Here is a 66,781-nt window from a genome sequence, read left to right as displayed (position 1 = left end):
GCAGAGAGAGAGAGGGAGAGAATATTGAGTATATATATGTATGTATGTAAGTATATAATTATACATATAATTGAGAAGGTAGAAATGACAAGATATGGCAATGGAGTAGATATGTGGTGAGAGAGTGAGGAGTCAAGAATGACACCAAGGTTATATGGCTGGGTACCTGGGAAGGCGGTAGTTACCTCAACTGTAATAGGGAAGTTTTGAAAAGGAAGAGTATGGTTTAGGACAGGGGTGGCCTCAAGGCCATATGTGGCCTTCTCTGTCCTTAGGTATGGCCTTTTGACTCAGTCCAAGTTTTACAGAGCAAATCCTTTTACTAAGGAGATTTGTTCTGTGAAGTCACACTTGAGGACCTAGAGGGCCACATGTGGCCTCAGAGCCTGGGGTTCACACCCCTAGATAATGAGTTTTGTTTTGGACTTGTTGAAATTGAGATGCATAGGAAATATCCAGTTCAAAAGGTTCAAAAGGCAATCGGTAAGAAGGAGACTGGAGTCCAAGAGAAAAGCTAGGGTTGGAAATATAGATTTGGAATTCATCCCATGATAATTGAACCCACGTGACCTGATGAGATTACTAAGAGAAATAGTAATGCAGCAAAAAGGAAGAGGACCAGGACGGGCTTGGGGGATACCCATAGTCAGTGAGCATAATATGGATAATGATCCATCAAAGAAGACAGAGTATACAATCAATCAGTACTAATTAAGCGCCTAGTATATGTGGGAAACTGTGCGGAGGGGATATAAAAAGAGGCAAAGAAAAGTCTCTGACCTCAAGGAGCTTGCAGTTGAATGGAGGAAAAGGTGATCAAGTGTCAAACACTGCAGATAAGTCAAGATGAGAATTGAGAAAAGGCCATTATTAGATTTGGCAACTAAGAGATCATTGTGACTTTGCAGAAGGTGATTTCAGTTAAATGATGAGACTGGAAAATAGATGGTAAAAAGTTTAGGGGAATGAAAAGGAGAAGTGGAGTAGGCTTTCTCAAAGAGTTTAGCTGAGGAGGGGAGGAGAGATATGGGATCATAGCTAGCCAGGAGGGTAGAAGCACGTGAGGTTTGTTTTTTTTTAAGGATAGGAGAACTATGGGTATTTTTTTAGGCAGGAAGGAAGGAGCCAGTAGATAGGGAGAGCCTGAAGGGAGAGCAGGGATGATGGTGGAGTAATCTGATGGAGAAGGCAAAAATGCATTAATCTGTGTGAAAACCATAATAAATGTGATCATGACACAAATTCAATATCCTGTTAGGAAAGGGAAGACCAAAGAAATTCATTACAGTTTTTCAATTTTAGAAAAGGAAAATAAACTGTAAAGCAATAGTTAGGGGACTAGAGAGGGAGGAGAATAAAAAAGTAGTTTGAAAAGTCTGTAACTCTTTGGAAATCTACAGACTGTAAAAAAAAAATATCATACTGGAAGCCCAGGATTGATTATGTTGAGAATTTTAGAAATGCTTACAAGATAAAATAAAAAACTCAGTATAGCTGATTGTCAGTGGCAAAGAGATTATTGCAGGAAAAATGTATCTTTGAAAAAGTGGAAAAATAGGCCAAGTGAGGAGAAGTTGGTATATATTTATGTATGACTCATTTAATACAAATTAGGTAGTCCAAAATCTTTGAAAAGTGTCTGACAAGGCATTCCAAAATGCAAAATAGGAGTTCCTGAAATGTATTTTGAGGGAAAAAGCAGCTCTACCAGAGACAATGCAAACTATGTGCTCAGAGATGAAAAAAATAACAGGCAACTAGGTAGCACAGTGGATAGAGCACTGGCCCTGAAGCTAGGAGGACCTAAATTCAAATTCAGCCTCAGAACAAATGCTCAACACTTACTAGCTGTGTGACCCTGGGCAAGTCACTTAACCCTAATTGCCTAAAATAAAAAAAAGGAAAAAAGATAGCATATGGAAGTAAATTTATTAGGCAAAGTACTGAATTGTGCAAGTTTTTAGGAACTAGGGGCCTGGTAACAGAGGTGTTTCCTTTGGTGGGGCAGGAGAAGGAAAAGTTTGAGGCACTAGAAGACTTGATGGAGTGGGGAGGCCATGCAGTGATTGGGGAAAGACAATGTTGACTTTTCTTTCTCTCTTTGTATCTCTTCCCTTCCTACCCTTCGTGTCTCTGGCTCCTTTCTGTAAGTTTCTTTCTATCTTTCTCTTCATAACAAGGAATTAAAGAATTTGTTTTTATGATTTAGAGCTGCAAAGGATCTTAGCCATCTATTACAAACCCCTATTTTTATGTATGAGAATACTGAGTCTCAGGGAGGCTGAATGATTTGCTCAAGGTTACAGAAATAGTCAAACCCGTGGCCTCTCACTCTGAATCCAGTGTTCTTTTCACTGTATTTTGGTATTTAGTGTTTATATTGCCTATTAATTTTTAAAAAGAGGTATGTAGAATCTTTTATACTTTTCAAAGATCGCATCTCTCTGAAAGAAAATCTAATGCACAACAAAGAAAAAAAATTTTTTTAACACATGTAGTCTTTGTTTTCTTGCCCCTTGACAAAGAAAAAAAAAGTTAAAAAGTTGGCCACCCCTGCGCAACTATTTCATTAATAAGGCATTGATTAGTATAGTGGGGAGGACTAAGAAGAAAGGTTAATTTGGTCTTTCTTCCCAGCCAAGTTGGGATCATAAATAATGATATTTTGACAAGTCATCCTAAGTAAAGGTCAGACTGAATGTTCTATTGGTCCACCGACTGATTTAGTGATGTAGGTTAATGCCAAAACCCACCAATAAGAGCTTATTGCTCACTACAGAGCCAAATGCAGGAGATGAGGGTAATAAAACAGAATATAGTCAAATGATGATTTATCATGCAGCAGAATGAAAACTGAGCTGCAACCTGAATAGAGTCATGATTTCAGCAAATATGACCCAAGTTGCCTGTGAGTATGATTTTTCTTCTATCTTTCTTGTTAATATGACATTGATTAGCATTTAGAAAGAACCAAGAGGAAATTAATGAAGAACACTAATGAGTCTAATGTGATTAATGAGGTAGATAGAGAGAATTCCTTACGTGGCTCTCTGGAATCTGTTAGGACTTATACCTTAAGTCTTGAGGACCAGAACAGGCTGCAGTGTTTAGGGCATAGGAAAGGACATCAAAAAAGGCTCCATGATGGGATGGGAAAAGATGACTAAATGAAGGGAGAAGGTAGGAAAGAGTAAGTATTAGATTGAAAAAGGAAAGAGAGGAATAAAAACTGCTGATAAATATAACTCCTTATTTCAGAGGGTTCCTCCTAACACAAAGAGCCTGGTTTCGCTTTAGGAGACTTCTCATTTCTCTGGCTTGTTGTCTGTACGCAGATGACCTGAGATCTTTACCAGCCAGGAGGTACAAACACATCTTTTTCTCAAGGCTTAAAACATTAGTAGTTTTACTTGGTTGTTAAGAAAAATGAGTAGGACTGACATCTGGAATCCATAGGAAAATAACCATACCTTCCAGTAATCAATCTTTCCTTCAGAGACCTGATTGTTTGCAATCATTTACTACAATGTTGTGATGAGGGATCCAGGAGAGGTAACTTGGCTTTTCCCTTCCATATCATTGTTCTCCATGGTTTCTCTGTATGTTTTCATATTTCTAGCAGCTCTCACCCCTAGTCTTTCAAGAGACTGGTTGCTGATCACCATCATTTTTCCCGTTGCTGTTTTGTCCACAACATTACTTCTTGTACTCTTAGAAGCTCCTAGGGGCAGCTAGGTGGTGCAGTGGATAGAGCACTGGCCCTGGATTCAGGAGGACCTGAGTTCAAATCCAGTCTTAGACACATAAGACTTGATCCTGTTGCCTAGCCAAAGGGGGAAAAAAATTCCTAGCAGGACGTAGTTTTGTATAAGCTCCATTCACTGTCGTTTGCAACTGCCTTCAGATTCCAGCAGGTGGTAGTCATAGATCACAATCCTCCCCACCCCTCCCCCTCCCCCCATTCTATCACTGTGGTTCTTCCTGTCATTCTCCTTAGTCCCCAGCAGGTGGTGCTTATTCCCTTTTTCAGAGAACCATTTCATGAACAAGTACCACTTAGGAGAAGAGTGCTCTAGAGCTTCTGAACTGGCAGCATCTGCTTACACCTCAAAACTGAATCTCTAGACCAGAATGCTTCCATTCTTCTGAAGCTTTTTTTGCACTGGTTCCACCAGCCTCAGGCCTCAAACTCAAGAGACATTTTTTGGGGACCAGAGACATTTTTCCCCCTTGTACTTTACATGCTGGTGTCTCTACCTTGTTTTATGTAGGCTAATGGGGACCTATTACCTTTTGTGTCTTCTCTCCTAGGTGATGGGTCCAGGAACACTTGGGTGATATGTCTCCTATTTAGCATTTCCTGTTGGCTCTAGGGTATTGGTAGGGAGCATCCCACTCTGTCCCTGACTATGCCTCCATCTTTTTTTCCTTCCTCCTAGGCAGCTTAGTTGGGACATTTGAGTTATCTAGGGCTACTTCCTGAGACATCTAAAATACGGAGTGAAAGGGAGCTGTATAATATTCCCTAAAGTACTAAAAAAAACCATGTTATCTCTGCTCCATCAAGAAGCCCTTGAGATAAGGCAATTAAAAGAAACAAAAGTGAAAGGGTAAGGAGATGCTAAAATCAGATTTGGCAAAACAGCTAAGAACTATGGTTCTGGCTTGATGGTAGGATTTGGCCATAGTTCTTCTTCCTAGAAAAATAGCTGCTTGGATTGGGTTACCATGTTAGGTGATTCTTGTTTTGAGGTCTCTCTCATTGGTACCTGGATCTTAAGGACTTAGCCAGCTTTCCTTTATTAGAGAAGGAAACGAAGGGTTAGAAATAAAGGAATCTTTTCAAATTGTAGAACAGAATAAGGATGAACTCTTCGCTGCAATCATTCCTGCCTATATCTGAGGGTCCCTACCTCCCAAGACTTGTGGCAGGCATCTTCAAACTCCATAAAGAACTATGTCTACCTCAGATTTCTGTATTAACTCAATAAGCCTGCAGCCATTGAGCTCTTGCTCTGAAGGACTGATCGGTTAGTCAAGCCTTTATTAGGTGTTACAAGAATGAATGAACTCTCTAAGGGAGAGTTTAAAAAAATGCGTAAACTATCATCCTTTCCTTCCACCCCCCCAAAAAAAAGAAGTAATAGAGGACCAAACACTGAGCCTTGGTATGCGCCCACAGTCAGAGACAGTAGGAGTTAGAGTCAGTGATAGAAAAAGAGAAACTACTTGGAGAAATGAAAAGAGTACTAGGATAATGCAGTGTCATAGAAGCCAAGGGAGGTGAGTCCTAGGGAAGGAATCACAAGATCATAGACATAGAGTATGAAGGCACCACTGAGGCTATTAAGCCCATCCTCCTCATTCTATGGATGTAAAAATTAAGGCTTAGAGAGGCTAAGTCACCTGACCAAGGTCACATAGGTATGATTAGGGGTCTGAGCTCAGGTTTTGTGACTCAAAGTTGAATGCTTTTTCCTGCCCACTGTTACTCAAGACAGTTAATGGTTTGAGGTACTCTGTAATGGTTAAGGAGAATGAAGTGGTTAAAAGACCTTTGGTTTTAGCAGTAGAGAAGTGATGACTTTCAAATGAATAGTTTCAATTAAATGACTGGTACAGAAGTCAGAGTGCTGGGTTTTAAGGAGGGAATGAGTGGAGAGATAGATAAGGCAATAGCTCAGACATGAGTTAAGGGTCTGCATAAAAGCGGTTATAGAAACGGAAAGGAAAGGAGAGACGCCTGAGATACTGTGAGGAAACAAATGACATGATACTTGTGATTACATTTTAAAGTTCATCCAGATACTACCTGTAAAACAGAAATATCACCCATCGTGTTCTTTTCTCTGAGTGTCTCAGAAGAGTCACCAATTTTCCTCCTGTCTGCTGTGGTATTGACAATGTGCCTACTGAGTGCCTGGCTGACGAGGTAGCAAAGATCCCAATTTGGAAAATCTGATAATCAGCCATTGCCCTTCACAAGAGCCTTGATTTATTTAATATCTTTCTCCCAAGAACAACAAACTGCTGATAGAATCATAATGGTATAAAGGACCTTGAGACACCCGTCCTCCCTCTTGAAGTAAAACTGCATTGTAATCTCTGAAGGAAGAAAATTTGTCCCATTAATTGCCAAGCTCTTTTCCCTTGGGATCAGAGATTTGAAGGTGGAATGGATCTTTGTTGTTCAGGCATTTCAGACTCTTTGTGACCCCATCTGGGGGTTTTCTTGGTAAAGATACTGAAGTGGTTTGCTATTTCCTTCTTCAACTCATTTTACAAATGAGAAAACTGAGACAAAGAAGTGAAACGACTTGCCCAGGGTCACACAGCTAATAAGTTTCTGAGACCAGATTTCTGACTCCAGGCCCAGCTCTCTATCCACTTTGTCATCTAGCTGGCACAAAAATGTCCTCTGCTATTAGCACTGCAGGCCTGGGAGGCCTCACTAGTCTGCATGAAAATTGGAGAAATGTTATTATTTTAAGCCAGTAAATGTTGTATTTATTTCCATTTTCCACATTTCTTCAAGTCTTTGCATGAACTACCCTGGGACCTCATGGAGCTTGAGCTCTGTGAACTAGGTCTGACTAGGAGACTGTCTATACCAGACTGACAACTCAGCAAGAATCTTAACAGTAACATGGCAAGACCTATATGAACTGATGCAAAGTGAAATGAGAAAAATCAGATCATTGTGCACAGTTAACAGGAATGTTGTAATGAGCATCAACTGTGAAAGACTTGGCTACTCTGATCAATACAATGATCCAAGGCAATTTCAAAGGACTCATGATGAAAAAATGATATCCAGTTCCAGAAAGAGAACTGATGAATTCTGTATACAAATTGAAGTATAATTTTCTCATTTGTTTTTCTTGCTTTAAAAAAATGTGGCTGATGTGGAAATATCATTTGCATGATTTCACATTTATAATTGGTATCATATTGCTTGCCTTCTCAGTGGTTGGGGGAGGGTGTGAGAGGAAAGGAGGGAATGTGAAACTCGAAATTTAGCAAGAAAAGAATGTTACAAATAAATAATAATTTAAAAAAGATAAAGAATCTTAACAGTACACTTGGACCCAAACATGTCTTAGACCACATTGATGATGAATGTCTGATAATCTCGGCTGCTTTGTATTTAACTAGTGCTCCTCATGCTTTGATAGTATCTGTACATACCAATTTACATTTCGAATGATGCTTTTTTTTTTTAGGCAACTGGGGTTAAGTGACTTGCCCAGAGTCACACAGCTAGTAAGTGTTATGTGTCTGAGGCCAAATTTCAACTCAGGTTCTTCGAATGATGCTTCTTGAACTCTGAGTTTTTCAAAATCTCCATCTCAAATCCAGTAAATTCTCTGTACAGCTAGAGCTGCCTACATGTTTACTGACTGAAGTCTGTTATCAGTGATGAAGGTGACTGGCTCAAAATTGGGCATTTGGGTTTTTGAATGTATTTTTTTTTAACCATAAATTAAGAAGTCTAGAAGATTTCTTTGTTCTCCAACTTGATGGCAACCATTGTCCTACCTTTTGTGCTAGGTTTGTTATGGATAGTGGGGAAAGAGATATTTGGTCTGAAAAAGTCAAGTCATAAGCCCCATCTGGGCTCCAAATTGCACCAGAAATTCAAAGTAAATTTTCTAACCAAGCAGACTGGAAAATTCTTGGTTGACTGGTTAATTGGAGGCATTAATGAGCTAGATTACTTTCCTAAATGTTCTTTTTCTTAGTATTTGCTGCAGTCTCACACTGAGAGTTCTAGCTAAATCTCTGGTTCTCAGGCCAGCTCTCTGGCCCTCAGCCCAGTCTGCTCTTTGGATAAGGTTAGTCTCTGGAGAAGTGAGTAGAAGGCATTTGCTAGCCACTGCTCAGTTATTAATGGGGACTGACCTGATTACACATGGACTAATTATATTTTACAAGTACCAGGAGATATGCATGACAGACAGAAACTTACACATTTTTTAAATCAGGCACAGCCAAATGCAGTTACTCTTTTGCAGAGGTTGAAGCTTATTTGGGGGTGGGATCGGGGCTGACAGCACTCCTTCAGTTAGAATGGAACAAGAGAAAATTCATTTTCTGACCTCCAGGTGTGTCAATGATGAATAATCAACATGACTTCTAATGCAGATGACATGTGGTAGACACAATCTCATGTATTTAGGAGAAACTCCTTTATGGGGTCATAGATTTAGAGCTTGAAGGGACCCCAGAAGCCATCTTATGCAATGCCCTTATCTTACAGATAAGGAAACTGAGGCCTAATAAGACCTAGGTGACTTGCTCATGGTCGCGCAAGTAGTGAACACTGAAGATAGTATTTAAACCTAGATCTGCTGAGTCAGGTCCATGTTCTTTCTACTACACCATGTTACCTTCCCTTCTTCCTCAGTTAGCTAAGCAAGGACACATAATAGGGGAGAGACTTGCCAAAAATACAAGGACAAGGAAAACAGAATTGTAGAATTTAAATTACAGGGGTTCTTAGGGATCAACTTGTCTAATTGTCTCATTTTAAGATGGTGGAGAAAAAAGGGTTATATTAGAATCAGAGATTCTTAATTTTTTTTTTTATGTCATAGACCCCTTTGACAGTCAAACGAAGCCTCTGGACCGCATCTGAGAGTAATGTTTTTAAATGCATAAAATAAAATACATTGATTCCAAAGGAAACTAATTGTGTTAAAATACATTTATCAAAATATTAAGATTAAGAACCTCTGCAATTAGCTGATATATAATCATTAGACTGCAAGCTCCTTGAGGGCAAGGACTGTCTTTTGTCTCTTTTTGTATCCCCAGCACTTAGCATGTGCCCCAGCACAGAATAGGCATTTAATAAGTGTTGATTGGTTGATACCTAAGGCCTCATTTAAGCTCTAAATCCTCTGAGATGATATAATGATTCAATCTGGTTTTAAACTAGGTTAAGTTGGCTCTTGTCTGAAAGAGTAGCACTGAAGCACCCTCCATTTCTACTCATTTCATGTATGGGGAAAAATGTCCCCATGAAGGGAAATTGTTATATTTATCTTGATACCATTGAGCAAGAAGTCAAGATATTTGTTCTCCGAATCTTTAGATTCATGTACTGTTATTTCTTAACTTATAATGTATCTCCCCCCAGTTACCAAGATGATGCTCTGAATCCAAGGTGGTTTTTTTTGGTAATGGTTATAGATATATGCTGACTCATGCACACTAACTCATTAGTTAATCCTTGTTGCTAAAGAAAAGGCTTTGTTCATTGGCTAGCTGGAATGAGGTAAATAAACCATGGAAATAGGGTAAAACTAACTGACCTATATGGAATTTGAACCAATGGATTTAGCTTCATTGGCACCATACCTGGACTATTTAACATAGGGATAATATTTTCAAGTTTACATTCCTTTACTACTTTCATATTATTCCTCATAAGATCTCATCTACAGGAAATTGATTTCTTTTATTTTTAAATAGATGGGAAATATTTAGTGATTCACACTCCTCAGACTTGCAGGCTCAGTTACATTTAATAGATATTCATGAAAAATGCTGCTGATAACACAGTAACTCTTCAATTATGTAGTCATCTATTGGAGGACTTCATTCATCTGGACATCTGTTTGACCTCTCTCTCTGCCAAAAGCAGAGATGATAATAAATTCTTGGCTTGCTCTAATGATGACTTCATTTTTCAAACTGGAGGAAACAGAGAGACGAGTTACAAGTCTGGACCATATTGTCATTAACAAAGAAGTTGCTGAAGTAGAAATGTTGGGAAACTTGGAGGTAGTGACCGTCCCAACAAAGAATTTGTGATAAAGGAGGGGGTAGCTGGATTTCATCTGCCATGCCCCACAGATCTGAAAAAAGCCAGAGTTCAGGGAAAAGGCTAGTAGGAGCCCATGGACTAAAATTTTATAGGGCGAATTTGTCTGGGAAGAAAGGGAAACTCAAAAATGAAATTCTGAAGCTACGGAAAGATTCTGATGAGGAAGAAAGGGAGTTGTTATCTAAAGGGATCAATGTGGATGTAAAAAAAAATCAACTCAGCTTAGACTTTTTTTAAATGACATGGAAATTCTCATGTTATTTGGTGTTTGTTAAGTTCAGAATGAAAAAAACCTAAAAATCCATATACATAAGACGTAAAATATAAAACCATGGAATGGTTCTCTAAGAACAGTATAAAAAATGTTGAAGTTCAGAATGAGCTGAGGCTGATAAAAAGTACAAAGGGCAAGAAAAGAATCTTTCTTTGGTATATAGGGGATAAGAAGAAGACATAAGAAGGACTAGGTCTGCCTTTTGTAGTGATTGAGACAATGATAAGAAATAATTGAGAGAAGGCAGGAATATTCAACTTTTATTTAAATTCTTTTCCTTTTTTTCCCCTAACAAATGCAAAATGAAACAACAAACCTACAGTAGAAACCCAAGATAAGTGGGGAAATAAGAGTTCAGGTCATCAAGGCCCAGCTGAACTACATGGTACTGAAAAAAACCTGGTAGAAATGATTGTTGAATTAGTGATCGCTGAAAGACTATGTAAAGAAACAGAACAGATGCTCATCTATTGAAGAATAGCTAAACAAATTGTGCTACATGAATGGAATGGAATATCACTGTGCTGTATGCAATGATGTTTATGATGAATACAGAGAAACATGGATGCAAAGTAAAGTAAGCAGAGCCAAATACACACACACACACACACACACACACACACACACACACACACTGATTACAATAATGAACATTGAAAGAACAAGCACAAAACAATAAAAATAAATGTTGCACAGTCACAAAAAACATGTTTGGTCCCAAAGAAAAACTGAGAAGATCTTCCTATGCTTTTGCAGAGGTATGGAACACTGAATGTATTGTAAGGGGGCTTCATATTTTATTTTCTGTTTTGTTGATTTTTTCTCTTCTTCCTCTTTTTCTTTTTGGAAAAAAATATTTGTCATATGGTTTAGCTCTCTGAAAGAGGACAAGGAGAAGGATACAGGGAGAAATGAATGAATTTTTTTTTAAGTGTGTGAAAATGAGAAGGTGCCCACAGAACTGGAGAACAAACTTTGACTTTTTTTTTTGAAAAAAGGAAGAATGCAGTCTCAAAACTGTAGTCCAATGAACTTGACTTTGCCTTCTGGAAAGATCATGGAGCATATTAAAGGGATGATTAATGAAAATCTTGAAAAGGAAACAGTAATCAGTAAAGAGCCAGCATATCTTCATCAAGAAGAGACCATGCGAAGCCAACTTCATTTCTTTGTTTAATTGGATTACCAGACAGGGTATATCAGTGGATAGATGCTGTAGATATAGTTTACGTAGATTTTAGCAAGGCATTTGATAATGTTTCTCATGATATTCTTGTAGACAAGATGAAGAAATATAGATTACACAATAGTACAGTTACATGAATTTGAAATTGGTTAAATAAGTGGACCCAAAGAGTCATTGTTAGTAACTCGGTATCTCTAGAGAAGTGCCTCAGTTGACTGTTCTTGACCCTCTAGTGTTCAAAATTTTTGTCAGTAACTTGTGTAAAGATATAGACAACATAAATAAAGCTAAAACTTTGGAGAACATAGTCAGGATCCAAAAATATCTTGATAGACAGATTGTTGGGCCAACTATAGTAATAAGCAAGTTAATAAAATTAAATGTAAATTCTTGCACTTGTGGTAAAAAAATCAACTTTGCAAGGGTAAAAATGGGGTATACTTGGTTAGATGATTTATCTGAAAAAAAAAAAGGATTTCTTTAGTGGACTTCTCACTCAGTTTCATTCAGCGGTCTGGTGTGACAGCCACAACAATTAATGCAGTTTTAGACTGTATTAAGAGAGACATACTATTCAGAAAGGGGGTAGGTCTCATGCTCTGCTCTGGTCAGATCACACATATGGAGTACTCTATCCACTTCTGGGCAGTATGTTTTACAAAGGATGTTGATAAGTTGAACAACATAAGATTTAAAGCTCAAAGAGATCTTCTTGCAGATGATGAAACTGAGACCAAGTGAGGTTAAGTGACTTGCCCAGGGTCACAAAGCTAGAAAGTAGAGGAAGTAAGATCTGAATGCAGATCCTTTGACCCTCATTCAATGCTCTTTCTGGTGACACCATGCTGTAATCAGAGGAGGACAACCAGGATGGTGAAGGGCTTCTAGGGCATTCTACATGAGGATCAGTTGAGGGAAGTGGAGATATTTATCATGGAGAAGAGAAGATTTAAATACAAACATAAACAAACTTCAGTATTTCAGTAAATTGGAGAGAACTCAAGAGATGGGTACTTGAAAAAGGTTTAGTCATTGGAAAGTTGGACATCTGAGGTAGTAAATGACACTGTAGAGTTTAATGTGGCCATAGACACCATCTTAATTCTATGGAGACATTGATGGGGCATGATAGGCAAATCAGAGGCCCTAGGGTCAGTCATTAGTCTTCCCCATACCTATTGTCAGGGCCACAAAGTACATAGATTCTCTAATAAATGTTGCCTTATTTGATTAGACTCTCCTTGGATTTGATATGCGGGATTTTCTTCTCATCACCAAAGTGACAGACTCACAACTGACCATGTTTTACAAAATTCTAAAGCTAGTGAAATTGGGTAAATGGGCAGTGTTGATGCATATTTGGTAGGGGCAGAGGTTCTCAAATGGTATTAAAAAAAGTCATTGAAAAAAGAGAAGCAACATAGCAAAAGAGAAAGAACAATGATCTGGAAAATTCAGGATGCTGTTTGTACCAATTCTTCAAGTCAAATATCTGGGCCTCAGTTTTCTCATCTGTCAAATGCAGGGGTTGGAGTTCATGGCTTCTAAGGTATGTTGCAGATCTAACTTTCCATGAGTGAGTGATTCCTGGTTGTTTATTAAAATTTCATGAAGGAAGGGAGAAAAAACTTCTCTGTCCTTCAGGTATTCCCATGACTAAATTGTTGGAAGGCAGAAAATCTATTTCTCTCCAAAGTTGAAGATTCTGATTGCATATTAATCACCATGAAAAATGCTTGCATTTCTGTAGTGGTTTATGTAAATTTTCTTATTTGAAACTCACTAAAACAACAACAACGACAACAACAATGAACAACAAACTTTTGGGGTGAGTAGTACAAATGTTGTCCTGGTTTTAATGATAAGGAGACTGAGATGGAGATAGATTATTGTGACATCTATCTACTTTGCTCTGAAGCTAGGACCTGGATCTCCATCTTTTGGGTCCAAGAGCAATCTTTGTCCATTTTTGCAATACTGCGTGTGATATTGATTCTGAACATATTCCAAGCTTCCTTCTCCTATAAAACTTTGAAGTTGGTGGAATTTATCTTTGGCACCCTCCTTTCTTCATTCCACCCTACAAAGCACCCCAGGTCCCTATGATATCCTGAGCTACCTAGGTAGGCCTACTGTAGCAGTCTGTTCTGGTCTGTCCTCCCTAGCATTCGGGACCTCTGCCACTTGGCCTCCAAAACAAAACTCACTTATGCCATCTCATTTTTACTTGGGTTTTGTTTTCAGATTTTCAAGGTGACAGCTAGCTAACCTGGCATAGGTAATTCATACAAATATGCTAAGTAGAATTTAGTATATCCCTTGCCCTCAAATCAAAGTCCAAATTGCTACATCCACAGTTTTCCCTCCCCTCCCAGAGAACGTGCTCATTTTAAGACTGACCTTGTGGAAGTGATGTCTGCAATTGTATTCTTCTGCACTGCTTTCTGGGAACCATTGTAAAAGTGATGATGGCATCCTGAGATGGTAGAGTCGATCAGTAAATCCGCAACTCAGCTCACTTGAGATGAGAGAGGAAGGAATTTTCCTGATGTGGTGTGGCTACAGTGAGGATTGAACTTTTGCTCTTAAAGCAATCCCTGTGATTCATCTAGGATTTTTACCTTCCAAGGTTATTTTAGGTCTACTTATGTATCTTGTATCTATTTATATTTATACATTTGTCTCTCCCACTCCTTGCCTCATATTATAGCCTATGGTCATATAATAGCTCCACTTTTAGTCTATAGCTAGCTTGAGGACAAGGACGATGTCATTGAAAACATCTTTGTATCTCTAGTACCTGGCATGGTACCTTGCACAGAGAAGGGGCTTGAAAAATGCTTGGATGGTCACTCTATGTTATTGAAAGTATTGCTGTGTTTTAACAAAAATTATGACTAGAGTACTAACCCCTATATCAGGGGTGAGGAACCTGCAGCCTTAAGGCCACACATCCTCAAGTGTGGCCCTTTGACTAAATACACAAAGGGCCGCACTTGAGGACCTAGAGGAGCACATGTGGCCTCGACGTTGCAGGTTCCCAACCCATTCCTTATATGATAGAATGGAGTAAATTCTTGCTCCATAGATTGTCCAGATATCCCTTGCTGCTGATGTGAAGTGAGCTGTTTTCACCTTTATTTGTTCTCATTCACATTTCAAAGGATAAGGGAATTATAAATTTAGAGATGTAAAGCCTTGGAGGTGATTTAGTCCAATCTCCTCTTTTTTTCATATGTCGTTTGCACGAAAACTTGTGCAGCAAGTACCTTGTGTTCCTTGCTTATTTCTAGGTCTTTAGGTACCAAAGACAGAAGGGAGCCAAGAGCTTAATAGTACCAGAGAGGACTGTGGTAAAGGGCAGCAGTCAGGATTTGAGAAGGTCATGCCTCATGGCAAGACTTTTCTAATGGCATATGCAAAGCTTTGTGATGTTGCCTTTCTGGGACCTCCAGGGCACAACCGACATGATGAGAAAAGGTCTAGAAGAAACTTTATTGGCTGCAGGGAAGGTAGGGAAATTTTGTGGAGCCAGCTCATGAAAGTACCAGGCAGGTGACTGGCCAGGAGGGGAATGCAGGTTCTCTGGGCACAGGGGTCAGTGATCATCCCTGGTCATGCATGGAGACATGAGATGATTGGGGGAAGTGATTTCCCCTCCTCCAACTTTGAGTCTCAGAATGATCACTAAAGGGGCCTCTGTTTGTATGGCAAAAGTAGGGGACAGAACACAGAAGAAAGGTGCTGGGGAACTGAAAATCTAGCTTTATCATGGCAGTTGTGCTCTACCCGTTCCTAGCTTTGTGTAACTCTTGTGTTTTCACTGCAGTAAATCCTTTTGTCCTATAGGTCAAATGGGTGGTTTCTTTGGGAATTTGCTGAAAAGGGGAATGATATTGGGGATCCAAGTGGGTAGAGTTAAAAAACAAGAAAATGAGGGGTTTTTTTTTGAAGTTTACCTATTCTTCTAGACTTTAACAGAGTTCCAAAGTACTTTGAAAGCCTTGAATGCCTCGGGCTTCACATATGCACAGTTTGAAATGAATCGACACAGTTTGACTTTTGAGTTCCACTTACTGCTTTGCACAGGTAGAGCACCCCAAGTGACTGCTTGAAACCTTGGTGCCACTGTCCCTGGAGGATCCAAAACTGCCTTTGCAAGGAGATAAATATCACAATAGTGTGTGTGTGTGTGTGTGTGTGTATGTGTATAATATATGTACACATAAATACTATGTATGTAAATGCTATACTATATATAGGGGACAAGTATTATAATATATATAATATGATAATATGTAATAATATATATGTATACATACTATATATAGGGGACAAGTACGGTGATATTCTATATGTTATATAATAATATATAATAAATAGGTATGTATATGATATATATATATATATATAAAATACTGCAATACATATGTATACATTCACATACACACATATATACAAGCATATGTATGGGTATGTGTGTGTATACACACATATACTTTTTATTTTTGCAAAAGGATTTCCTTACCTGGTGAAGGTAGAATTGTCCAACACAGAGCAAGGACACATGAAACAGCATCAGAACCGATAATGTTTGTCATCAGTGGTCACACCACCCATGCTCTTCTTTATTGCTGTGCAGTGAGGTTTGTTTCCCATCTCACAGCAAATAGCTCCAGCTCAAGGTGAGGGTCTCAGCAGGACCAAGGAACAACAGCGCCTCTCCCTGCAATTGCTTTTAAACCCAAATGCTGGACGATGTGGTGGGGAGAGGGCTGACGGGGAGAGTTACTCAGATAATTGTGAAGAAGGGATCTGTGTGACTTGAGGCTCGTCTAGTTATCTTTTACACACTTGCATTCTGACTGTCCCCTCCTCTCTATTTTACAATCTTGTGTGGTTGCTGTTTGCTCACAACTAGTCTTAGCTGCAGCAGAGCCCATCATGTACATAAAGATGAGGAATCTTTGGTCCAGAGAAGTCTAGAGACTTACCCAAGGTCACACAGGTCATAGGAAGCAAAGGCAGAATTTGAATCCAAGTACTCTGACTCTAAATCCAGTGGGCTTGCCATTGCCTCATGGCTCCTGTGCGAACGTCTATTAATCTGGGAGCTCCTAGAAGCCGTCATTCTGTTCTTTATAGGACACAGCTCACCAGCCCGTTGCTAATGTTGGATAAGTGAATGAATGCATGAGAGTGACTGTGCAGATGAAAAGGCCAATCAGGATGTATGAAGAATAAGCTATATTTCAAAAACATGATTTCTTAAGAGAGCAGCCATACAGGCTTTGAGGGAAGTTGTGAAAGGACCTTGTTGGAGGCAACGCTCTCCCTGCTGCTTGGATCTGAGAAGTTAGAGTAATTGAATATTTGTAGACCTGATTTAAAAAGGCAGATACTCTTTTGCTGTTTTTGTTGTTGAGTTGTATTCAACTCTTCATGAGCCCATTTGGGGTTTTCTTGGCAAAGATACTGGAGTGGTTTGCCATTTTCTTCGCCAGCTCATTTTACAGATGAAGAACTGAGACAAACAGGGTTAAGTGACTTGTCCAGGGTCACCTACATAAAAAAATATCTAAAGCCAGATGTGAACTTTAGAAGATGAGTCTTCCTGACTTCAGGCCTTCTATCCACTGTGCCACCTAGTTGTCTCTAGCAGATGCTCTATATATGCCAAATTGGATCCATAAGCAGTGCTCACAGAATACATTCCTTACATAACAAGTCCTAAATGGCAAGGAATTCCAAGATATTTTGTATTTATGTATGTGTTTTATTCCCACCTCTTCATACCGTGCCCCCCACTCCCCATGCAGAATGTGAGCTTCTTGAGGACAGGGATCAGTTGACTTTTTATCTTTATATTCCCAGAGCCTATCCAGCACAGTGCCTGGCACCTTATAGACACTAGACAAGTGTTTATTGAATTGAAATAAGATTGAATTAAGCCATGGAGGAATCCGTAAGTAAGAACTCAATTGAGGAAAAGGGGTAACAGGGACTCAGGGTTAGGGCTAGGCATTGACAGATTACGTTTTTTCCAGTTGAAGTGATTAATTTTATTATCAGATGGTACATGTGCTATTCATTTAAATGAGTTATTCAGAGTGCATCTCTCTCCAGGGATAATGATAACTCAGCAGAGGCACTTGCTACATGCACTGAAAAGAATAGCAAAACACAACAGCTCACATTTGTATCACGTTTCAAGGTTTACAAAGTGCTTTCCCCACAACAACCCTGTGAGGCAGGTCAGTGGTCCATTGATTCGTAGAAAACTAGTATCTTGTTGGCTATGGGTAGAGGAGCATTATGGTCAACCATCAGAAGCAGAGAAGGAAGAGTTTTTATTTTTCTTCTTAATTTTCCTGTCATTACAGAAATAACCTATCTATACCTTAGTGGATTTTGGGAGAAAAGGTACTGGAAGGAAACTTGGGTTAGGATAACAAGGTAAGACAGGCTTTTTTGTTTGCAAATCAGTTGTACTTCCTGTTAGGAAAGAGTTTAATGTGAGAAAAGTCTGTAGGGAAGGTATAAGCAGAGAATGAATTTGCAAAATGTTGACCTTTTTTTAATCAATGAAAATAGTCACTCATCTGGACCATAATCTTTAGGAAGGAGGGAGGTTCATTCTGTCTTTAAAATTAGGAAGTAATTAGTAGCAGTACAGTTTAAATGTTGTTCTATAAGTTTAAGTGTTGGGCCTCCAAGCAGAATTCTGCTCCCCTCCAGTTTGCCATACCCACAGAGACATCTTGTTTTCACAGAAACTCCCTCTTTTGGTGAATTCCCAAGCACTGTGGCTGGGAAATGAAATTCTGAACGCTATGCTCATCTTTGGGGTCTCCAGCCTGCCTGTTCTACTCCCTCTCTTCCACTTTGGGAGACCTTCTCCCTAACCCTCCTCAGGCTCCAAATACTCTCATGGTCTTCCCCAACTCCTCTTTTCCCTCCTCATATAATGTTCACATATTATATTATAATAACACTGCTCTCGAGAATTTGCACAATTTCAGGGCTCAACACCTTCATCTGAAGGGACCAAGGTGCCATGGTAGAATTTCAGGCAATGGCCAGCAGGTGGGGGAGTTGTCGTAGGCTTCTGGTCCTGAAACCTCACCCATTGTCAGTTGTTTATTGCCCACCTGGGGGATGCTTACGTCTATGGCTCTGCTCCTTCATGCCCCTGGCACAGAAGTTGTACTGACTCCTGAGAAGCTCACTGTATTGTCACTCATTAGGACTTTGTTCCCATGGGAAATTTTGAATACGGCCCACTGGTATGCTCTGTTCTCTACCCCCTCGCCCCCATGTTCATGGTAGATTGTTAGGAATTAGACTTTGTCTATAGTGTGTCTTTCACTGAGTTCTTGGTGCTGTTTCGTTAATCCCCACAATGGCATGTGAGCTAGGTAGAGGGCAAAGATTTTTTTTAAAACTCAGGCATAGTGAAATGAAGCAAGTTACCCTCAGTCACATAATATGCTAGTGAGGGAGCCTGTGTGTGAATCCAGGTTTCTGCCTATGATTTCTATGCTCTAGTCCCATGACAATATGAAGGGGAATATGCCTTCTCCTTTCTCCAAAAGATCTCCAGGCACTGCAGTATTGCTGACAAACCTATCAATGCTGTGAAGTACTTGGCCAATGGAATTATCCATGAGTTCTCACTGGAGAGTTGGGAGCGCTGGTGGTCTATCATCCAACAAGGGGAAAGGAGGAAGGCTTCAGATTCCACCCGTGGGTTTGCCTCTCTTTTCGGTCTTATTTACTGCCTTTTGTACACAGATCATCATGGCAAAAGATCAAGAAAAGAATGGAACAAGTAAGCCAGCCTTCCCCAGCAGAAAGGCTACCCAACAGAGAACTTGGCAGATGTTTCCTCTTTCCTGGAGCACTCGGGGCTGGGATTTAAGAGCCAATTTGCAGCTCCTATCTCCGTCTAAGCTCCCAAATGGAGCCATTAGAAAAGCTGCAGGGGAAACTCATCTTAGATCAGACAGAACTGGGTGGGCAGGATGAACCCCAAGGGCTCTCCTCTCCTCTAATCATGAAAAGATATTTATTTGCAAAACAAATTCACAAAAATGAGCCTTTTTTTTTCTTGGAAGGTGCTTTGTTTCTCCGAGGTAGACTGCAAAACTTGAAGGCTGCTGCATCGACTAAATAGAATTTGTCCGGTAGCAGAGGAGAAGGTCCGCCCCTCCTAGGGATCTTCTCCTTCCTTCCATGGAGTTGCAGATCTGGAACATTCCCTGGGAACTTTGCAGCTTGGTTGATTGCCTTCTGTTTATTTGTGCTTTCCATATGAGAGGGTGAACTGTCGGATGTGTGCCCTGGAACCACTGTGTATGCAGCTATGCACCTGGGCAGCTATTGGCAGCTGTCTCCAAGTGGTGATGGTGCTCTGGGGAGACTGCTTCTCCCTTGAAACCAGATCTGCAGATTGGCTTGTAAAAGCTAGGGTAGCTAGAATGCACCTTTTCAAGCAGGTGAAAAGCTATGAGCCTATGATGTCATGATCTCCTGCTTCAGTTGATCTCTAAAGGTGTGGGTGATCAGTGATGAAGAGACCTAGATCACTGAGGGATTAAATCTGTGACCCTTCCTGGTTAAAGAAAGGGTGCCCAGAATAGTTGTATTTTTGACTTGCTCCAAAATAAAATGAGTAATGTTATTAATACCATAGATCACTAGAATGACCACTGTCACTGCACTAATAGGTCTAGGGCCCAGAAGAAATGGCTGTGATTATACCTGCTGAACCATAGTCTAGCTCCTCAGAATAGTCTGGGGCCATACACACTTAACTAGCTGTGTGACTGTTGGCAAATCACTTAACCTCTCTCCTCTCTGTGCCTCAGTTTCCTCATCTGTAAAATGAGAAGTTTGAACTTGATAACCTTTGAGGTCCCTTCCAACTTTAAATTTGGGAGGAGCAGTCAAGGTCGGTGAAGTCCTGTAGGAAGCCGTGTAATCCAGGTGATGGGAGAAGGCTCATTGCTCTTAGTACTAAAAAGAGGGGAAGCTCCTGATAAACACTCACCCTCTAACCAGCCCAGGCTCCTGGCCACTCCTATATGGGTACAGGTGGGGATTATAGAGTCTATTCTGGTGGGTGGGGTCTTGAGCACAGCAATTACCAGTGGCTTATCCCTTGCTCTGCTGTATTGCCTTTAATTCTAAAGCATTTTCATACTCATGATTTAATTTTACCCTCATAGCCTTATGAAAGGGCAAAGTTTATTGTTCCCATTTTACAGAGAAGAAACTGAGGCACCAGAAACTGAAGTGACTTGCCCAAGCTTAAACAGTGACTCAGTTGCAGAACCAAGATGGTTTCCCCAGTCTCTAAGACTTGTACTTCTTTCAGTAGATTATACTCCCTCAAAAGACCTAAAGTCACTGCCTGAAGAAAGCCCACATCCCTTGATTATCATTCAGTTGTGATACGTGTTTTCACAGAGGGACTAAGTCTTCACCCCCAAAACTCTGAGAATGAGAAGCAGGTTCTCAGAGGCAATGCCAGCCAGTCAGAGCCTAAAAGATAGTTGTGTTCTACTTCACCATCTCCAGCTTGGAGAGAAATAGATCATCCCTATGTAACAATAGCCAGAGGGGACTTGGGACCATCAACAAAAGGATTCATAAGATCTCTTGATACAGCCTTGCAAATAAGTACAAAGCATTTACCAGTCCACATAAATGTTCCTTTAGGTTATCCATGTGCCAGCAGGTATATGGAAAATAAAATAATTTTTTTTTAAAGTGACATTCTTGCTTCTCCACTTGGTCAGATTCATGATTTGCCACGTTGCAAGCTGCTACTTGCAAAGGTTTGCATTATTTTGTGTGCTCAAAGAGCTTGGCAAGGGCTTGTAAAGAGCTGGACCTCTCCCATGGCTTTTTTTGGAAAGAGGAGACCTTTGGTCTGAAGCCCCAGGGTGGTGATTTTCTTTTTTTTTTCTTTTTCTTTTTTTTTTTGGTGAGGCAGTTGGGTTAAGTGACTTGACCAGGGTCACATAGCTAGTAAGTGTCAAGTGTCTGAGGAGGGATTTGGACTCAGATCCTTCTGACTCCAAGGCTGAAGCTCTATCCACTCAGGGTAGTGATTTTCATCTAGCCTCCCTGAAGGAGGCTAGGTGTTTTCAGTCATCCAGATGCTGCTCTTCCCAGGTGGATGTGGGGATGGCACTATAGGGGTCCACTATGACTTTGGCACAGCGAATAATCATTAAAATGAGGAAGAGGCAAAGGAAGACAAAACAGGCCAAAGTCAATCCTTTGTCCACATCGACTTGCACAGGCATTGGGGTTGGCTCTTCCATTGTGAGGTTGTCTCCTCATCTGATTTTATTCTGACTGGTACCATCCTTTTAGTCCTACAAAAAAAATTCCCAAACATTAGATAATGCTTCCTGTAGCCCAGGGAAAGGGTAATAATTGCTGAACAGAAATTGGCTCTTAAGTAGTTCCAACTTTGGAAAAAATTTTCATATATTAATTGTGCAATTGTCACCTCATCTTGGAAAATGAGGTGAGAGAAATCAGCTTTGTTTCCCAGGTAGGGAAACTGACATTCAATCTAAATATTATAGGTAGACTAAGATTAGATTTTCCCCACCCACCAAGCTGAATAAATGCCCCTAATACTGGCCTAATTTATACGACTGGGAGCATCAGCTATGAATGATGTCATTAGGGGTGAGTCAAGAATTAGAGCAGATATGGAGCTAAATAGTTAACTCTTTCTTCATGTTGACCCCTACCCCCACCTCCAAAGGGCAAGAAACTCTATGGGACATTGAACTGAATGTCAAACTTTTTTGTTGATTAGCTTTGCTGATTTTTTTCACTCCTCTTCTTTAAAAAAAAAAGTATGGGTTATAAGTAATGGCTCTTTGGGAGAAAGTGGAGAGGAAACACAGGCAATGTAAAAAAAAATGATATCAATAAAATTCTTAATTTTAATTTAAAAAAAAGTCCAGATGCCCTTGGCTACCAAGGAAAAGAGGTATCTAAAAGTGGGTCTGAGATAGCCTCTACAAAATAGGTTGGGTGAATTGTAATGATGTTGAATCTTTAGGTAAGGCTTTCTTAGTGGCAAGTTACTACTGTCCTCTCTCATACATGGAAACTGTGCAAAGTGTGGTTGAATGATGGTGCTACTGAGAGAAATAGTGAAGTCAGAAGGAGGCAGAAATGTTGAGGGAAAGATAACTTAGTTTGGGACATGTTTAATTTGGGGTACTGGTGGGATATCCAGGTATAGATGTAGTGGTACCACTGGCAAAGGCTTGTTGGTTTTGATAGTGTGATCCTGGAATGGGGTAATCAGTGAACACACCTGAATTAATTCTCAAATTCTTTAGTTCTCAAACTCTACCCATTGGTTTATCTTGGCATAGCACAGGAAGGAACTGAAATGCAGGATAGAATCGGTCACTGCTTCATACAAGGTTATTGCCTTGACATGCACCTTGGTTCAGACTGTACAGTAGGGAGAGATGAAGAACTTGGGGGTGCAGCTGTAAGGTGGAAGGAACCCTAGAACACTAGTTTTATATTTGTTTTTGGACAAATCAGTCCACATCGTCCAGAGCTATTGCACTCCACTCCTCTGTATCTTATTTAAATTAAAGGAATTCGAGTTTGACTATAACCACACTTAGTTAGGGACATTAAAAAAAATGGGGCATTAAAAAAAATTGAAAAGAGAACAGGAAAGAAGTCTATTTAAAAAAATTTTTTGAGTGAACTTCACTGGTTTCTTTTAGGTACAAACTAAATTTACATAGGGAATGATAGCATGCTAATTTGCATAGTCATTAAAAGACCATCCCTTATTTATATGACAGCTTTATTGCTCTACAGAAAACCAGGAGAAAAAATTGTCTTGACTCACTCTGCTTCAACTCTTTACTCTGGCTTCCAACCCAATCCTATGACTCTCCTCTCTTGAAGATCCCCAATAACTTCCAAATCCAATGACCTTTTCTTTTAGTCTTTATCCTCCTTGATCCCCTTGAATCATTTCCTATTGAAGAGCACCCCTCCTTTTGAATAATCTGTTTCCTTGGCTTTAAAGATAGTATACATCTATCTTAGTTCTCCTACCTTTTAATCTTGGTCTCTATCTTTTCTTTACCACTTCTTTGGGTCACCTAAAGTTCTACCATTCTCTCTCCCTCTCTCTCTCTTTCTCTCTCTCAGCTTCATTACTTATGGAGATGACTCTTAAGTTATCTCTTCTGAGTAGCAGCTTCTGAAATTGAAAAAGTCCAAAACTGAGCTCATCTTTCCATGTAAACCTCTACCTCCATCCAAATTTATAATTTCTTTCAGTAGTACAACCATTCATCCAGTCTCCTGTCTGCAAAACTTACTGTTATCTTTGGGATAAGGGATAATCAGCCAGTAGCCAAGTTTTGTTAATTTCACCTCAGCAATACTGGGTGTTGCATCCATCCCTTCCCCTCTATTCCTATTGCCATCACCCTAGACCTGATGGCTCTTTTTTTTTTCTTTTAGGCAATTGGGGTTAAGTGACTTGCCCAGGGTCACACAGCTGGTAAATATCAAGTGTTTGGTCTGAGGCTGAATTTGAACTCAGGTCCTCCTGACTTCAGGCTGGTAGACCTGATAGCTTTTCATTACCACTGCAGTACTGAAAAATTTCCTAATAGTTCTTTTCACCTCTGTTCTCTCCTCCCTCCAAAGGCTTTATGATACTTATCTTCATTATATTCCTCTGATTTAAAAATCAGTTGATGGCTCTTTACTGCCTAGAAAGCATAGCTCAAGCACCTTCTCTGGTATTCAAGATTTTCCACAATTTGGCATCAATCTGACTTTCCACTGGTATCTCAGACCATTCCCAGTTATCTCTTCTATCCTCCTGTGAAGATGGCTATTTTCTTTCTTTGAACATGCCCTGTATTTCTCACCTTCATAGCTTCCATCATGTTGCCCCCTATTCTTTGCAAGTTTCTCCCTATCTTTAAAAGCCAATTAAAAATTCACCTTCTTTAGGAAACCTTCCTTGTCCATCTTCTACCCTGGAGCCAAATAGGTCTTTGATTTCTTTGCTCTTATGTGTTTATATGCTGAAGAATGTCTTCTTCCTAGACCATAAGCTGCATGAACCCAGGAGCTCTTTAATCTCAACTTTTCATCATCCTTCAATACCTAGCCCAAATACGTGCACAGAGTAAGCATTCAATCTGCGTTTGTTGAATTTTAATATGATGGTTGAGAGAAAAAACATATTTTCTTCAGTTCATATTTATTAAGAAGCTTCCTGGGCTCTCACCTGTCATCTTGACCTTTGTCTTGCCACTGGACTTCAATGACTCTGGAGAAGAGAGGGAGGCTGATGCTTTTTGCAGCTCTCCAATTCACCAGCAAGTCAAGACATCAACCTCATGATGGCATTGGTTCTCTTTGAGAACAAAGGACAAACATAGCTTACTGAGTACCTGTATACGCCTTGGCACTGATATTTGAATATGATGACTACTGCCTGGGGAAGAATAGGAACTAAAAAATCCAGAATCAGGAAGTCAATAAACATTTATTAAACACCTATTGTGCATTAGGCACTGTGCTAAGTGCTGAAGATACAAATGAAGAAAAAAAGAAAGAAAGAAAAGACAGTCTCTACCCTCCAGGAACTCATATTCTAGAGGAGGGGAAAATAAAACACAAAAGGAACCTGAAAAGAAGGGATAGCGGAAAAGAAGGTATCCAGCAGAAGTATGATGGAGAGGTCCAAATGAATACAGTTGTGGGAAAGGAGGAGATGGTTGTTTTGGTTCCCCTCTTAAAATGGAAGTTTTGAAGCTCGTGGTTCTACTCTCCAATCAGAGGAGCAGAGGATACTGATGAGCAGTAAGTGGCTAGGATGTTTCCATCTTGCAGGATGATGAAATTCCCCAATGATGAGGTTCCTGGGGGCGTGATGAAGATGTCCAAATGAGTGCAACAGATGAAGAATGAGCTACAGATGCTATTTTGAATTCAAGTAGATGGCACAATAATAATGGACAATAGAAAAAAGGCAGAGCTATTTTTCTCTTGATTCTGTCCATTCTTCTCATGTAACCTTCACAATTATCCTGTGAGGTAGATGTTATTACTGTTATGAGGAAACTGAGGATGAGAAAGGGCAAATGACATACTCAGGATTACATAGCTAGAAAATGTTCAAGGCAAGATTTGAACTCAGATCTTAACAACTCTAAGTTCTTTGATCTATCTATAATACCTAGCTTCTAAAAATGATGATGATGATGGTGATGGTGGTGGCGATGGCGATAATGATGATAACTAACTCTTATATAGTACTTATTACATACCAGGCACTGTGCTCAAATTAGATCTTACAATACTGAACTAGGGCAAGTCTTGATTTTCAAAAAAGGTAAATTGATAAGCTATAGACTAGCAAGGTTGCCTTCCATTCCTGTCAAAATTCTAGAATGTATTATTAGTGGGATCATTTGGAACACTTAGAAAGGGAAATAGCAACCAGTAACGGAAAATATAACATCATGGAGAACAGATCATGACAGACTAATTTCATTTCCTTTGATGACAGGGTAATTAGATTGGTAGGTGAGGGGAATGCCATTGAAAGTATGCCTAGATATCAGCAAAATATTTGACCAAATTTCACCTTCTGTTCGTGTAGACAAGATGAAGAGATTGGGTTAGATGATACAGTAGGTCCTGATGTAGTAGAATGACTGTGCGAAACAGTAGTTATCAATGGTCTGAGGTCATCTTGGACGGAGATCGCTAGTCGGGTACTTCAGGGATACATCCTTGTACCTTGCTTTGTAATATTTTTAACAATTACTTAGATGACAACATAATCAATAAATTTTCACATGACAAAAAAACTAAGAAGGAAGACTACTAATAACAGCTTCTATTTATAGTTGCCTTATATTTTGTGAAGCACTTTACATATATTAACTCATTTGATCTTCACAATAACCTTATCAGGTAGGTACTATTATTATCTCCATTTTATAGATGAAGAAATGAGGTTTTACACGTATCACATCTGAGAAGAGAGGCAGAGTTTATACTTGTGTCTTTCTGACCCAAATCCAGTATTTTGTCCACCAGATTCTGTTGCCTCTGATAGCTAAGACCTTGGATTATAGAATTAGAATCCCTGAAAGATTTTGGCAGGAACTGAATGGGAAGAATCTAGTAAGATGGAATTTAATAGGGACAAATGTAAAATTATATACTTAGCTTCAAATTAATAACTGCACAAAGGATAGGGAAGAATAATTAACTACTGTACAAGTTGTTATGTTCTGTGTAAGTTCAAAGTGAATTGACAGTGTGACATCAGAGCCAAAAGAACTAATTTCTCCTCGTCTACATGAAGAGAAACATAATTTTCATAAAAGGGTGATGAAAGTTCTTCCATCCTCTGTCATGATTAGAAAAAAAGAATCTTAGTGTTGGGTTTTTTTGGACACCCACCACATTTTGGGAAAGACATTGGAGCTTATTCTGAGAAGGTCAACCCTTGTTGAAGAGACTGGGGGCCATGATTTACAATGAACAAGAGAATAAGAAAATCTTTAGCTTGGAGAAGACAAGGGGCCATGGTAACTTATTTACATGTTTGAAGATCTGTTATGTTAAAGAAGGGCTAGCCTTTTACTGATTGGCCCTAAAGGGAAAAACTAAGAACAAAGGATGAGGGTTGCAAACAGAACTAAGTCAATGTAAGATGAAGTTCTCTAATAATAAGAGCTATCCAAAAGTGGAAAGGGCTCCCTTGGGATGGAGCAAGGGTGGAAAGCTGACACTTCTAACTTTTGACTCAGGCCCTGGTGGCATCATGATTGGTGTTCCTAAATCCTAGCAGTCGCAAGAGGAAATGGAAGACAAGTTATATCAACAGGAACTCCACAGTTCCTTCTTGCCCTTTTCTGTTCCATCTCTGTCCCTCGTTCCTTATAAGTTCCGATAATGTTGGAGCTGCCATAATAGAACATAACAACCACAGTTCATTAAACAAAAGAATAGGGCTTTCCATACAATAAGTGATTGGTGCTACTGTGGCATGATGCTGAGGCAAGTCCTATTACCCATTCCATAATTGGGGACACATGCTGCTAAGATCCCAAGAAACTCGGACTGCAATTTCCTACAGATATTATTGCAACTTAAGTTCTATGGTACCATTAATAGTACTATACTTCAAGTATATTATATATTAAACAGGGTTTTTATGAGCTATCCTGGGTATCTAATAATCAATCACATTCCTATTGAAAAATACATTAGAGTTCTAAACAGCCTATTTATAATGGAGCTTTTGGGAGCACAATCTATTCACACTTTGGGGACTGTCCATATATATATATACTTTAGTGCTGTCTACCTGTGCCTTCCCCTTAACTAAACCAGCTCCAGGTTTAATCTGGGTGAATCCCCTGAGTATCACAGGAAATTACAAAAGTAATTTAAGAATGAGGTACATGCTCTGTTATCCATTATCACGGCACCCCTTATTGCTAAAAAATGGACAGCTAGTGAGTTACTTTGAATTGCTATCAAGGTGAGTAGCTTCAGTTATCTAAATTCACAGACTCTTAAACTTGGAAAGGGTCTCAGAGATTATCCATTCCAACCTCATATCTAACACAAGAATTTCTTCTACAACATCAAAGAATCTCTAGATTTTTAGACTTTGAAGTCAATTCTTCTAATGTTCTAGTTTTTTTTAATTACATAGCAGATAGAAGTACTACTAATTTTTTAATTTTGTCCAAAATACTGCTTTATAAGCATTTAATGACAAATAATGTTGGATCAAATAATTTAAAACAATTATGTAGCAAATGAAAAAAAAAAAAGAAAAAACCTACCTGATAAGGCCTAGACAGATGGGGTCCCCTTTCCCCTCGTCTGGCTTGCAAACCACTCCAACTGTAAAATTTCAGGTTTTGGTGGTTCCTCAAAGGAGTGGTCATGCTGTTACAATTCACTCATGGGTAATTCTGGTTTGGGGAAAAAATACATTTATACTCCTGACTGTAGCTTCTGAGCCCCCCACCAGTGTATATTTAAACAAACCAGTTACAATAACATTGTTGATTTTTAAACATAAAATATTTACTAAACAATAGGGCAAAAGCAAAAATAATCACAATGACATTTACTTATTAGAAGGAAAAAGTAGGAATAACCAAAACATCAGAAAACCCATAAACTTGAGTTATACTCTCCCACCGATGCACAAAGTATCCAAAGAGATGGGAGTGGGGGAATGGGCACACACAGAAATGTAGGAGTAAGGGAGATGGATAGGGAAACCTATGCATCTGGAGCAGCTTGACTCTGGATGTTTGTGGACTCTAGGAAGCAGCTGCACCACACATTAATTGTTAGCTAAGATCTACCTTTTTCTAAGCCTCCTGATGGAGGAGGCCACTTCTCTGCTGTTCTTGGGCCACTGAAGTATCGTTCATCTCTTTTAGAGAACAGAAAGTTTAAGTCTACTATCTAAAGAGCAGAATCAGTTCTTTCTAATCTTAGATCTGTAAAACTATTCAGGTTTTGTTCTCTACGGGCTTTGAGGGTTTTGTCCCCTTGAGCCATGAGTAAATGGCAACGTGGGCAAACCATTAAGGAATTTCTTCTGTCTTAAGTTGCGTATGGTGAATAAAGAACAAGGCAACCTTTCCCCCAACCAGCTCTTGCCCCACAGCCAAATATTTCTGCTTTTCTATGATCAAGTCTTTCCAATAGAAGTTTTCCTCCAATTTGATTAGCTCCCACCTCCATCTTCATCAACAGCCTCTAGTGGGCTGGTTTTAGCTTTTGTGGGCATAGCAGCTCTAGTGGCCTGTGTGTTCTATGTTCTATGTTTTGGCTTCTGATATCTTGGCTTCTCTTATCAGCTTTTTTCATGAACTTCTCTGATTTCTCTTCTGAATTTGGCCTCTTGATTCCTTACTTGATCTGGCTTCAGGTTTTGCTTCTAATGCCTCAAATCAGAGCCTCATCTCATGTCTAGTGCCCCATCTCTAGCTTAGATTGAGAAACCCCAAATCCACATTTCTGTCAGATATACACAAGTATTATTATACAATGGTTATTATACAATGGTTCCCAAATAACTCTTTAATGTCATTTTTCCAGCAACATACTCTAAAGTTTTGAAAACAATCATATTTAAATTAGCCACTGGGAAACAGTGCTATCCCTATCCCATTGTGCCTTTGAGTGGCCTGCTTTCACTCTGGTCCTCTCAGAACTCTCTGTATGTCTCCTCAAGCACTTTTATTTAAGGGTTTGCTTGTTCTCTCATAATGGTTTGTTTTTTTCAAACTGCTTTTCTCTGATTCACACCATGTCCCCATTCCTACCTTTTTCAACAAATAAATTACCCCCCTAAGAGAGGTTCTTGTATGCATAAGGCATCTTACCCTAGAATTGTTTGAAATACAAAATGGAGTCATGATGCTTACATTATGCCCTGGGTATGAAGCTGAAATACTAGAAAGCAATGAACAACTCTATTTTTGAAGCAGTAGACTTTGAATTTGCATGTCTCTAAATGTGTAAACTGCCAGAGACGGCTCACATGTTTTGTCAGTCTGGTAAATGGTCGATTGCCTGATTTCTTGTTTATGGAACCAAACCACAAATACACAGAAGATGCATTTCTCATTGCTCAGTTTTCTTATGACCTTTTCTTTTCTCCAGTCTGGGCCTTCTTATAAATAAGCATGATGTCTACGTTTTGGGGTTTGGAAACACATCTGCCCAAGAGTGATCCGCTATATCGAAATGAAGGCTGAGCTGTGGGGAGCCAGGGCCTTCTGCTGACATTAGCCTTCCCTTTTGGTTCCCCAGCCAACATTTCTCAGCCCTGGCCTTCCACAGCCTCCAGAGAGAAGACAGGGCAGTGGAGCAGAACTCAACATGCCGCAAACTGAATCTATTATCTTTCCCCCAAATCTTCCCCTTTTCCTAATTTTTCCATTACTCTGTGGATACCACCATAGGTAACACCCTCAACTCCTCGCCTGTCTCTCTCCCCATATCCAATCTGTTGACAAGGCCTGTCAGTTTTACTTTTTATTACATCTCCTACATGTACTCCCTTTTCTCCTCTGTTACTGCTACCACACTGTTGCAGGCCCTCATCACCTCACAATTCTATTACAATAGCCTGCTAGTTGATCTCCCTGCCTCAAGTTTCTTCCCACTCCAGTCCATCCTTCTGATCTTCCTAAAGTACACGTCCGACAGTATCATCCCTACACCACCCACTCAATAAACTCCAGTGGCTCCCTATCACTCCAGGACCAAACATTAAATCCTCTGGCATTCCTCTTCACAACCTGCCTCCTACCCACACCTTTTCAGGCTTCTTATACCTCATTCCCCATCCCCACCCACATACTCTGTGATCCAGTGATACTGGCTTCCTTGCTGCTTCTTGAACAAGACACTCTCTCTTCCAACTCTAGGCATTTCCACTGACTTTTCTCTTCTTATTCCAACTTAATTCTGGTGCATTTCCTCTATTGGTTATCTCCAATTTATATTATCTACATCTTGTTTGTACATAGCTGTTTGCATGTTGTTTCTCCCCTTAGAATGTGAGCTTCTTGAGGGCAGAGACTATTTTTACCTTTTTTTTTTTTTTGTATCCCCAGCACTCAGCGCGGTGCATGTTATAAAGCTAGTACTTAATACGTTTTTATTGGCTGACTCCCAAGATAGCACATTCCACTTCTGGACAGCTCCAAGTATTGGGAAGTTTTCCTGACACCAGTGAATACTGCCCCTGCCCTCAAGGAACTCCATTTGAAAACAGAGGAGTGGTTGCCTGGGAATGGGCATTTTGGTCTGAAAAGTCACTGGGCTGATAAGTAGAATAGCAGGGAATTTGGTTAATGTGCTCTTTTTAGAAGCAAAGGCAATATCGATTTTACTATGGTTCCTAGAGTAAGCAAGAGATGGAAGAGGCAGAGATAGAAAGATCGAGTCTAAATATGGCCCTTCTATCTAATGCTCTTGGTTGTGCCCCATTGCAGCTAAGCAGAATAAATATAATCTCTCTTCCCCATGACACTGCCTCCCCCAAACACTTGAACAGAGTTATCATGTCCTCTATAAGAAAATTTTGTATAAAACCAGCAATTAGTTGGACACTATACAAGTGAATTTAGTTGCCAAATGACCTGATTTATAAGGCGATAACATCAGAAATACCATGAGTAGAGAGTATAGCTGAGATGCCTGCTGGTCTAAGCCAGCCCAGTTATGCTTTTGCCTTGATATACATACTAATGTGACTGGAGCAGTCCATAATATTGATTATGAATCTTGGCATATTGAATACTAGAGTTCCATTAAATGTGTGGACACATCCTACAATTTGAGGGACAGAAGATAGATTCAATCTTTCAAATCTCCTCTTGATAACCCAATATTTACTCCCTGTCTCCATGACCATTTTGTTTTCTTTTGGGACATAATGGATGACAACAATTAAAGTTTCAGACTGAATGCACCCAATGCCATGGCCAACAGTGCAAATAACTCATCTTCAAAACTGCACATCCCCTTTCTCAGTGTGACTTCCAAGAATCAAAGAATGCTGTCAAGGACTGAGACTCGGAGAATTTCAGTGATTTGCCTGAGGTAAACACGTATCTGGAAATCAAAACTCAGTTCTGTGGGACAAGGGAAAGACAGGACAGCTTGCTTCTGTAGCACACTAGTGGGAATGCGCTCAGAGTCCCCAAGATGGAAGATGCCTCTAGCTAGAAGGGATTCTTTTCCTTTGGAACAGAGGCTCATGTTCTCTCTGTCTGAACTGATTCCTTTCTATTGGCCCAATCTGTCTGCAGCTGTTGGTTCTGAGCTGCTGATACAGCTATTGTTCCATCATTTCCAACAGTGCCTTCTTGTGCCCTTGAAACATTTCTTTGGCTCCTCCAGTGCTGCAGTCACAGGCCTGGAAAATTCTCACTTTCCATCTGCCCCAGCTTGGACTAACATCAGTAGAGACAACCATCCGTGTTCCTTTCCTCTTGAGAAATGCACTTCCCTTCTTCCTGAACCTTGTCATAGAATGACAGAGCCCACTTAATTGTAAATTCCTTGAGAACGTCTTGCATCTTATATATCTTTAAACTGTGTCCCCACCCCAAGCATGATGTTTTATACATAGTGATATAGTATCATGGGCAGCTAGGTGGCACAGGGGATAGAGAGCTGGGTCTGAAGTCAGAAGACTTATCTTCCTGAGTTAAAACCTCAAATAAGACAGCTACTAGCTGTGTGACCCTTGGCAAGTCACTTAACCCTGTTTGCCGCAGTTTCTTCATCTGTAAAATGAGCTGGAGAATGAAATAGCAAACCACTCCAGCATCTTTGCCTAGAAAACCCCAAATGAGGTCATGAAGAGTCGAACATGACAACAACTGAAGAACACAACAATTGTACCATCTTTGAGCCTCAAGCAACCCTGTGAAGTAGGTACTACAGATATTATGATTCCCATTTTAGATGAGGAAATTGAATTAAGGAGAGGTTAAATGTCTCACCCACGGTCACATAGATAAGTATCATAGACAAGACTTGAAGCCAGCTCTTCTTGACCCTCAAGTCTACCTAACTCTACCTTCTATTTCATGCTTTCTCTTCATTAAGTTTAATGTTGCAGCTAGGAAGGAACCTAAAGCTTATTTAGTCTACCCCTCTTAATTTACAGATGAGGAAACTGAGATTAATCTTGCCCAAGGTCACACAGCTAGTGATCAAGATGATTAAAAAAAAAGAAATCAGTTGTCATATGAAAAAATGCTCTAAATCATTATTGATTAGAGAAATGCAAATCAAAACAACTCTGAGGTACCACATCACACCTATCAGATTGGCCAACATGACAAAACAGGAAAATGACAAATGTTGGAGAGGATGTGGGAAAATTGGAACGCTAATACATTGTTGGTGGAGTTGTGGAATGATCCAACCATTTTGGAGAACAATTTGGAACTATGCCCAAAGGGCTACAAAAATGTGCATACCCTTTGATCCAGCAATAGCACTTCTAGGGCTATATCCCAAAGAGATCAAACAAATGGGAAAAGGACCCACATGTAGAAAAATATACATAGCAGCTCTTTTTGTGGTGGCAAAGAATTGGAAATTGAGAGGATGCCCATCAATTGGGGAATGGCTGAACAAGTTGTGGTATATGAATGTAATGGAATACTATTGTGCTATAAGAAATGATGAACAGGCTGACTTCAGAAAAACCTGGAAAGACTTATATGGTCTGATGCTGAGGGAAGTGAGCAGAACCAAGAGGACTTTGTACACAATAACAGCCACATTATGCAATGACTAAGATTGTTAAACTGAACCTTTCTCAGCATTATGAGGATCTAAGACATTTCCAGAGGCCTTGGGATGAATAATGCTGTTTACATCCAAAGAAAGAACTATGGAAGTCGAATCGCTATCACTTATTTTTACCTTCTGTTGAGTTTTGTTTCATCTTTCTGATGGTTCTTCGTATTGCTTTTAATTTTTGCTTACAGTTTTACTAATGTGAAAATATGTTTAATGGGTATGTAAATGTAAAGTCTATATCAGAATGTGCACCGTCTTGGGGAGGGGGGGGGAGGAAAAGGGAGAAAAATTTTCAACTCAAAAGCATATGGAAAAAATAAAAAAAAAAATTAAAAAAAAAAAAGAAATCAGTTCTCTGATCCCTGAATCCAATGCTCCTTCTGTTATACTCATATTATCTGGTGCTCCTCATCTCTGTTCTTTTTACCGACTCAAAGCTATTAATGACTTTAACTCCAAATTCTACCCTGCCTTCTATCTGTACAGAACAAAGGTAAGAAATCCGAGATGTTCACTAATAATTTAGGCAGAATCACCAGAACCACCCAGCTAATTGATTTAATTTTCCAGCTGGTTTAAAAATTGAGAACAGCTTCAATGATGAACCATTTAAAAAATACTTTCCCCACAACAAGCCCCTGTGGTTGAAACCGCACATTATCAAAACCTCCATTTTACAGTTAGGAAATCGAGGCACAAAGAATAGGTGATTTGCCCACAGCACACAGATGGCAAGTGGTAAAGCATGAATCTAACCCATGTCTCCTGCTTCTGTGTTTAGCATTTTCTCTCTCTACTACCCCATGCTCTCTCCAGGTCATAGCACCATAAAATCATAGATCTTGAGTTGGAAGGGACTCTAATCCAACCCTCTCATTTTACAGATGAGGAGTCATAGGTCCAGAAATATTAAATCACTTATCCAAGGGAGCAAGGTAGTAACACCTGGGTGCAGAGCTGAGATTTGAACCCAAGCCCTCAGACTCCAAATCCAGCACCCTTTCCACTGTACTGCACTCCTCCATCAGTCCTACATCTATCTATCTGTCTGTCTATCTATCTATCTATCTATCTATCTATCTATCTATCTATCTATCTATCTAAGCTTGTGTGCATTGATTTCAAGTTTTCTTGTCTCTGGAGCAGCTAAGTATGGTTCTGTGGTCACAAACATGCCTTTAAAGCAGGCAGGATGATTTTATCCCCAACTTTTTTCATAATTTGGGAACTTTGTCTTTTCAGCTGATGTTAAGAAAATCTTCAAAAGCTGTGGCAATTTCTGGAGTGAACTAAGATGATATGTATCCCTCTTATATTTGTAAATCAAGCACAGATCCCTAGCTGGGCTCCTGCATATGGACTGAATACATTCTGTTCTGTCTCCTAGAGCCAGGAGGGCTACATCTGCCCTTTAGCATGTAGTGTCTTTTCTCTGTTGCCACCAGCTCAGGTCCCCATCGTCTGGGTTCCTTCCATTGTTAGGGGCTGGTGACTGATGCCTCAGATCCATTTAACCACTTAACATTAACTAGTTTTTTTTTTTAACAAAGAGATATTTACTTTAAAGATATAAGAACAAATGTATAGACATTTCTCCCAATACTTTTGGGGCATTCTCTCCCTTACGCCACCTGAGGGGAGGGTGGGTAGGGAATAGGCTTAGACTAGTTCAGTTCCTATATAGCATTAGTTCTACTAAGTTCATGTCCAAAGATAATATCTTTGCCAGTACTTGTTTTGGCTACCATTGGGTTAAGTCATCCAGAAGGCCACTTCTTTTTTCTTGGGGTATTAATTCTTGGTTGGCTTTAAAACTTATCCTGCATGTTGGGGCATTGGGGCACTGAGGCATTGGAGCACCCTGCTAACCTTTCAAAACTCAAAAAAAAAAAAAGGCCTGAGGTTCCAATCTCACCATCTAAAATAGAAAAGAGCGATCATAGAAGCCAAGGACTGAAGCCCATTTTTAAAGGCCATTTGGCCTTAAAGAGGAGAAGCACCAAGGTCACTCCCCTTATTATATGGTCTTTCACTTGACACCATGATTGAAAGAGTCATAGAATGAGGAATATCCAAAATGACTGAGGCAAGAATGATGGCAGAAGCTGATTAAGACCTTTTTAATGCCCTTAAAACCAATTAAAGTGACTCCTATTGACCATAGGGCTGGCAGACCAGAAACATTTACAGAATGTTCACACATGTTCTAATGTTTCTCTAAGGTACTGACTTCCCTTAAACATCATCGCAACTGTCCCAGAAGTAGGCTCCCAGCCTTTCCATGTGGAGGGATGTTATCTGAGTCACTTGCACATGTGAGAGACACCTGTTACACACTTCCCCTTGACTGAAAATTTTCTTGTACTCGGGAAAATAGGCAGGGGTGCATTTTGAACACGCTTCCTTGACCTCAGTTCAGAACAGTGCATGGGGAGACACAAACATTCTTTCACTTGTTTTCCCAGTGCCATATAGGAAAGGAGTTCAAAACAGTATGACAGAGAATTGTACAGGTTAAAATCATAATTATCTACAGTTACAAATTTATGCAGATTTTACAAAATTTACCAAAGATTTCTGCTTGCTTAGTACTCCATAAGTATGTGACCCAAATTCAAAAAATAAAATAAAAGGCCAAAAAATTATCATCCAGAAGGAAATATAGCCCCCAGAGAGTTTCCTAGCCTGTATGGAGTTCTCCCTGAAGGAATTTTTGGTGTTAGGGACAAATAGAAATCACCCTTTCACTCTCAGGCAAGAAACCAAACTGATCTAATTTGGTGCCTGCAACCCAGCTCTGAGTCCTATTAGGCTGAGGGACTTTACTCTTTTTTTCTGATGGGACCCCTGCATTTCCTCTGAACCCACACTCACAAAATGATAATCATTGAGGAACTGCCAAAGAAAAAGAAAATGAAGCTTCCTGTCTCAGGAAAGCTGGTCCCCTATTATAATATCAGAGCACTGTCTGAGGAACTGGCCTTGTGGAGATTAAGGGGCCTAGGGTAGATGGAAGTCATCTGATCACCCTCTGATTAAAAACCAGCTGTCCTGGATGAAAACTCTTCCACAATTCTTCGGTGTGGAGGGCCATCCAACTGGACAGGGGATGGATACATTTTCTAAGTGTTCCTTTCTACACAGAGCACACCAAAATTTTGTTAGGAGTACCTGTACCATTAGGTGATCCACTTAGAGGTCTAGGCACCATTCCTCTGCATACTTATTCTAAAGGCTACCTAATATTCCCCGCTGTGGATCCCTGTCACCACAAGGGAATTTCAAATAGAATCCCAGACTCACCCAGAAATAGGACAGTGGGGATCAGTTAGATAAAATAGCAAAACAAGGCCAAATAAACCCGAAATATGGGAGAGGTTCTCAAGAAAAGAAGCAAAGTACTAAAAGGTAATTATTTAGGATTTCCAGGTACATAAGAAAACCTTATCCTGTGAAGTTGCAAGGCATAAGGATCTTAACAATAAGGGAATCAATCTAGGTCTGTTTAAATGCAACATGAAAATATGAACATTTCTCAATTAAGCTTTATCACTTTATTAGTGCAAACTTCATGCTTTTCATATGAGACTCAATATCAGTAAGTATTCAGTAATATAACATCAGTATTAATATTTTAAACAGTCATTGAATCAACAGATGAAAACGTCTGCAAAATCATCTCCAATGGAACTGACTGGCAAAGGAACACACACTGGATAACCTTCCTATACCGTTATGGCCTAAAGGAATTTTGCCAATTTCTCTAGGTTCCCACAAGTGAAGGTCTCCACAAATGCAAGTCCTAGGGAGAGAATATATCTGGAGGTCCACACAAATATAAAGGCCCAGTCTTATCCCAGATGAGACCCCACATAGATCAGCTGCACTCTGCTCTTTGTCCCTCAGTGGACTCACTGAGAAACACTGTGGAGTGTTTCTTCTCTATTGCCACTGGTTCAAACCCTGACCAGTTGTGTTTCCCCCATTTTTAGGGGCCAGTGTGACTGTCACACCAGTTCTATTTAGCCACTTAACATCAGCTAGGTGGCACAGTGGATAGAGTGCTGGGCCTGGAGTCATTAGTCATCTTTCTGAGTTCAAATCTGGACTCAGACACTTACTAGCTATCTGACACTGGGCAAGTCATTTAACCCCGTTTGCCTCAGTTTCTTCATCTGTAAAAATGAACTAGAGAGGGAAATGGCAAACTACTCCAATATCTTTTTCAGAAAACCCCAAATAGTGTCACCAAGAGTTGTACTGAAAAATAACTGAACAACATTTACTTCAAAGATACGGAAAGAATAAATGTACCAACAGTTGGTGCCCAGAATTGAACACAATACTTGAGATTTGATCTGATCAAGATGGAATACAATGCAGAATATCAACTCAGGAACTGGTTTGATATTTTCAAATACTGATCCATTATCAAGGAATCATATCCTCCTTAAGTGAACAGCAGATTCCCCTTCTGGCTGTTCCATCAGCCCAGAATGTCCTTAACCTTATCACTGCCTTTCAAAATCATTTCCACAATTCAGGACTTCCTCAAAGATTATCCCCTAAAGGTAAAATACTATGTTTGGTTAAAAAAATCAGCTTCATAAGCACAAGATGGGATGTGTGTGGCCAGACAACAGAGACCTTGGGGTCTTAGTAAAGTGGAAGGTCAATATGAATGGACTATGTAATAATGTGACAAATAAGAACATCAGTGAGAACTTAGGCTGCATTAAGTCCACAAGCTTTCCATAATGCCCTCTGACAGAAAAGTTTTCTCTCTGCCCTGAAGTTCCCATAGCATTTTATGTTTCTCACATCATGCCTTGCATTAGCTATCTTATACCGTTTAATGGATTGTTCATCCCCTCCATGGTAGGGGCTATGTTGTAATAAGAATGAGCTCAGGGGCAGCTAGGTAGCCGGTGCTCTATCCGGTAGCACAGTGGATAGAGCACCGGCCCTGAAGTCAGGAGGACCTGAGTTCAAATGTGACCTCAGACCAAATACTTGACGCTTACTAGCTGTGTGACCCTGGGCAAGTCATTTAACCCCAATGGCCTTAAAAAAATAAGAATGAGCTCACTATTGCCTCTGAAGATTTAAAAATTATTTCTTTATAATGATGTGAGGTAGGTAGTGTAAAGTCAACCTCATTTTAAAGATGAGGAAACTGAGGCTCAGAAAGGTTATATTCTTTCTCTATGGTCATACTAGTGTCAGAAGTAGGATTCAAACCCAGGTCTCCCAACTGAATACAGCACTTTCCCCTTTATGACATCACCTCTTCTGATACACTTTTCACTGTTGTCTGGCCTACAGCACCCACACAGTGCCTTCATATAGTAGGTGTTCAGTGAATGTTTTCTGAGATTGAGCAAAAGAGGTAAGCAGACATTTCTAAATCATCTTTTAGCCAATTCTTCTCTGCTGTCCTCAATCTCTGGTTAGAGAACAAAGTCACCGAAACCTCAAACTAACTTGTGAGGGTGACTCCTCATCCTTTGGGAGCAGTAACAAGCATCATAAACCATAATGTGACAAGAAAAAGATTATGAGTATCTTTCTGGACACCACTAACCAAGGTGAATTTCAATGTGGCATGTGGTAATGCAAAGGCTGGGAATGGAAGTCAGAGCCAGTATGAGCCATTTGTGTGTCCCAGGGAAAGTTGGAAAATTTAATCTTCTGTGCATTCCCATCTAATGTGGACTTAGAACCTTCCCTATGACAGATTCAACTTAACTTATCACAAATAATAGAATGTTAAGAAATGGCCCCTGCTTTTATGGAACCTATGGTTCAGTAAGGGAATAAAACATGAACACAGATAGCCAGGAAATGATCGGTCAAATCGCGGAATTAATGTGGATAAGTGAAAAATACAAAACTTAGCTTTAAAAAAAAACAACTTCAAAAGTGAAGAATAGAGTGAGGCTAGACAACAGCTTGTGTGAAAAAAAATCTGAGGTTTATGATAATAACAACAACAATAATAACTAGCATTTATATATCACTTAAAGGTTTGCAAAGTGATATATATATATGTATATACATATATATATATATATATATATATATATATATATATATATAATATATATATATATATATATATATATTTCCCCTCATTTTATCCTCACAATAACCCTGGAAGGTAGGTGCAGTTCTCACCACCTTACAGATGAAAAAACTGAGGCAGATGGAGGTGAAGTGACTGTCCCAGAGTCACACAGCTAGTAAAGTGTCTAAAGCTCGATCTGAACTCAGGTCTTCCTGACTCTAGGTCCAGCATGCTATCCAGCGTGTACCTAGCTGAAGTGGACCATCAACTCAATGTGTCAGCAATGTGACATGGTAGCCCGAAATAAAAGCTAATTCAATTTTAAAATGCATTTATTTTAAGTGTATATTTACAATTAAAAGATTATAATAAAAAAGTGTTTCTTGTGCCCTAGCTAGCTAGCTACCTACCTGTGTTGCTTAACAACAAGTCAGTCAACAAACATTTATTAAGTGCTTACTATGTGCCAGGACTGTGCTCAGTGCTGGGGATAGATACAAAGAAAGACAACAATATGATATCTGACCTCAAGGAATTCCCATTCCAGTGCTGGCATTGGTAGCAGGCAAACAGAGTTTTAGTCTTCAATCTCCCTCTAATGAGCTGTATGATCTTGGACAAGTCATTTCATCCTTTTGATCTCAAATCCTCATCTGTCAAATGAAAGGACTGGCCTTGACCATCTCCATATCTATGATATGATGATTCAAAAACATCTAACTCAGAGAACTTCTTTGCTTCTTTCTGGTCCCAGCTGGAATGTGCTCATCATTAAGCTTAATTATTTTGATGGGTAGAAATCTAATCCAGTTTAATTCAAATGGGAGGACACCCAGTAAATGGCGCATTTATATTTAGCTGACATTTAGTAGGAACTAAACAGCTGTCCAGTTCCTGACCTCTCATTTGGTCTGCTTCTATTCCGTATAATAATCACTGACATAATTGCAATGTCCTTCAGTAAGTAGCCAATGGGGATCTAAATTCACTTTCTACTTCTTTGGGATAATTTGATCCAGGAAGGGCAGTGATTCTGAAGGATTTACCTGGAAGAAGTTGGCTTGCATGGGAGAGCTCTCAGAGAGCAAGTTTTGATCTGGGGAAAAACTGACTGATCCAAGTGGAATAGGAATCATGCCAAAGATAGAAATGGAAGTCCAGGAAGGGCTAAAACAACATAAGTCTTATCTGAATGCAGAGTAGCATAAATTAGAGAGGAGTTGGAGAGGGAAGATATTGGCAAAGACTAATGAGGAACTTAATGGCCCCCGTTCAAAGTGTTCAAAGACATTATCTCAGATTGTAGAACACTTTCTTCCCACCAATCTTTTGATCTGTACAGGTTTCAAGTGGTAAGAATATATATTATACATAGAAGAAAAGTCATGGGACAAAAAGGAGAAGGTGCTAAGGCTAATAATCTTATAGCACTGACAGGAAACAAGAAAAGTTTGGGGTTCTTTCCTGGCTTGCTTTCAGTTCTACTCAACCAACATTAAATTATATTGTATTATATCATATTATATCCTGTTCTATCCTATCCTATCCTATCCTATCCTATCCTATCCTATCCTATCCTATCCTATCCTATCCTATCCTATCCTATCATATTATATTATATTATATCATTTAATAATGTTATACTATACTATATTATATATAATGATATATTGTGTTATATTACATTATATTACATTACATTACATTATATTACATATTATATTATATTATATTATATTATATTATATTATATTATATTATATTATATTATATTATATTATATTATATTATATTATATTATATTATATTATATTACATTACATTACATTACATTACATTACATTACATTACATTACATTATATTATATTATATTATATTATATTATATTATATTATATTATATTATATTATATTATATTATATTATATTATATTATATTATATTATATTATATTATATTATATTATATTATACACGTGCCAAATACCATGCTGGGTGCCGAGGATACAAAAGCAAATATGAATCTCTGCTCTCAAAACGGAATGGTTTTCATTCCTCCCCAAGCTGAATATTGTACATTTTCTATTATGCTCCAAGAGCCTCTTCATCCTGAAAGATCCTTGCAGCCTCGGAATTTTCACACATAGGAAGTACTCCCTCACCCCTGTCACCTCTTCCTCTGACTGGATGGCTCCTCCATCTTAGGAATTTGCCTGGGCCAGTCATGTCTCGTTCCTCTGTAGGCTGCACTCTGAACATTCTCCATCATCTTCCACACCACCCCCAACCCCAATTTGTCTTCCCCAACTAAAATATAAGCTTCTCGAGAGTAGGGATCTTCTTCTTGTATTTATATGGCACAGTACCCAGCAAATAGTAGGTGCTAAATAAATGTGTGTTACCTGATTGACATTTTATACTAATAGGTTGGTTGTCCACTGGCATTAAGCAGCCCCACCAGTATAGTTTCTGCTGTTGGGCAGCATAATTGACATCACTAATATGGAGAGTGTCCAGAGGAGAGTGACCAGGATGGCAAAGTATCTCAAAGCTCATTTCATAGGAAGAACTGTTATGTGGAAGAGAATTAGACTTGTTCTATAGGACCCCATAAGGAAGAACTAAGAGACATAGGTAGAAGTTGTAAAAAAGGAAGATCAATGTTTGGAAAAACTGCCCAAGACTAGAGCTATCCTAAGTGCAAAGGATTGTCTTAGAAAGTAAGGAGTTACCCATCATCACCAGTCTTCATGCAGAGGGCCTGGGTGACTACTTGTCAGGAATGTTGTAATGGGGGTTGCTTTTTGTTTATGTGTTAGACTAGATGGCTGTTGAGATACCTTCCAACTCTAAAATTCTTTTATTCAGTAGGTGTTTAATAAATGTTTGTTGAATGAGCTTTCATTCAACAAACATTTATTTGGTCCACTTTAAAAAGTAGCCAGGCTTGACATCATAGATTTGAGTAGGAAGGGACTGTATGGATTACGTCATTGGGTGACTTCTGGCTAGAATAAGCAGTTATGGTGGGACATGTAAACAGTGAAGAGTCAGGTCTGACACTTTCCTTGAGGCCCCAGGCCCAAATGCCATCTTGTGCCAGAACCAAATTCTGCCACTTACCCTGGTGCTGTTCTGCCTTCTCTGAGGAGATCCACATCACTCTAGGTCACAGGATCTGCAAATAGTCTCTGCCTCCTCCTACTTGTACCCAACCTGGGGATAGCCAGAATCAGATGGGAATGACACAGGTATGCTGGACTGGCTGTTAGGAGACCCAGGTTCCATACTTGACTCTAGTCCTAATTCTTTATGTGTTTATGAGCAAGTCACTTCAATTTTCTGAGCCTGTTTCTTCATTAGTGGAAGGAGGAAGGGAGGGGAAAAGAAAGTTGTTGGCTTAAATGATCTCTAAGCTACTTTTCAGTTCTAAAAGTACATGATTTTTGTGACAGATTGATAAATGTTACAAAGGAGAATCTCTGAATTGGAAGGAACCTCAGAGGCTTTCAGGTTCAACCTGAACTAAAGTCCCCTCTACAACATGCCCTAAGCGTGGTCATTAAGCTTTTGCTTGAGTGAAGGAGTCTTCACTCTATACACTCTTCTCCCCTCTGATACTGCCCAGGTCCTCATCAGTTCACGCCTGTAGTATTGCAATAGTCTCCTCATTGGTCTGCTGTTCTAAGTCTCTCCCCACGGTAATCCATGCTCCATTCAACTGCCAAACTGATCTTCCTAAAGTGCAAGTCTGACCATGTCACCTCCCTATTCAATAAACTCAAGTGGCTCCACATCACCTCTAGAATCAAATATAAAACCTTCTTTTTGGCTTTCAAAATCCTTCATCATCTGGCCCTTTCCTACTTTTCTAGTCTTTTTTAAAAACATATTTTCACATTAGTCGTGTTGTAAGGAAGAATTAGAACCAATAGAAGGAGCCACAGCGAAGAGGAAACAAAACAAAACAGAAGAAAAAGAGAGCAAATAGTATGCTTCGATCTGCATTGAGAATCCATAGTTCTTTCTTTGGATGTGGATAGCATTTTCGACTTTAGGAGATGTCTTAGATCCTTGCATTGCTGAGAAGAGCTAAGTGTATCAAAGTTAGTCATCCCACAATGTGGCTGTTACTGTGTACAATGTTCTCCTGGTTCTGCTCACTTCACTTTACATTAGTTCGTGTAAGTCTGTCCAGGTTTCTCTGATATCTGCCTGCTCATCATTTCTTATAGCGCCGCCTAAAATCCCACCTACTACAAGAAGCCTTTCTTGATCCCTCTTAATTCCCTCTGTTGATTATTTCCAATTTATCCTTTTATGTAGCTTGTTTGTATATAGTTGTTTACATGTTGTCTACCCCATTAAATTGCAGGGTTTATCTTTTGCCTTTTGCTTAGCACAAAGTAGTTGCTAAATAAATGGTTATTGACCACTTGAAGTGGCCCATTTCAATAATAATAATGCTGTTAGCAAGTTTCTCCAGATACAAAGCCTAATTTTGCCTCTTTACAACTTTCTGTTGTCTTAAGTCAAACAGAAAAAAAAATTCCAATTCCTCTTTTGCTGTGTGCAGAATACTAGGCTAGGCCCAGGAGGAAATAGGCAAGGTAAAGTGCATGAAAAGGAGCATGTGTAGGCTAGGGAGGAAACTGAAGATCATGCCAAGTGAGGATCAGTTGAAGAAATTGGGAAAGGTTGGCCTGGAGAAGCAAAGACAGTGATAGACAACATGACAGCTGTCTTCACATATTTGAGGGGTTGTTATATAGAAAAGGATTAGACATGTTCTTCTTGGCCACAGATGGTAGAATTAGAACAAACAGGTGAGAGATATAGAGATGATTTTGGCTCAGTATAAGGAAAATCTTTGTTATTAATAAAACTGTCCCAACATAGACTAGATAGATGCATTGAGTAGTAGAAGGTACTACTACACTGGGGGAGGGAGGCAGTCTTCTAGAAGAAACTGTCAGATCATGTAAAGGATGTTGTAAAATAGTTTTCTTTTCTGATGAGCTAGATGATCTCTGGGGTTCCTTACATTTCTGATATTTTATGACTTGGTGAACATCCACTATATCTAGTCAGCTCCAGAAATGCATTATTCCACTGTTTACTCTGGACACAGTAAGTCAAAACCTTCCATTGCTACAGTACAAGGGTGCTTTATCTGCATTCATCATCCTTGTAACTTCACCCTGCCTGGCCACCACTCCCCTCTACATGTTGTCATCCTGTATTAGAATGGAAGCTCTTTGAGGGTAAAGACTGTCTCCTTTGTGTTTGTAGCCTCAGTACTTAGCACCAGGTCTAACACATAGTAAATGCTGTAGAAGAGCATTTTCATTCATTCTATCTACACATCCAAGTACATGAGAGGGTTGCATAACAAAATGTTAATGAATCTTATGGCAGTAAGCTGGAACTGGGAAGGGGGTAGGGCAAGGGAGGCTACAGGGAAGGTCTTGGCGATATTGGGTTTTAGCTGATTCCCCTTTACGGTTATAGACAATGGTCAACATGGAGAATTGGATGTAAACATGAGACCTGGGGACCCACAGTCCTGAAAATGGATTAGTATGAAGGGTTAGCCAATGTGGAAGAATCTAAACACCCTTGATAGTCTCCCCTGCCGTCCTTTCACACTGTACCTTTCTGTTTTTACTTACTGCCTACCATCCCTTAACTTTTTTTCCAGATTGCCATCAGAATTGCTTTTCCAAAAAAGGAAAAAATGTTATTAGGTTTACCCTGCTCTTCAGGCGATATGAATGGGCAGTCACAGACATAGACTCTGTTAGGAGGCTACCTGCTTAACCATCCTTGGCAATGCCGCAATTAACAGCTCATCCTCAATTACCTTCTAGCTGATTGGTTTGGGGAGGTGGGAGAGGCCAGCTGAGAGTTTTCTTGACTCTGCCATTTGGCTCTGTCCCTGGACATCCTCTAATTGGAGTTCTTGATAATTATTTGATCTTGTGCTATTTTTAAATTTTACTTTGAGTAAAGCCCAAACAATCTGGCCATGATACAAAAACAGTATGGCCCCCGAAAACCTTGCCAGATGGATTTCCCATTATTCCTTTTCAAGTCCATTCAAGCTAGTCTTACTATTCCCACCCCAAATTCCATCTCTTGCTTGTTCTGTTCCTTCTCTCTCACCTCTTCACCTTCATTTCTTAGAACCTTTAGTTTCCCTCAAGGCTTAGCTCAAGCACCTCCTTCTACATCAGGGGTTCCAACCATGGAGAGATTTCAGGGCAGGGGCCTATGAATTCAGATGGGAACTATTTACATCTTTAATTTCACTAACATCTAACTGAAACTTAGCATTCCCTTCAATTATGAATGTAGGTAATAAACTAGTCTGAGAAGGGGTCCATAGGCTTGCCAAAGGGGGTCATGACACCAAAAATATTAAGAACCTTTGTTCTACACTAAGCTTTTCTTGATACCCTCCTCTTCCTCCCTCTCCTTCCCCCCCAAATCCCTCCACCAGGCTGCTAGGGCCTTCCTTCCAAAATCACCTGTACCTATTTCACACAGTGTATTTTTTGCATATACCTAGTTTGGGCTGTAAGGACAGGATTGTCTTTTGTCTTTGCATTTCCAGTGACTGGTATACATTAAGTACTTAATGTATACTTGTTGATTTTTTTCAAAGATCACTTATAGTGTCACAGCAATCACATTTGCCACTTCTTTCAGCACTCTGGGATATAGTTTGTCTAGACCTGGTGACTTGAATATCTCAAGGGCAGCTGGCTCAGTGCTCTCTCACTACTTTCTTTCTTTTCAATTCCTTATTATTTCTACTGTACTGTTTACCAACTGGTCATGTTTATGTGAGTATATATATATGAAAATCTATCATGAAAAACCATCCAACTAATATACATTCATAGAGTATCTACTTATACAGCTACCATATGAGTGAATGCTTCCTTTTACCATTCAGATAAAATTAAGAGCTAAAGCAATCTTTCCTATAGTTTGGAAAATGACAGGGATGAAATACAGTATAGCTTGATTGATTAGTTCTTTACTTTAAAAAAACCAATAGAAATGCCTTTTTTTGAGCAGTGGAGAATGAAAACTGAAACTGCTGTTCCCTACTTATAGTCCTATTTCTAACCTTAATCATGGCATGGAGGTGACTCCAGGTTCCTGAAGGCTATGTCAGTAGAATGTAAGCCCTGGCAGATCCTGCCTAGTTAGAAAACAGGCCTACCATCTGTTGGCTAGCCTAGCTAAATTCTGAGAGGTTCAGGGAATTGATCCCAGAGTGGTGACTTTTTTTTTTTGTCACAACACCTCTTGACTGTAATAATGACTAGTATGTGTGTACATATGCGCGCGCGCGCACACACACACACACATCCCCTTAACATTTTCAGAGCTTTTTATGTACCTTATCTAATTTGAGCCTTACAACAACCCCATGTGGTAGACACTAGAGGCAACATTGACCGCATTTTACAGATGAAAAAATTGAGGTTAAGTAGCTTGTCCATGATCATCCAGTAGCAAGTGTCAGAGGTGAGATCTGAACTCAGATTTTCCCGGACTCCAAGTCCCGGAGCCAGAAAGACTTGAGTTCAAGTCTTATCTCTGACACATAATATGTGACTCTGGGTAAGTTACCTAAACTCATAAAGCCCTTAAATTGAGGTTCCAACCTGCAGGGATAGAGGAAGTTTCTGACCAGAGCCCCCTACTCCAATGAACTCCCTATGCTGTTGTGCTATCTGTCAAGTTTTAAAGGAATGTACTCTGTCAATGAAGGGAGTGTTCATACTGATAAAATAATGAATTCCTTAAACATCAAGGTTTTTTTAGTCTTTAGAGAATGTTCATGTTTGTCAGTCTCCTCATTCCAAAAGACTGAAAACTTTTTGAAGCCCAGGACTTTGTCTCACCCAAATTATTCAACTCCTATAGTATTTAATTCAGTCATATACTTCTTAGGAAAACAATAAATACTGGAGCATCCTCTTGATTAATGTTCATCTACTTCAATACAAATATTCTACACTGAAAAACAAGATACATTTTAAAAAATAGAATACTTACAGTGATAAGCAAAATGATAGCTCCTTGGACTACAATAACATTAGGGCTTCCCTCAGGATAAAAAAGGGGGATTGTATCTAACAAAATACAGGAATAGAAGATATGTGTTTATAAATAGAATTGAACTCATCTTGAAAGATGACTTGTCAGAATCACTTTTCCAGCCTCCAAAAGGGTTAAGTGGGTGATGGTTTCCAGTGTCACTGACTCACACCATTATTAATTGTATTATCACACGAAATTGAAGGTAGTACCTTTGTATCTCTATGTGAATAATTAAAAAAAAGGCTGCCAGATGGAGAATATGTGTGTTAACATCATATTAAAACAATGTCGACTTCTTTGGCTGGAAAGATTAATGAAGTAAAATGTAATTTCATTTTAACTAAATGTTCTAGGCCTATCATTAGTTAGCTTCCCCATATATTTGAATTGATAACCTTTAAACAACCTTCAGAATTTGCTGCAGAGAAACTAGGCAACGTTAAACAACATATTTTTAGATATTAGTTATGAAAGAAAATGTTTCTGTCATCATGCTCCAGTTTCATTTTGAATCTCTATTATAAATTATTACACTATTAGTACAAGACTAGAATATCATTTTAACAACAGGACTGGATTTATATGCAGCAGTATTTCAAAGCAGATGAAGTACTTTCACAGAGAAACTTTTTATACATATGGCATAGTCCTGTTTTCTTCATTTCCCCTCCGATTTGGGGACTTCTTTCAAGTAAGTCTACTGTCTACATGTTTGCCAATGACTCATTTGTTACTCAGGTTGCTTCAAGATGGCAAAAGCAGATGTTCTGAGGGGGGAAAAAATAGAAACAGAGGTAGGAAAGGTTGTGGTCTGTGAGTAGAATTTCAGAATTCATAAAATGGATTCCAGAATGAATCCAGAACTCCATGAAATGATGAGATCTGAAGGATGGTCAGATGGGTATGTGACTGAAACCAGTCAGGGTTAAAGGAGGTGGAGAAGGTCCAGTAGAATGTTAGCGTCTTGAGAGTAAGGGCTATTGAATTTTTGGTTTTGTGTCTCTAAGCATCTAGCTCAAGGTTAAGAACATAGTAGATGCTTATCAAATTATTGTTCAATTGAATTAAGGTCACTAAAGTTAATGAGGTTGAAGAGTTGACTTGAGATCATAATGTTAACAGATTATCAATGTGAATAGTGAAGTCCCAGAAGAAGATGGTAGAGGATGGAATAAGTTGGTCAAAAAACATTTATTAAGTGCCTACTATATGCCAGGCATTGTGCTAAGTGGATACAAAGAATGGTAAAAAGACAGTCACTGCTTTCAAAGATCTCATGGTCTAATGGAGTCCAACGATTAACCAACTAATATTCTTCGTAATTTGTAAAACATACACAAAAGACATAATAGCATGAGATAAAATGAAACAATGCCTCAGCTAATTGTATTTATTGATAGCACACAAAACCTTTTTGCTCTAAAATTTTATTATTAATGTTTTTATGTGGGAGCAATATGATTGAATATGCTTCATTATTTTTGAAAAAAATCTGTGCGTATTCTGAAGGATAGGGAAGTAATTATTTCTTAGTAGTTAATTATTCATATAATTATGTCAATGTAGCTAGCTGATCAGGTTAATTTCTCTTTTTTAAGTTACTTTTAAATTGACAGATGCAAAATATAATACTTGATAATATTACAGGATATGGACTTATGTCTGAAGGACAGCTGCCATGGAGGTAAACATGTGCCCTGACATGTCAGAGAAGACACATGGGAACTCCTTTGATTAGTTCCCAGTGACTATGGCTGCCTCCAAGATGATAAGCAACTAAAGATGATTGGAGACTGAAGGGCTGCCCCTCTGCAGTGGTAATAAAGGCAAACTGGTCATGTGGTCTCTCTCTTGGAATTCCAGACTAGAGTTCAACAGAGTAGAGCTTTGTTCTGTTGGGGGAGCAGTGTGAGTGTGTGTGTGTGTGTGTGTGTGTGTGTGTGTGTGGTGTGTTTCTCCCTTTCTTCTACCTCCAGGAGCAATAATGGCAAAGAGAACAGAAGCACACAGCAATGGTAGATATGTGGGGAGTTCAGTGATACGGTTTCTGAACTATAAGTTGCTGTGTAGATAAGAGAGAAGGGTGGTTTTTTTTTCTTTCCAGTTTCTTAGACAGAATAATTCTAGAATCTAGCCTTCTAGTTAGAGAAGAGACAGTCTCTGGCAGTACCTGCTATGAAAATTGCCTTGTGGGTAACTCCAAAGCCTCCCACAAAGAGCCTTTCCATGCCAGCATGCTTCATGGAGAAGAAAGAGGATCTTCAACATGGCCTCTCCAGTTGGAGGATTAGAGGCACATTATAAGTGGACAGAAAGACCTTGCCAATCCTCCCTGATAATACAATGAGTTGCTTTGTCAGTGTAGCTCTTATGTGAAAGGGCATAACTTGTTAAGCAGTGCTCCTCGCCCCCTACTCCCAAAGTGTGTTTGGGGGGGGGGCTGGGAGAAGTCTAATGGGTTATTTTGTTGTACGTTTCTGTATCTGTTTCTGAGCTCCTGTGTCTCCTTTGCAGCTTGCGCCTTTTCTGTGGGGATGTCCCATACCCCAAATCCATATTGTACACTGAGTGTTTATGTGAGAGTGAGGGATCTGATTACCCATATTTGGGACAACTGACCTGAAATATATTTAAACTTCATTTTGGAGATTTCCTAGAAGAAAATTCTAGAGAATTGGCCCAGTACTCTTTCCAGCATAGCAATATGTATATATATATATGTAGATAGATAGAGAGATACATACATACATACATACATACATATTTTAAATTTTTAGGCAGTTGGGGTTAAGTGACTTGCCCAGGGTCACACAGCTGGTAAGTGTCAGGTGTTGGTCTGAGGCCAGATCTAGCATAGCATTCTAAAAAAGTTATGGTTATATGTTTTATATAGATATATGCTTTCTACAGTGCCAAGCCAATCACAAGAGAGTTCTCATGTTCATAAAAAAGTTTGGGAGGGGTGAAGAAAGGACCTGATTCTTCCTATGTCAATCTAATATAAATTTTGCTCCATGGATTCATCTAATAAGGTTCTTAATCTGGGTCCCATCAACTTAAAAGAAATTATAATTATTGTATTTTAAAATATTTTCCCTTGGTAATCATATGTATTTTATTTTATGGATTTCAAAAATACTATTCTGAGGGGGGAGGTGTCTATATGTTTCAATAGACAGCCAATGACTTCCATGAAGCAAAAACATTTAAGAATCCTTTCAGTTAAATTGTCTCATACTCTGAGCTTTCAGCAGCAACAGTTCCTTAGAAGATTTAGTTATCATACATATATATATATATATTTTTTTGGGGGGGTAGGCAGTAGGGTTAAGTGACTTGCCCAGGGTCACACAGCTAGTGCGTGTTACGTGTCTAAGGTCAGATTTGAACTTGGGTCCTTCTGACTCCAGGGCTGGTGCTCTATCCTCCGTGCCACCTAGCTGTCCCCTGTTGGGTTTTTTTTTTAGGCAGTTGGGGTTAAGTGACTTGCCCAGGGTCACACAGCTGATAAGTGTCAAGTGTTTGGTCTGAGGCTGGATTTGAACTCAGGTCCTCCTGACTTCAGGGCTGGTGCTCTATCCACTGCACCACCTAGCTGCCCCACTTAGAGGATTTAGAAAGATGGCATGGAGTGGAGGGCTTAGAGTCAGAAATACCTGGGTTTAAATCCTGCCTCTGGCATATATTGGCTGTGTGATTCTGGGCAAACACGTAATTTTTGAGTGATGTCAAGCAGCTCTCCAAGATGAGAATTAGCTGATATGAGTGGGTAGTGGGGATTTCCTGATGAGGAACAACAGTAAAATTACAGGTCCAGACCAGAAAAAAAAAAAGGATTTCATTCTAAAAGAAAGCTTAGAGATTATCTACTTCAACCTTTCCATTTCATACTTGAGGAAACTGAGGACAGGGGAGTTGTTCGTATAGGTAGAAAGCAGCAAAGAGAGAGTTTAAACCTGTAGCTCTGATTCCCAATTTCATATTTTCCCGCACTATACCAGACGCCTTCTGCCATCGCGTTTCAATTTTAATTATCTTCATAGACTTCCAGAAATAAAAGAGTTGTCCAAATTGAGACAAAGCTCTCTTTGTCTTCACATTTCTTGAGTTATTTCTTGGTATGGTGTTTATTTCTTTATTTAGACCAAGTATTTCAAAACATAGAGCCATTTCTGTCACATCCTTCAGACAAAGAAACATAAATGTAGTGAGAAGCAAGAAGACTTAGAGGCTATGTTGTACAGAGGCTTTGCTGCCTGCCTTTTGGTGGGATGGCCTTGGTAGAATCACAGACAACATTCCTGCAATGTGAGATGGTGCTCTTTATCCTGCAACAGCCCAACCATGGAAAGAACATTGCCTTTGAAGCCATTCACTCCTCTGTCATTGCCTGTGTGACCTTGGGCAAGTCATTTAATCACTCGAGTCTTCCGTTTCCTCATTTGTACAAGAATAAAGTCTTTAAAGTCTCTTCTAGGTCTTAATCTATAATCCTATAGTTTGCAAATCTTTCTAATAGTGCTCAGTGTGTTTCTTATATAATCTGGTGAAGTACAGTAAACTATATTATCATCACTGACATTTCTGTCTTTGAATACTGGACTGGGGAGATCCAAGTAGAGATTGGTTGGTAGAAAAACTCTTCTTGTGTCTTAACATAGTTTTTCTCTTCATTTTTCTTCTCTACATGAAAAAAGAACAAAACTGGATATTTTTTGAAACCAGTTGATTTCTACTTGGACTGTTCAGTAAGGACTGTCCAATTTAAGTGCTGCCTGATATAGATGCACTGACTACCACTGAAAGATTTACATTAAAGTCTTCCTTTTGGGAAGCATTCCACACCTTACAAAGGGTCCGAGGCTTGAAGAACTCAACCACACATGAAAAGGCCAGTGAACACAATGACTTTACCCCTATCACATAAATATTCTTTGTTCTCAGCTACTCATCTTCATAAGGTCCCAAAGGAAATTTGGGAAGTATTACTCTCTACTCACCATTCATAAAGGAAGAGACCCTCACTGAGGCAAATTGCTCTGAACAAGGAAGAATTGTCAAATGAAAGAGGCTAGATATCTTCCACCTCTTACCTGGAAGTGACAAACCTCAAAGTTCTAAAAGGGGAGAGGACTCTCCAAAGTTTCCCTTCCTCAGAGAATAGAAAGCACTGAATCTGAAGAGAACTGTAACACTCCAGTTGAAGAAAGCAAATTAACACCTAGCCAAGCCACAGATTGAAAATGGTAAAGACTGTGGCAGCCCACTGAAGAGTGAGCCCCACCCCAAACCATCATATCAACCTATCTAGCAGACATATATCATGTCTTTGAAGAGCCCAGGGGCTGAAATATCTGACCTTCCTAGTCTTGCAACATCCCAACACCTGGGAAACCTGCTCAGACTATCCCAGCAGCATTCATGCCCAACAGTCAAGCAACCTCTCTGTTCCAATCCAGCAGCAACTGAGTCTAATTATTCTACCCAAATGTACACACACACACTCACACACACACACACACCCCATGACTTCCACCACTATCCTGTTTGGTCTTCTAAGCAGATTCTAACTACCTAGGGATATGCAATTAGACAATATTCCGGATGTAGTGTGAAGAAGACAGAAATCAATAAAACAATCACCTCCTTGAAGTGCTTGTGTTGATTTAACTATCTATAAAATGGGAATAATAATGTTACCTCACCTCACCAGCATAATAACCTTAACATGATTCAAAATACATTACTCCATGTAGAAAGAAAAAAAATCTTCCTTTTGAATCATTAAAAATAATATTGGGTTAAGGAGACTGGACAGCATCTGATTACAAATATTCTATTCATCATGCTAAATAAAAATATTATACCAGAATTTTTCATTTCCCATTCCCCCCAGTTTCAGAAAACAAAATTATAAAATTTATTTAAAAAAACAAAATTATCTCTCTCATGAAATGTTCTATTTTTCAGGCATAACTGGAAAAACTTCTGGATTCTAAGACTGTAAGCTAGCATTTTAGAAATGATTCTTCTGTTTTTGCTTCATTATATATATTTTAAAGGAAATACAGTTTATTACTGGGAGAAACAGAACAATGAATGGGGTGAAATTCTTCTTGAGACAAGAGTGAGGAAGCAAGAAGACTAGGGCTCTATGCTTCATTATTAAATGAACAGATTCATGCGCATTCTCCCCTATCTCCATCACCTTTACATGTGTAGATATAAAGAAAAATGATGTACATGATAGGAGTGGTCTCTCTTTATTGCTTTTTTGTTATTCTTAAACCTCATGGACTTTCTTCCCCTGAGGACCTCAACTTGAAGACATTTTGAGGCTTTAAGAAATCATGAGAGTTTGTTTTCTGAACTCTCTGGGACCTCACAGGTGTCTATGAGCATCCCTTTTTAGGGTTGTCCTTGAAATTATTGTGCCAGAGTGACTTTGAAGTGACTGCAACCCCAAAAGCATCACCCTTCAGGATGTCAGGAGATGGAGTTTCTGCAGGGCTACAAGGCAATGAATGAGCACAGCTGTTGCTATTTCTGATTAAGGGGAAGAATTCCTTCTATTATTCTCCCTACTGTGGGATCTGCTGACACAGGTAAAAATTGATTGTGTTGACAATTCTGTCAAGGTGTTCAAAGGTTCTAGGGAAAAGGAAGACTGCTGGAGTTTGAATGCCTTGGTAGGAGAAGAGATAGGTAATTATTTGTGTAGAGAATGTATGCTGTAGAGCTGTAATATTTGGTGCGGAGAGGGCATTTGATCAGAGTTGGAGTAAATGCTGGAGAAAGAGACTAAAACTGGGAATTGCAGGGTGTCCATATTGTGGGTCTTGGATATCCTTACATCATATTGCCATTATACTGGTGGGGACATTCGTCAGTCTAGAACATACCTAGTGGTGTTAGTCATGTGGAACCCCAAATAGACTATACAAGAAAGAAAACAAGCAATGATAAAGTTGTAAAGTCAGATCCAGTCTAGCACTTTCTCTCTGAATTATACTGGCTGGCCTTGAGATAGCATGATCAAGTAGAAAGAAAACTAGTTTTGGAATCAGAAGACGCTGGTTCAAAAATTGACCACCTACCTGTGTTATCTTGGGCAAGTAATTTCAGCTCACTGGGCCTCAATAACCTTATCTGTAAAAGAAGGGGGTTGGCTTAGATGAGCTCTGAGGATCCTTCCAGTTCTAACATTCCATGCTCCAAAATTTCCAGGTCCTTTTGCCAAGACAGGGCATTACTGATGGTCACTGAGCATTTGGAACTGAGGTTACTTATCACAAAAGCCTGACTGCCCATCACCTCCAATCCAGAGCTATCAAATCTACTGGCACAGAAACCAGCTGTCACAACCAATTACCAAGATGGACAGAGTAAAGGTTCTTCCCTCCTTTCCTCTCCTTCCTTCTCTCTTCTTTCATCTGTTGCTTTAGGCTGTCCCCCATTCCTGAAATTCTCATCTCTGTCTCTTCTTTCCTTTAAAATCTGGCTTAAGAAACACCTATCTAGAGCCTCATTTTTTTTTTACACGGTATCAGCAGCAGATAGAGCATTGGATTTAGAATCAAGAAGCCCTGACTTCAAATATAGATTCAGACTCTTAGCGGTTTTGTGAACCTGGGCAAATCACTTAACCTTTCTGTGTCTCAGTTTCCTTATCTGTATAATGGGAGTAATAGCAGTACCTACCTCCTGGGTTGCTCTGAGGATAAAATGAAATAATATTTGTAAAGTACTTTGCAAACTTTTAAATGTTAGTACTATTATTATCCACCCAGATCTTAGTGTTACCCCATTGCCCCATTTTTTTTAACCTTGTATTTACTTTATACCTATTTTTGTGTGTATATTTATTTAAGCTCCTCAAAGGCAGAGACTTCTTAATTTTTGGTTTTGTATCCCCAACACCTAGCACAGTACCTGACAACAGAAGCTGTTTACTGGGCAGCTAGGTGGTTCAATGGGTAGAATGCTGGGATTTGGATTCAGGAAGATGTGAGTACAAAGCCCACCTCAGACACTTTTCAGCTGTGTGACATTGGATAAATCAATCAACCTCTCTGGGACTTAGTTTCTTCATCTGCAAAATGAGGGGGTTGGATTTGAAGGTCCTTTCCAGCTCTAAATCTATAATCTTATTAACTGATAAATGGTTTGGATAGCAGGGAACTTGGGTTCTTTGGGCAAGACCCCCTCTGTGGGTCTCCATTTCCTCATTTGTAAAATGAGGGGAATGTTATGGATGCCCAGCATTTTTCTTACATTTTATTTTTCTACAAACATATTTCCACATTAGTTATGTTGTAAAAGAAGAATCAGAGCAAAAGGGAAAAACCATGAGAAAGAAAGAACAAAAAACAAAAAAGAAAAAACAGGAATAGTATGCTTCAATCTACATTCAGACTCCTTAGTTCTTTCTCTGGATGTGGATAGCATTTTCCATCATGAATCTTTCGGAATTGTCTTAGATCATTACATTGCTCAGAAGAGCTAAGTCTAACAAAGTCGGTCATTGCACAATGTTGCTGTTACTGTGTACAATGTTCTGCTCACTTCACTCAGCATCAGTTCATGTAAGTCTTTCCAGGTTTTTCTGAAATCTGCCTGTTCATAATTTCTTCTGGAACAATAGTATTCCACTACATTCATATTCCAGAACTTGTTCAGCCATTCCCCAACTGATGGGCATCCCCTCCATTCCAACTCTTTGCCACTACAAAAAGAGCTGCTAATAAATATTTTTGTATACGTGGATCCTTTTCCCTTTTTATGATCTCTTTGGAATATAGACCTAGTAATGGTATTGCTGGATCAAAGGGTATGCACAGTTTTGTAACCTTTTGGGTATAGCTCCAAATTGCTCTCCAGAATGGTTAGATCAATTCACAGCTCCACCAATAATGCATTAGTGTTCCAATTTTCTCATATCTTCTCCAACATTTGTCATTTTCCTGTCTTGTCATGTTAGCCAATCTGATAGGTGTAATGTGGTACCTCAGAGTTGCTTTGATTTGCATTTCTCTACTCAATAGTGATTTACAGTATTTTTTCATATGACTATAGATAGCTTTGTTTTCTTTGTCCAAGAACTGCCTGTTCTTATCCTTTGACAATTTATCATTTGGGGAAGATGCCCAGCTTTAAAGTCAGTTATGCTGCACGTTGTTACTGTGCCTTTATTTTCTTAGCTCTAAAAGAAAACAAATTATTTCCACTGTCTCTTCTAGCAGTCCCACTCTCCCCAACCCCAAGGTTAAATGCCTTGGGTTTCTTGAGGAAAGACATCAGAGTCACTCAAAAGGGTTTTAAAAAGTTTTGGGTCTATACTTGTGATTTCATTAATGTGAAGAAACTCCATTGCAGAGGAAAAACTGTTTTTCACCTTAGAGTCTTTGAGACAGGCCTGGGGAGAGCTTAAGTGACTTACTCAGACTCACGTAGCCAGAATGTCTCTGAGAAGGGACTTGAAACTAGATTTTCCCGAGTTGGAGGCTGCCTATCAACACCAATAATATGAAGTGGTATGGGAATATTGTTTTATTTATCATTATTATTATGGGATTTTGTTCTGTGCTCAACTAATTAAAATACAAAAAAAAATACAAAACACTGATTTTTTTCAATAACTGGAATGGAAGTAAACATAACTCCTAGTTGTAGCTCTTTTTTCAGGCAGCCAATTGTGGTTTGTCCTTCATTCTTGAAGAGGAGCAAGGCATCAGAAAGATGATGTCATGACTTGGATTGTTGTGAATTGGATTTAAGTGAGGGAGGGCTGTGCAAAATCAGTCAGTCTCACTTTCTCCTCTGGAGCCATCTAGGTCCAGTGGTGCGATGTAGATCAGGATAACTAGAGATGGCCCAGCCAGGCAAGCCAATAAGCATTTCTTTTTTTTTCTTTTTTTAATTGTTTTTTCAATAAGCATTTCGTAAACACCTCCAAGATGCTAAGCACTGTGCTAAATGAAGGGGGGGAGGTTAAGGAGCGGAGGGAAGCAAAGAAAGACATACACATAGTCCCTGCCCTCAAGGAGCTCACTTGTTAATGGGAGAGACAATACATAAATAAATATACAAATATACAATATTATAGCATAAATGGAAGCCAATCTCAGAAGCAAAAGACTATCAGTGGAAGGGATTTAGAAAGGCCTCATGAAAAAGAAGGGATTTGAGCTGAGGCTCCTTTAAGGAGGAGCTTCCAGATTATTGTTTGTCCTTCCTTTCCAAAGAGGACCAATGACAGCAGGATGGTGATGTCTTAACTTGCGTGTGAATTGGATTTAAGTAAGACAGAGCTGAACAAAGGTGTCAGCCTCATTCTCTCTTCCAGAGTCATGAAATCCAGTGGAAGACATGACTTTGGACTTTCTAAAGCAAAGTCATTTCCCAGGCTCAGTTTGTCTGAGGCAAAATGGCCACTCAATGACTGAAGGCTAGTTAAGAATTGAAAGAAAGATGGTCTAAGTACACCTTTAAGGAGGAGCTACTGGTGAGGGGATAGAGCACTCCAGGCCTGGAAATGAGCCAGTGAAAAGGCTGAGTTGGAGAAGGAGAGCAGTGTGTGTGACAACAAATAGGTCCAAATACTTGTATCATAGAGAGTGTTGAGGAGAGTAGTGTAAGAAGATTGCAAAGGTAGGGAGGGACCACGTTGTTAAGGGCTTTAAATACCCTTTTTTCAACCTAAATATAAAACAGAAAGAGCAATTTCTCCAACGCCATCCCAAATGTCTTCACTGTGCATATTTCCTACTGATTTGAGACAAAGTACATGAATTATAGCATTTCCCAGGCTTTTTTAAATGGCTGTAACCTTGAAACTCTTAGAAATCTGATGAGAAGTTACAGCTGGGTTGCAAAAATCTGTCTGTCAGGCTTGAAAATTAGTAGAATGTTAGGTGAGGAATACAGATTTGATTCTCGAAATCTCCATGGGTCTTAATAGAAAAGAAAGTCAATTTGTGAAAATGGCATTTTTCTAATGGTGCATGAAAACAGCTCCTAGAGATTCTAAATTTAGCTTCAATGGCTTCTAACCAGGATATTTTTACAGAGGTGCAGCATCATTGTTATCACTGCCATCATTGTCATCTCATAAACGTTTGGCACTGTGTTAGTTGCTGGGCCAATTTTCCAGTTCTCTTGAAGTTATGACAAGTGTTCTTTGCTAAGCTGTTGGTATATACCTTTGCATCGCCAAAAACATCACTGTGCACCCCAGAGTACAGTATGGTGAGGTGGAAAGAACACCAGAGTCAGAAAACCTGGGAGAGAGTTCTAACCCAATGAATTATCATCTGGGTTACTTTGGAAAGTTGCTCAACTTCTCAGTATGGGAGCCTGAGTCCTTACGGAAAATCTCCAAGTCCTTATAGACTTTAGGGGTCAGTACTTAAAGAGGCTAAACGCTCCCATGACTCTTGCCCTAGCTCTGTTTGTTATGGTTTGTTGATTCTAAGTTCTTACTCATGCCCAGCCTTGAGATAAGGTGGTTGACTAGGGCAGACGATACTAAGAACTGGGCAGGAAAACAATAGATATGAAATTTGGCATTGAAACTATTTTCTAATGGGATAATGAGGATCTTTAGCTGCTTAGATTGTTTATGTTATTAATTAGCACTTGTAGGTCATTTCTCATGGTACAAAGCTATTTTCTATATAATCATGTAACCTCTGAAAATAAACCAGTCTTATGGGCATCAGTCTCAGACTCGCCTATCCTGACTTTTCTTTCTCCAGTTCCCCTTCTCCTTTTTCTTTCACCGCTCTGTTGTATATTCACACTGCCTGCTGGAATCTCAGGCTACATTTTTCCCTCTTGTAAAAATGTGGGTGATGATATATCTCTAAGTACTTCACAGGAATGTTGTGGGGATCAATGATATAATGTACGTGAACATGCCATGGAAATTATCAAGTGCTATAGAAATGCAAGATCTTATTAATTATTTTGGTCTGTTTTTCTGTTCTCCTAGAGATTCATTCATTGAATAACTCGAGCTCCAGGGAGAATTTTCCAGGTTAAAAGGTATCTTGTGGACTTTTCTTTAGGAGACAACCATGGGAAAGCATTCTTAGGTTCTAATCTCATACTGGCTAGGCCCCTTCTGTTGGGGAACCTATTTCTTGTACGCCCCGGTGGGATTGAGGATCATGGTTGTCACAAAAAAATTGTCACATCTCACTTTTCCCACAAGCAACCAACTGGAATTCTGGGCTATGTTGGTTTAAAGAAACAGTGTTGGAGACCAGGACTAGGAAAACAAGGACAAAGCTAAAGAAAAGGTGGGGGACAAAAATGGGAGCAGGCTGGATCCAAGACATAACTGGGGCTCCAGCAGGTACTCAGGAGAGCAGATATGATACTGGTAGCAAGGAGACTTCCAACTAGAGGCAATTTCTGCCTGATGCAAGTAAGACTGAAAATATACTTGCTAGTGGATCAGGAGCCATAGGAACACAGGATTTAGAACTGAAGAGGAACTGTGGAGATCATTTAGTCCCACAGACAATGAATCTTGGTTAAGTGATTTGCCCAAAGTCAGGCGGATAGTAAGTAGCTGAGCTGGGGTTTGAACCCTGGCTTCCTGATTCAAATTCCGAGGTACTTTCTGCTACCTGCTGCACAGTACAGTGGTAGGTACAGATGGTAAATAAGATAACCCAGACAGAATGGGAAGTATGGGGCTAGAGATGGGGCAAATATAAACACTCATTTTCAATTCAAATCAATAAACAAATATTTCTTACCTACCTGCTATGAGAAAGGCAGCCTGGCACAGTGTTTAGAGGTCTGGACATAGAATCAGGAAGGAGTGGTTTACACTTATTAATTGTGTGAGCCTGGATGGGTTACTTAACCTCTAGACCCCATATAGAGTCATGATCCACAGTTTAAGAAATGCTGAAGGGGTTATGAGTGGGAAAAGCTTAAGCAGGCCTGCAAACGGACCTCAAGAAAGTCTCTAGGACTTATCTACTAAGTCAGAGGTGTCAAACATGCAGTTTGTTGCCATATTCCCTGAGGGCAGTGGAACCAGAATAAAATGTAATTGGGAAATACTAAACAAAATAAATAAAAATACAGTAAAACCTCAATAACATATTTTAAAATTAAGTCAATATGTGGCCCTCAGGGATCCTTATGTATGGATTAGAGGCCCCTCTTTCTATTGGAGTTTGACACCACTGTATTGTCATAAATGGCTTGAGATCTGTGTGGATAGAAAAAGCTCCCATACTAGGGGTAGTCACATATGTGGAAGGCATTGGGAAATAAACCTGTTTGTCTGATCATATGGCATCTTCTTAGAATGATGTTGGTTGTTCATTCATTTCAGTCATGTTTGACTCTTTGTGACCCCATTTGGGGTTTTCTTGGCAAAGTTACTGGAGTGGTTTGTCATTTTACAATTGAGGAGCTGAGGCAAACAGGAAGGCTAAGTAACTTGCCCAGGGTCACATAGCTAGTAAGTGTCTGAGGTTGGATTTGAACTCCTGAGGTTTCCTGATTCCAAGCCCACTATGTTACCCAGCTGCCCTGTTGGTTATGACTCTGTGAGAAAACCAGTTACAATTTTGTTAAATGTTTCGTATAACTTTAAGAAATCTTTCTCCCAGTAGCTGAAAAACATTTCTGAGAGAATTGACAAAGGAAGGGTAAAACATGTTATAGGGTCCTGAGGTCTTAGTGCCAGAAGGGAAGTAGCGTGGTACTGCTTTAGAATCAGAAGACTTTAGTTCAAATCCTGACCCTGGCTTAGTAGGTGTGTAACCTTGGGCAAATGTCACTCATCCTCATATTGCTCATCTGTAAAACAAAGGAGTTTAAGTAAATGAATTCTGAGGGCTCATACGATTACAAATTTATGATGATATGACCTTAAAGATCATCCAGTCAAGTCAATAAGTATTTATTAAGCACCTACTATGTGCTAGTGTTGGGGATACGAAGAAAGGCAAAAGACAAAGCTCTAACCATTTCACTCCCATCTCTGTTTGAACCCTTCCACTGATGTGTATGACCTTGTTTCTCACATGTTTTATTGTTAGGCAGCTCTAGTTAGAAAATCCTGTCTTATGTTGAGCTGAAATCTGCCTCCTTATAACAACCCCCCTAAAACTTGGGCTGATGCTAGTTTGCACTGAATACTTAGGTTTACTCATTAAATACTTCTGCCAGCCTCCTTTACAGCTTAGCTTCTGATAGAGACAGCTTGCCTTTAAAGGCATTAGGCCTGCTTTCAAGACCATAACGTTTTAAAACCCATTCCAACAGCCTATAACAAGGTTTTAAAACAAAGATAACATGCAACTTTTCTTTAAGCATATTATTTCAACGGCGGTTTCTGTCCTGGCAGAAACTTGGCATCCACAATAGTCATTCAGGAAACAAGAAGAAAAAAAAAAGCAATGAAAAGAGAGTTAGAGAAAGCAGTAACAGGAAGAGGAAAATACAGATATGTGACAGCTTTTGAGATGGCACACAGTCTCTGCCCATTTTAGAAATGGTTCTGAATGTTTGCCTACATAATCACAGATGAAAGTTGGAAAGGATTGTAGAGGCCACTTAATCTCACCTCCTGTTAATCTCACCTCCTGCTTGTACAGATGATGAAACTGAGATCCTAAAACATTAAATGATTTGTCCAAGGTCACATAGGTTGTTATTGGTAGAGCAAGGTTTTGAATTCACATCCCTTGATTCCAAATCCAATACTTTCTAATCCGTAATACCACAAAACAATAATCGCTTAGAAAATTCAAGATTTTCTAGGCTATTGAGTGGTTGAGTAGGGTTGACTATATAATTATCAACTGCATGACCAGTTGATGTAAATTTCAAAGGGATTGTTTATTCAAGATTCAAAGATATTATTGTTTTTGTTGTTATTTGTTTTCCCATAAGGGAGGGATTCTGGACTTCAGGCAGAAACAAGTTGCTGGCTAGTTATGAAGTATGTATTATGTTCTTCTATTATATTTTAAGCTCCTTAAGTGTAGAGACTGTCCCCCCCCACCCCGGCTTATTATATCCTCAGTGCTTAGCACAACACCTGGCATGTAGTAGATGTTTTATAAATGTCTATTAACTATGACTATGATTGTAGCACTTTTTACCTAAGTCTGGAAGGGGCGACAAAGAGTTACCAGAGATTGGGGATTTCCTAGTTCCTGCAAGGGAGATGGAGGAATGGAGCTGGGCAGATTGGAAACTGGGTAACAGTTCTACCTTGGGACTTGCTCTGTGAATGCTTGGTAGCCTACCCAGGGGATATTATTCATGCTTGAAAAACTCTTGTGAAAGTCACTGGATGGGGGCCTTAGAGATGAGGCAAATTTAACCCCCCTAATTTTATAGAGGAAAGAAAGAAGGAAGATAAGAAGGAAGGAAAGATGGAAAGATTGAAGGAAAGAAGGAAGGAAGGAAAGAAAAAAGGATTTATTAAGTACCTACTATGTGCCAGGCACTGTGCTAGATGTTCTATGAATATCTCATTCATTTCTCAAAACATGCCTGGGAAACAAAGTACCAGTGCTCTCAATTGACAGCCAGGGACAAAAAGTATCAGACATCCATAAACAACCAGTCAAATGCCAACAGATCATCTGTGTTGATTAACGATGGCAGATACCTACCTGTATGACAGCAGGTACTATATAGATAAGCAACACAGGCATTGCTTCATGATGTGTCCATGTCATCTGTTGACCCAGGTGGCAGCTAGGTATCTTCTAGATGTTGATTCAGTTATCTCTGGCCTGCTTGTGGTAATTGTGCACTACAATCTATGCACCTGGCCTTTTCCTGTTTAATTCCTTGGTTCCTGCGCTCTGCCCCAGGTTGGAGATTAGACTGCTGACATTTAGTGCTTATGTAAAACAGACAAATCAATTTCTGTGAGTCTGAATTTCCACATTTGTAAAATGAGTCATAATATTATCTACATCATGGTGTTGCTATGAGGGGAAAAGACTTGGTAAAACAACTACTTCTATACAGGTGAGCTATATTGCTATTTACTGCTGGGAGTGGGATGGAGCAGAGCAGTCTTATTTCCAAGACATACTTCCAACTTTCACCTTTGCCTCTATAACAACCTACCTAGCATTATCCCTATTTATGATCATGCCATACTTCCCTTATTGTTAGAAAGAATACTGACAAAAGACAAACAGGTGTGTGTGGGAGGCTGTCATGTTTCAGGTACAGCGAAGCATACTTTTAATGTTAGTGTTTTGAGGCTCCCTGGATATGGTGAGGGAGATTGTGGACAGGGAGCTAGTGTTGGGGGTGGGGGGAGAGACAGACAGAGAGAGACAAAGACAGAGAATAAATATTGCGTGGAACTGGCAGCCCCTACAGTTGTGGGAGGGAGTCAGAGTGAGGTTAGTGGCAGAGGGGATTCTAAGAACCAGCTTCGGAGGACCAGTGCCTATGAAGGTTAAGGTTACCAGCTTGGTGTTATGTGGAATACTTGCAAGGCTTAGCTCAGCTGCTGCCTCATACAAGCAGTCTTTACTGATTCCTCTTGGCTTCCCTCACTAGTTAGTGTTCCCGGCCCCCCCAAATTGGGGCAGCTACACGGTACAGTGGATGGAGCTCCAGGCCTGGAGTCAGGAAAAATTAAGTTCAAATCTGGCCTCAGATACTTACTAGCTGTGTGACCCTGATCAAGTCACTTCACCCTGTTGGCCTCAGTTTCCTCATCTGCAAAATGTGCTGGATTAGGAAATGGTAAACACTCCAGTATCTTTGCCAAGAAAACCCCAAGTGGGGGTCGTGAAAAGTCAGACACGACTGAACAACAGCAATGTCCCCCCCCCCAGATTACTTTGTATTTATTTTGTACTTATTTACAAAATTTACGTACATGCTGCTCCCTCTGCCCCCCAACTCCCAGAACAATATAAACTTTTTGAGGGCAAAGATTCCTGTTTTGAGCTATATGTCCTCAGTGCCTACCACGGTGGCTGACACATAGAAAGTCTTTCATAGATTTTAGCTGAATTAGATTGAAATGGTGATAATACCAGCTTCTTGCTGTTCTAAGATAAATGCTGATCAAAGTGGTACCAGCCTTGTTTCAGCCTTCTCTTTCAACTGAGGCTTATTTGGAGACTACACATTCAGTGGCAAGACCTCCCCAATCCTATCTCTTCAAAGACAGAAGGACACTGAACAGCCTGGAAACTTGATCATTGCCACTACCAACCTCTTCCTTTTCTTGATCTTGGACTTGGGCTCCTCTTCTGGAGGCATCAGGGGGCATCTTGCCCGATCTGTCCCAGCTTGGTGTAGAGGAGGGGCTTTTCCAGATCCACAGAGGCAGGGGTAATACCATCACCACCAGGTGGCCCAATTCCCTCACCCCCTATCTTAAAAACATCAGCTCAAAATGTCAATACCCTTCCTCTGTCTAACCCTTGTGGCTGTCATCTCTACTGCCTCTCCAAAGGCTCATTTCTCAGCTGAAGCCCAGGTCCTGAAGTACTGGTGGGCTTAATGACCCTGGGTTCCATACCAAAAGAACAGCAATGGATTGTTTTACACTGCCAGCAGGGTATGTCCCTGCCCACACAGGTCACTTCTAGCTGAAGTTTCTGGACTTGGGTGCTGATCCAAATAGAGCCCACTCTATTCTTCTCCCCACCCCCCATTCTTCTCTATTGTAGTTTGTTGTTCAACTGGATGATCATACCCATGAAACCAATAAGACAGCCAAGTACAAGGGCAGCTAGGTGGCACAGTGGGTAGAGCACCAGCCCTGGAATCAGGACCTGAGTTCAAATCTGGCCTCAGACACAAAACACTTACTATCTGTGACAGCAAGTCACTTAACCCCAATTGCCTCACCCCCCAAAAAAAAGCCTTATGGAAGACAGCCAAGCACCTCACAATTGCTGCCACCCTATTGGCACTAATTTCAAAACTGCTCCCCTACTCCCACCCCAGGCACTCCCTCCTCACTTATGGAAGCTCCAGAGAGAGGGACAAGGACCTATGATTACATTTTTAAAGAGAACTCCTCGATGAGGAAACTGTCATTATTGGTACAGGTTGGCACTTTCTCTGCAACTTATAAATTATCTTGTTATTCATATTACTACTAGTCACATTTCTGCCCCCTCCTCTCCTACCCCTCCCCGTCTTTGAGGGGTTTCACTGCCTTCCTTCTCTACCTAGGTAAAAAGAAGCTCTCTCCCCTCAGGCTATAGAATACAATCAAGTGAAGGTCTCATTTCTACAATGCCAGGGCTTGGAGACCCTACGCAGCCCCCTAGCATCATGAGAATTTTTTCAACCTGCTGAGCAAGGGCAACGTGACCCTGAGCTCAAGGAGGCAGCCCTCCTCCTGACTACATCCCAGATGACGCTGCCAATGGCATCTGGATTTCCTCTCCAAATGGGATTGACTGCATGCTACACTAATCATTCACTTGACAAAGGAAATTCCATGAGGCATTTCGGCAGCCGTTCCAGTTCCAGAGCCTTTGGGCAAAGCAGCCTTCTTTGCAAAAGGTAGAATACGTTTGCTTTCTTGCTTAACATGCAATTTACATTTTAAAAGGTATTTGACAAAGACTCACCTTTCATTGGAAAGCAAAGCAGAGTGTATTCCAGAGACCCTAGGGAAGCTGCCCTAACCAACTTCCCACTAGCTTTTGTCTTCTGACTACCTCTGAAGATTTATACTGACAGGTGGCTGGGTGACACTTTCTTTTTCATAGTACTTTTCCCCAAATTATGCAAATCCCGTCTGCGTAGATCTAGCGTTCCTCTCTTGTATCAGAAAGTAAGAGTTGAAAAAAAGCCCAAGATCAGCCGACTATAAAAGATGCCACTTCACAAAAGGATAAAACTT

The 66,781-nt window shown here is 39.7% G+C and overlaps 1 protein-coding gene and 1 long non-coding RNA gene across 2 annotated transcripts; one reads left to right on the top strand and one right to left on the bottom strand.

The window, feature by feature from the left end:
• Positions 1-21,319: 21,319 nt before the first annotated feature.
• On the bottom strand, positions 21,320-21,669 carry CTXND1 (cortexin domain containing 1). Its single transcript, XM_078150621.1, has one exon. The coding sequence runs from the start codon at positions 21,624-21,626 to the stop codon at positions 21,447-21,449; it is 180 nt and encodes a 59-aa protein (XP_078006747.1). The 5' UTR covers positions 21,627-21,669; the 3' UTR covers positions 21,320-21,446.
• A 17,356-nt stretch (positions 21,670-39,025) lies between these two features.
• Positions 39,026-49,747, top strand: LOC110192062 (uncharacterized). The gene is made up of 2 exons (XR_002320074.2): positions 39,026-39,100; positions 49,546-49,747. It is a non-coding gene; the product is annotated as an uncharacterized LOC110192062 (long non-coding RNA).
• Positions 49,748-66,781: the final 17,034 nt, after the last annotated feature.

This window comes from Phascolarctos cinereus, unplaced genomic scaffold, assembly GCF_003287225.1.
Source record: "Phascolarctos cinereus isolate Bilbo 61053 unplaced genomic scaffold, phaCin_HiC Scaffold_3;HRSCAF=262, whole genome shotgun sequence".
Classification (NCBI taxonomy): domain Eukaryota; kingdom Metazoa; phylum Chordata; class Mammalia; order Diprotodontia; family Phascolarctidae; genus Phascolarctos; species Phascolarctos cinereus.
The sequence above is the reverse complement of the archived record's forward strand: the minus strand, read 5'-3'. Positions and strand labels throughout refer to the sequence as shown.

What these genes read in the sequence shown, in the direction of transcription:
- CTXND1 (XM_078150621.1), bottom strand. Translation starts at nt 21,626, where the DNA reads ATGGAAGAGCCAACCCCAATGCCTGTGCAAGTCGATGTGGACAAAGGA.